General features: G+C 32.2%; 1 protein-coding gene across 1 annotated transcript; it reads left to right on the plus strand.

The window, feature by feature from the left end:
- Positions 1-35,185: 35,185 nt before the first annotated feature.
- On the plus strand, positions 35,186-38,035 carry LOC120091518 (uncharacterized). Its single transcript, XM_039049596.2, has 9 exons — positions 35,186-35,405; positions 35,530-35,734; positions 35,815-35,905; positions 36,000-36,145; positions 36,435-36,678; positions 36,791-36,895; positions 36,966-37,148; positions 37,232-37,436; positions 37,536-38,035. Exons 1-9 carry the CDS (start codon positions 35,186-35,188, stop codon positions 38,021-38,023), a joined length of 1,887 nt encoding a protein of 628 aa, XP_038905524.2. The 3' UTR covers positions 38,024-38,035.
- Positions 38,036-72,089: the final 34,054 nt, after the last annotated feature.

The raw sequence follows: 72,089 nt of genomic DNA on the forward strand, positions 1-72,089 counted from the left end.
TAAAAGAAAGATAATTTGAATAACTTTTCGTTTAACTTTGAAATAAACTTATACATCCGATTACAAATTTTATTTAATTTTATCTTGATCATTTCTTTTCTATGATAACAATAAATCTTCCTAATAAAAACTATTTGTTACTATCGTGTAAATAATATATTAAGCATTTTTTTTAAAAAAAAAAAATGTCATAGAAAGGCTATGGTTACAATTGTAATACGTAATTGGATTGTATCATTACTCTATAAAATACTACTAAAAGTACATTACATCTCGCGAAAATGATTTATTTATAATATTACATCATTATTAGATACATTTTAAATGCTTTGATGTCGAAAAACTCAGAGAGTTAGCACATAGACTTCTTGGTAGTAATTGGTAGTTAAAGTCAATCTTAGGTTGGAGATATATAGGCAATATTTGCATGATATTTGGACAGTATCTCCATGATTTTGTTGAGCTCCTAAAGTTTATCCATAAAATGATATTTTGGCAATATTTCGATGAAATATTATGATATTTTCATCCTTGGTTGAAAATAATATTGGCACGTAAAACTATATATTGATGTGTAAATCATGACCATAAAATTGGGAAAAAAATTAAATGAACTAATGTAGCTAATCTTAAAAAAACCCAATATTTTTCTTGAAATTTCATCGAAATTGGCAGAAAAATAAAATTTTTCCAATCAAAATTTCAAGATTGAGATTTTGATTGAAATTTTACACCAATAATGGTGAATTAAGCTTATTAATTATTTGCAATTTCCATTTATTAACTCAAAGTCAATCTACTATTAATCTTTCGATTAAATAAATAAATAAAAAAAAACCATACTGGATCTTTCCATCCTTCGACGATTCTCTCCTAATGGCGGCTGATGAACTACCCTTCCTTGGACAGTTGTTGACAACAATTGATAGCGGCAACGATTGACGACAATACAAGGCCATTTATGATGGGAAGGACATGACTAATGCTAGTTGAGTTTCTTTTTTATAGTAATCTATATATGGTCCTTGGTGCAAATGACAAACTATATGTTAATGCTCTTCCTCAAAATGAAAAATAGTGAAAATAAATGACATTCCCATTCTAACGACTCTAACTCACTAAGACTCCACATCGAATATTTTGTTGATTCTTTGTAGTTTTCTTAGAAGTCTCTTCACATTTTTCCTTATTTATGTCAACTCCATTGCACCTATATTCCTTAAAGAATTGATGTTAGCTAATTGGCTTTCTGTTTTGATTTAGTGATTTCTTTGTGAAAAAGCATTAGGATGTGTCAGCACTTGAAATTCGAATGTTAATCAGAAAGCACTAACAAGTATTGTGACAACAGAATTCTACTAACAATAAAGATAAATGAACACAGGAGTTGGTAACCCAATTCGGTGATAAACCACCTACATCTAGAGGGTTGTGTGTCCAGGAAAGATAATCCACTAATAATGATGTAAGCAATTTACAACGTAGTACTTATCTGTAATACACTAATTACTATAATGACTCATGTAGAGCTCAACTCCCAAATCTCATGTAGAGCTCAACTCCCAAATCACCTAGGCTTCCCCTAGATGTTACACTCCCTCTAAAATGTTCTTTGGCTCCCCCTAAGCTTAATATTAGTGATGAGACTCCTCCCACGACGATTTCTTCCCTTCAAATTAGTGAACTCCCTTCACTTATGAATCCTAGGATCCCCCTAAGATGGAGAACTCCCTTCTCCGAAGATGAATCTTAGGCTCCCCCTAAGATTGAAAATCCTTTCTTTGGCAGCTAGGGCTTAGGCTCCCCTATGTCGTGATGATCTTCAAAGTGTTGCAATCATCGGATGCAGAACTTGCACAATGAAATGATGAACAACGAGCAAGTACACAATGTATAACAGTTTAGCTAAAGTATAGAAATCTTCTTGCTTTCAAAAACCAAATTGATGTAATAAAAACACCTCCCACTCTTTAAAAGTATACCAAGACACCTCTTACAATAGACGAATCCAAAAAAAAAAAAAAACATCCCCCAAATAGGAGAAATTAAGTCGCGCCACAATAAAGGAAAATATCAAACGATATCAATATGCCAAGATTTTTTAGATTAGGAAATAATATTCTGCATGAAATATTATGATGTTTAAACCCGATGTTAAGACTTTTGATGCAACATCTGAAGAAACAAAAATTTTGGAAAAATATAAAGGCAGTCAAAACGAAATCTCCAACAAACTCCCCATTTGGCTTATATTTTAAAAGCATAATAAAAATTGAACAGAAGTTAGTAAGTCTGAAATGTCAGGACAAAGTCTTAACAAGCATAGTAACAACAATTCAGTCAGAATAACCAAAACAAAACAACATAGTCTTCAATAGTAAAAAAATAATGCAACATCAAAACATCAAATCATCAAGACATTACCAAGGAACCGTCAAACCAAGATTATCAACATCAGCAACCACCAAACAGGAAACTCCAAAAAACAAGAGAACCATAACAATCATTAACAGCACCCAAGATCTCCCTCTTTTTGGCTTAAAAATTAAGACTAAGCATGAAAAGAAGATGCACCAGCGGAACATGCCAAGGTTGTACGTATTGTCGGTAACAACCCAGCCACAGCTTCTCTACAGTTCTGTAGCTTCAGTAGCTCATCATCAATATCTTTGAGTTTAATAGACAGATGATGTAGAACACGACTGCCAAAAGGAGATTCTATGAACCCCTGACTTAATCCATCAACATAGGCTGCTATAGAGGGAGCGCACATGAAAGTTTTGGAGAAGCTTCGGATGAATAGAAATTTGTGTAGGAGCAGAGCCAACAGCCTCGTCAGGACCAATAAGATACGGTTTGTGTGCTAACAAAACACCACATATTAATCGAGGGTAGCAGATGGGAAGCTTTAAGGCTTGTTACCCAATATGCCTTTCGATCTAATTGAGTGAAAAGGTTCCAAAATCAACTAGAACACCAGTACCAATCTGGAATAACAAAGTAGCAAGAGAAATTGACAACCTAGACTTGTGAGAAGAGGGACACCAATTAAAGATGTCAAGTTCGTGAAGAACAACATACTTGGAGCTCAAGATTGCAGTAGATAGTTGCCTTTTCTTAGGCCACGATGTCCTTGGTCCTTGAGTCAACTAAAAAGCTCTCTCCTCTCTCTAGGAAAGTCGTTTCTCAAGAACACCAACAGTCACTATTCAATCGAGAAACTTATTAATCAGATCAGCATTGAAAACAAATGGATGATGATGCACATTAACCTTTTGAAAATCTGGACTGATTGGATTATCAAAATCTAAAGGAAGATAAACAATAAATTCTCGAACAAGTTGGAGATAGAAAGGATCCAAATTTAATACAGTTCTATCTAATTGAGCTTGTAAGATTAGATTAACTAGGTCAAAACATTCCTGATTGGTCAGACAGTTCCTTTTCATCAACAATCTTCCTTTGAATCACATATTTTCACAGGCTGGCTCCCAACTCAGTGTGAAAGGATACACCATCTAAAGGGATAGATAACACGTTTAAGGAAGCAGATCTAGAGGTGGTAGCTTTCTTCCCACAGGTTCTGATAGAAGCACAAGTAGCTCAGCTAAGGGCGGATTATGATCATCAGAAGGTCTCTTCAAAACACTGTCCTCAGAAAAATAAGAAATATCCTCAGACTTCCCTTGATCAAATTCAGACCCGGATGTCTCAGAGGAGTCATCACCACCACTTTTACCATCTTTAGATTTCTTGCCAGCAAGTTCTGACAAAGGTACATTATCATCTGAATCAGATTCCTCATCTTCCTGACGATCATCTCCCTTTTCAATACTAGTTTCAAAGGACACATTATTAGCAGTTGGACCAATACCAACATCCACAACTTCACCAATGTGAGGCACCACGGGAACACTTTCCTTCTCAACCTTCTCAACCCCTTAATTAGCCATAGCAATTGTATTAGGAGAGACATCTAAACCTTTTTCAATAGGGTTTTCAGTACATTTTCAGTCTCTAACACAGTAGAAACAGTAGAAGTCAAATTAGCTAAACCGAAAATAGGGATGTTATCAATCATAACACTATCCTCAGACTCCCTATCTTTACTTTGTTCAGGGACAAACTCACTAGAAACAACCCTATGGTTCCTAGATAAAACGATAAACTCATGCATGCTTTTAAGAGAACCATCGAAAGAGGACGTTTCCTTTTTAGGATAAATTTCAACACCTTCACCAACCATATCAGTCAATGTAAAAGACGATGTACTTACTTTCTTTTTTCACTTCGTCTCACTAGGTTTTCCGACACTCGAATGTTTAGCAGTCGAAGAAGGACACCAACTTTACTCTTTGCAGTAGAAAGGCCACGAACACCATACTTGTTCGTGGAAACAAAAGGAGCATCCTCTTCAACAACTTTGTCTATTTTGCTTTCTCCTAGTAGTGCACCAACTTTTCATCGAAAGTGTGTGTTCCTATTCTAGTACTGACGATCAGGGAATCAAATATACCAAACACCAGTAAATAACCACTCAAAGACAGATGAATAGAGAAGATAAACACGGACTTGAAAGAAAAACTATCACGATCAGACTTAAAGTAATTCAAATTTGGAAGAAAATTTGAAATCCACTAACATTTAGACTTTTTTACCCTATTACCAACTGTAATTAATACGATTTAATTATTTATTAACTGCTTCACCTTCTACACTTAATGAACCACAAAAATTTGAACAATGACCCAATATGGTAGTTGCTAATCCTTCGAAATGCACAGTCCCAAGGTAGCTCTTAGGGCCTCAAACCGATAAGCATCAAGAGCCTTGGTTAAGAAGTCAATTAATTTGTATTTTGTGTTAACATGCTCTAACAAAATTTGCTTACTTTCTATAAGATCATAAATGAAGTGATGTCTGATATCTATGTGATTAGTCTGACTATGTTGAACAGGATTCTTTGATATATTTATTGCACTCAAGTTGTCACAATAAAGAGTCATGACACCGTCTGAGACACCATACTCTTGTAATATGTGTTTCATCCAAATCAATTATGTACATCGACTCCCTACCACAATATATTCAACCTTAGTTGTAAACAAAGAGACACGATTTTGCTTCTTATTGAACCATGAGATCAGATTATATCCAAGAAATAAACACCCTATGGAAGTACTCTTTCTATCCTCTAAACTTCCATCACAATCAACATCACAATACCAACCAGAGAGCTGTTAGTGTCAAATGATTATAGTAGATCATATTCACTTGTCCCATTTATGTACTTAATTATCCTTTTCGCGCTCTACGGATGACTGTTCTTTGGATATGATTGATATCGTGCGCACATACTGACAACAAAGGCTATATCTGGTCTCTTAGCTGTTAAGTAGAGCAAGCTTCCAATAGTCCTTCTATATAGACTCTCGTCAACTGTATTCCCACTAGAGTATTTTGATAACTTTACATGTGTTAGAGCTGGAGTTCTCTTGATACTAGCAGGTTCAAGGCCAAATTTATTTACTATGTTCTTGGCATATTTGCTCTGAAAAACAAAGATTACCTCATCAAGTTACTTTATTTGAAAACCCAAAAAGTAGGACAGTTCCTCTGCCATGCTCAACTCAAATTATTGTTGCATTTGTTTCACAAAGTTCTCGACCATCTCCTATGACATTCCTCCAAAAACAACTTCATCAACATAGATTTGGACTACAGCAAAGCTCTCTGGGGTTTTCTTCACAAAAATATTTTTATCAACATCAGCCTGCCTAAACCTATTGTTGAACAAAAATTGGGTCAACCATTCATACCAGCCTTTGGGAGCTTGTTTAAGACCATAAAGCGCTTTGTTGTGTTTATATACATAGTTAGGGTGAGAAGAACCAACAAAAACTCCTGGGTTGAGCAACATACATTTCTTCCTTCAGATACCCATTCAGAAAGACACTCTTCACATCCATTTGGTGTAGTTTAAATTTCAAGAGACATGAAATACCAAGCATTAGTCTAATTGTTTATAGTCTTGTAATAGGTGCAAAGGTTTCATCGAAGTCTATTCCTTTTAATTGAGTGTAGGCTTGAGCCATTAACTTGGCTTTGTTTCTGGTCACATTTCCATTCTCACAGTCTTATTCTTGAATATCCACTTTGTCCCGATTGCATTCATAGACTCAGGTCTGGGAACAAGTGTCCATACATCATTTCTGACAAACTATCCAAGCTTCCCTTGCATTGCATTGATCCAAAATTCATCTTCAAGGGCTTCTTTAACATTATTCGGCTCATCCTAAGAAGTGAAACAGATATTATTGATAATTTCAAGATAGTTAACTTTGTCTTTCTTTTTCGTTGTTAACCCTTTGTTAAGATCACCAATAATATTACTAGAATGATGATTTTAAGAACCTTGTGGGAAGGTTGCTTGTTGCTTTCTTATGTCTACTCTACAGTATGTGAGATGTCCTTTACAGGACTACTCAACCTCAAATCAGTGAACTTATTAGAAGAAGTGTTAGGAACATCAGTATTAACAAACGTTGTTGAGGGGGAGTCTTCTGTAGTTGTAGATGAGGAATCAAAAGAGGCAACATCATCATCATCCATGACAATGCGAGCACGTTTATTGAAAACTCGGTAGGTCCGGCTATTTGAGAAAAACCCAAGGAAGAATCCTTTATTTGACCTTTTGTCCATTTCCTCCTGGCTTCCCTATCAACCAGGATATAATACGTACTGTCAAAGATGTTAAAATACTTTATATTTGGTTTTCTTCCTCTTCACAACTTATAGATCGTGCTAAACGTTCCTAAAAGGATATGCGAGTACCCATTATGGAAGAGATCGCGTCCTAATTTTAATTTTACATAACGTGCAAAAAATATACTTGACAAAAACATAGTACACAAGATCAATTAGGCATACATATATATAGAGAAATTAAGAAGAAGAAAAGATTCATAAAATATACCCTTGAAGACTAGTCTTTTCACGATTTCCTATCCAAAAACTTCGAACACGGACAATAAAAAACCACAACAACAAGTGTTCAAAACCAATAGATGCCACCACATGGAGACCTTGGTATTCTCGTGGTAGAGAATCGTAGAGAGTTTGTGAGCTTCTATGAATAATTTGAAGAGGAAATGATTATTTTTTTTTAAAACCTTCAACAACTTCAATATTTTCAATAACCATACAACTCCAACACATTTTGAAGTATTTATAATAGTGCAAGTGGAAGATGAAAGAACTTTTCTGTTCATCTTCCAAATAATAATGAGAGAATTTATTGAAGAAAATGAAAGGTTTATAAGTTATTTGGAAAAAAATAAAAGGTTTATGTAATTAAATATACATATAACTAAATAAAACCAATTTTTATTTAATTAATATGTACTTGAAAGGTTTATAAGTTATTTGGAAAAAAATAAAAGGTTTATGTAATTAAATATACATATAACTAAATAAAACCAATTTTTATTTAATTAATATGTACTTCAACTAGCAGCCTACTTTATGTAATTAAAAACATACATGTAATTAATTAAAATTAATTTTTATTTGATTTATATATACACTTTAATTTAATATTATATATATATATATATGCTCCCTCAAATATTTAATATGAATCAAATTCATATTAAGGTTGCTATTTTTTTTCCTCAAATTATATCTCATACAATTTTATATAAATAATTCTCTTTATTAATTTGAACAATTCAAATTAATCTGAATTAATTCGATTTTCATTTGATCCGAATCGAGCTAACGAGGGGACTATATGGACCTATAGTTTGAAGTTCCAATGGTATTCAATTAATTAATCAAAGTCTTTGATTAAATTAATCAACTTCCATTAACTATCAGTTACTCCACTAAGGGCTGAAAGCTGCACTTTTCACACTACAGATATATTTTTGTATCCGTATATAACTAATCAACGGTGCGTTGACCCTTCATAAATTGCTCTTAAGTATAGATGGGCCAAAATTACAGTTTTGCCCATGTAGTTACATCTAACTCCTGAAGTACCACTAATCCCTATAATGAACAATAAGTCATAATTCAACTATGACCAAACCTCTCTCGAGCAAGAAAAAAGTGTGGTGCGACATTGTTCAAGCCCCGGAACGAGCTCTGAAGGGAGTAATTTATCTACAGTCTCTAACTATAGAGAATGAGTGAATTCCATCTTGTGTAGTTGTATTTTCAGCTCCCTAATCAGACGAATCTCCAAAATGGTAAGCATATTGAGTTGGCAAAACTGGTTACTCTCACCCATAAAAATCAAAGGACCGCCTTCATAGGTAGAAATTCACAACTCACTGAGGATTCAAGTCAAGTAAGCTATGGTTATCCTGATGAAATACAAGTCTTATCTATCAATAGTGTTTTATGGAGAGACTACACATTTCGTGGTCCAGTCTTATACAAACTCTCTGCATAGAACACCCCTACTCACATGTCTACACATGAATGATCAAGATCAGATCATTTATAGCAATTTACAATAATTGCAGTAACTACAAAGCAGATCGTATTCATAATGTCACCAGGATAAAGTATCTAGCCTTATCCATCTACTCTGGTAGAACTCAGCAAACTGAGAGTTCTCAAACTCCTTGCCATGATCACTTCTGATTTGGAGAACATTCAACTCCTTTTCATATTGTAATTGTAGACAAATAATCTGGAACACAGAGAAGGTGTCAGTTTTATTTTGAAGAAAATGGACCCAAGTGTATCTCGAGAAGTCATTCACAACAACTAAGATAATGATATCACAAAAAATGTACTATCTTCCTCTCCTTAATTTTGGATCGTTAGGCTATTTAATGAGTTTAATTGATTTTTTTATAGGTCTCGAGTGTACAAGAGGTTGAATGAAGCATTTGGTGCGAAAATATGATAAAACGGCCAAGTTGGGAGCTAAATTGCACAAAAAGGGAAAAAAGGCTTAAAAATCACCATATTGCCCTCAGTCGGAGCATTATAACACTCAAAAGGAGCGTTGTGCATTGTTGCGACGCTCTTGCGCAATGTTGCAACGATGCAACGCCTGCTTTATATTTTGTTTTCTATCTGAAGCGTAGGTTATCACGCCGGTTTTTCCATTTTTGCGCTCATTTTTCCTCTCCTCTCAACCAAATACTTAATCTCTTACCATTTTTATCATCTTATAGTTGGATTATTGATTTTAAAGGATGATTTGTGGCTAAGAGGTAAGTACTTAGCTTGGATTTTGTAGTTTATTTCCATTCTTTCTTCATTCTTGAGACTTGTGTTGTAATATTGCTGAAATTGTTCTGAATTTTAGATATTTCATCTTGAATTTATTCTTCAATCTATCTTCTATGGGATAATCTGAAAATTTGGTTGTGTTAGTATGATTAATTGCTTTAATTAGCCTTAATTTGTAATTCTTAGATAATTAATCACCTAGAAGTAAGGATTGAACAAGTTTGTGAAGTCAAATTGGGATTCTATTTGATAAACATTACTTTCTAATCTAGATAAATCTCACTCCAATAGTTGGTTAGACAATAAAAATAAAGTATTCGGCTTAGCATTGCCTTTACACTTAATGCTTGTTATTTCATTGGTAGGATTTTTACTCATTCTATAAATTAACTGGATCTTAAGGACTATGGGTTAGGACTCTAAGCAAGTAGGCTAAGTTCTAATTGGAAAATCTCACATTAATCTTATAATTAAGTCCATGATAGGATTAAAAAGGAATGGGATAAACTAGGTGGACCTAAGCTAAGTGTTTTGTTTCGATTGATAACTTTCACACAAAAATTCACTCAATTCACTTTGTGCATTTAATTTACTCCGCACCATTTTAATTTTCATGCAATTTACATTAATCATCTTCACACACCCCTCCCCCTTTTTGGTTACATCCTATAAGTTTCAAGGTTAAGACATCTATATCGGCTCTTTGTGGATCGACCCTAGACTTTCCACTTGTACTACTAGTTAGTATAAGTTGTTTGTTCAGAGAATTATAAATAACATTTGATTGGTAGTCTTTTGGGAGCGACACATAAGCTTCATACTATATCAGACATATTGTTTGCCTCCCAAACTTTCTGACAATTGGGATTGGTGCCCTAAATCTTATAGGGTCCTGTAGTTTATCATATATTCTACAAACTTTTTATTTATTTAATAAAATATGAGATGTTTTATTTGACATTTAGTAACATTAAACCCACAAACCAATAAACTAATATCCAAGGTTATCTTTTGTAGCTTAAGCATGTATGTAGAGACAAATAGGTAGATCATGTTTAAGTGATAACCTAAATAGTTTGTAGTAGATGGATAAGGTTGGATACCTTATCTTGGTAACACTACAAGTATGGCCCGCTTTGTAGATGTTACAATTGTTGTAAAGTGCTACAAATGATCTGATCCTGATCAATCATATGGAGACATATGAGCGAAGATGTTCTATATAAATGAATTTGTATAAGACAAAACCACGAAATAACTAGTCTCATTATATAATGGCGTTCATAATAGAGACTTACATTTCAACATAATGACCATAGGTGACATGACCTAAATCCTCAGTGAGTTGTAAACGTCTGCCTATGAAGGCGTCCTTTGATTTGTATGGATGAGAGTGCCCAAATTGCGGATTTAACAAGCCTACCATTTTAGGGATTTGTCTGATTGAGGTGCTGGGAACACAGCTACACAAGACGGAATTCACTCATTCCCTAAGGTAGGGGAGAATAGATAAATTGTTTCCTTATTGACTGATTTCGGGGCTTGAACAATGTGGCATCACACCCTCTCCTGGCTCGAGAGAAGTCTAGTCATAGCTGCACTATGATTTATTGTCCAAACAGTAATTTTGGCCTAGCTATACTTATGAGTAATTTTTGAAGGGTCGTCACCACTGTTGATTGGTTATATCCAATGGACACAGAAATATATCTGTAGTGTAAAGAGTGCAACTTTCGATCTTTGGTGGAGTGTTCGATAGTTAATGGATGTTGAGTAAATTAATTAAAGAGTTTAATTAATTATTCACTACCATTGGAGCTTCAAGCTATAGGTTCATGAGGTCCCCTTTGTAGCTCAATAGGGTTTTTATGAGAATTAATTTTGGATTAATTTAAATTGTTCACATTAATTGAGATAATTAATTATATGTGATATAATTATTTTAATTTAATTATATATGATATAATTACTATAATGTATTTGATACATTAGAATATAAAGTTTATTTGAGAGGAAATAAATATTTGAATATGATTCAAATATTAATTATGTGAATTGGATTCATATAATTAAATTTAATATAAATGAGATTTATATTAAATATCGTTGTTGAGAGAATAAAACTATAACTTATAGTGTATTGGATATAATAATAAACTATAGGTTATATGTTATATTTAATATAACATATAGTTTAACATATATTATATGATAAAGTGGTTATCATATAAATATATATTAAAAAATTTATTAAAATTAATTTTAGAGGGGAAGTTGTAACTCCCTCACCTTTTTTCTCTCGACAACATGCAAGAGTGGGAAAAAATAGTTTTGTTGATTCATTTATCTTCTTCTTTCTTGAGTTTTGTTACATAACTCTTCTATATGATTTGATCTCACCCAATCTCTAAAAATCTCAAAATCTCTTAATTCTTTCCCTCACCAAAAAGCCAGAGCCCATACACTCCTTGATTCTCATCCCATAGAATACAGAGGAAACCATTTTGGTAGTGGCCATTTGGAAAAATTAAGGATTTCAAGTTCATGTTTTTGCGGAGGAGAGGATACGTGAAGAAATCATTCTTCAAGGGTTAGTTCTCTCACCCTAATTCTCTCATTTCCTTATTGTTTGCATGTTGTAAATTTATGATTTTGCATACATTTGTACTCTATAATTTTGATTCTGTGAAAATAAATTTTGGATCGATCTCCACGCTTCCACTAAAGGACCTTCAAAGGTTGCTTCAATTAGTATCAAAGCACAATTTTGATCCCCAATTTTTATTGGTCCATATTTTAATTTTGCAGAATTGGTGGGTAGCATTTTGTATATGTTAATGTGATGAATATTTGTGAATGTGAATGGCTTACGATTATTGGATGTTTTCGAGATTGGACTGTTTAGATTTATCCTTTCAATTTACAAATTTGTTTGTACGGGCCCCTGTTTTGGGCATTATTGTTTGTGATCGAGTCTATAATTTAAAGTTTTGAGTCACTCGTGTTGTTCCCAATGTGTTCGGAGGAAAATCAAAGCAACGCTACAATGAGGAAGAGATTGCTTAGGGTTGGCTAAGAGATCGTGCAGCATTTGCTAAGAGATCGCTCAACATTTGCTAAGAGATCTCTCAGCGTTTGCTAAAAGATCTCTCATTGTTTGCTAAGAGATCGTTGCTAAGAGATCGCTGCTGAGAGATCGTTGGTGGGTAGTTCAGTTTGAGTGGTTCAAGGTCTGATTCACTTGTTTCGAACCGGTTGACTATTATTTTGTAACAGTTAAATTTTTTAATTAATTATTAATATAAGTCTTTTATTAATTTAATTAATTGTTAAGGTGTCCAATGCCAGTCCAATAAATTTTTTTTAATTATGCATTTGATGTATGATTTATATTTATTATTATATGTCATAATATATGTCATATAGTAAAAATCTCACCATAGATTATGCATTTAATTTCATGCATCATTTATATTATAAGTGTTATAATATATATAGTTGCATGATTTAATTCATATAGCATGCTCATACATTATATAATATAAGTGTGATACTATATGTTTGCATGCATTAATAACATTGTCATGCATCATTTATATTATAAATGTTATAATATATAGTTTTGAGTATGTATGGGTGAATGTAATTATTTCATTACATTATTATATAATTTTTATATATAATGGAATTGCATGAAGCATGATATTACCTTAGGTAATTTATAATTGTTATAAATTACTAAGTATGTCAATGGATGTAATGTATGGTTTTAATTTATTTCATTTGCTCATAATTGTTATAATAAAATGAAATTAGAAATTAAAATCGATAATTAGAATTGCATCCAAATCTTAGGTTAAATTTATTTTTAAAATAGTTTTAAAATAGGCCTAAGATCACTAATGAAATTAGAAATTTAGTTTAATCTTTTAATCGGTTTAATATGATTATTATTTTTTAATTAAAAGATTAACATTGTAACAAATGTATCTATAAGGGACCTTTTGTCTAAGCCTAGTTTTGTCTAGGTTGGGGTATTTAAGTTGACAAAAACGTAACATCCCTATCTGGGTCGTTACAATCTTCCCCCCTTAAGAACTTTCGTCCTCGAAAGTTTCTTGGTTCTTAAACAGATAAGGGTATTTGACTTTCATCTCTTTTTCTCGTTCCCATGTAGCTTCTTCTACTTGCTGATTTCTCCAGAGAACCTTCACTAAACTTATTTCCTGATTACGAAGTGACTTCTTCTCTTCTTGCTAGGATGCAAACTGGAGTCTTGTCATATTCCATGTTTTCACTTATTTGTAGAAGTTCATAATTTACTACATGTGATGGGTCAAACACGTATTTTTGAAGCATTGATACATGAAAGACATTATGTATTGTAGAAAGGGTAGGTGGTTTGCTAATCGATAAGCAACTTGGCCAATACGTTCTAATATTTTAAAGGGTCCAATAAAGCGGGGGCTAAGTTTTCCTTTTCGTCCGAAATGCATAATGCCCTTCATTGGTGCTACCTTTCTTTTAGTTCTTGGAAGCTTTGCTCACATGCTTGATTCCAGACAAAAGGATTATTCTTCTTAGTGAGGTTAGTTAAGGGTAATGCTATACTTGAGAAATTTTTCACAAATTGTCTATAATATCCTGCTAATCCAAGGAAGCTTCGCACTTCGCTAACTGTTGTTGGGCGAGGCCACTTGCTAACTATTTCCGTCTTAGCAGGATCTACTGAGATTCCTTCTTACTTTACAATATGCTCTAGGTAGGCGACTTGTCACGTCCAAAACTCACACTTGGAGAATTTGGCATATAACTTTTCATTCCTTAGTATGGAAAAGATGTCCCTAAGATGTTTTTCATGTTCTGTCTCAGACTTGGAATAGTCCAAAATATCATCTATAAATACGATCACGAAGTTATTAAGATAGTCCTTAAAAATTCTATTCATCAAGTCCATGAAGGCTGCTGGGCATTTGTTAATCCAAAGGGCATCACAACGAATTCATAATGCCCATATCTTGTTCGGAAAGAAGTCTTGGGTATATCAGACTCCTTGATTCGTAGTTGATGATAACCAGATCGTAAGTCTATTTTGGAGAATACTGAGGCTCCTTATAATTGGTCCAATAGGTCATCAATTCGTGGGAGTGGGTACTTATTCTTTATTGTCAACTTATTCAACTCCCGATAATCTATACATAAACGCATGGATCCATCCTTTTTCTTAACAAATAAGACAGGTGCTCCCCATGCAGACACGCTAGGGCGTATAAATCCCTTATCTAACAATTCTTGTAATTGTATTTTGAGTTCTTTTAATTTCGCAGGTGCCATTCTATATGGTGCTTTAGATATTGGTTCAGCTCCGGGAATTAGATCTATACAAAATTCTATTTATCGACTAAGTGGTAAATTTGGTAACTCTTCTGGGAATACATCTTTAAATTCCCTTATTACAGGAATGGCCTTAATTTTATCCTTTTGGTCTCGTAAATCCACTACACTTGCTAAATATGCCCAAGCCCCATGGTTGAGCAAGTGTTTAGTTTTTAAGGCTGAAATTATTCTTGGGGCTGATTGTGCATTAGAACTCTTAAACTTAAACTTGTTGTTGGAAAGATGAATATGACCTCTTTATTATGGCAATCTATGCTTGCATAGTTTGTTGCTAACCAGCCCATACCTAGTATTATGTCGAAATCACTTATGTCTAGGATGATAAGGGTCATCCCTAGTTTATGTCCTGATACTGACAATTCACAGTTTTCTACTACTGAGTGGGCCAACATAGATACTTCGGCAGGATTAGTTACGGATAGAATGTAGCCTAAGGGCTTTAATGTTAATTGAGCAAGTGGTGCAAATGTTGTAGAGAGGAATGAATGACTAGAGCCCGAATCAAATAAAGTGAAGGCATAATACCTAAGGATGGGTAATGTACCTTTAACAACTGCATCTTGATCCTCTGCCTCTTGACGTGTAGCAGCAAACACTCGTCCTTTTTGTTGTTGGGTAACCTTGTTACTAGTAGGCTGGGTGGTCTGGGCAGTTGATACTTGGTTGATGAACTTTGGGCAAGCCTTTGCATAGTGACCTGTCTGGCCACAGTTGAAACATACCCCTAAGTTCCAAAGACATTGTCCCTGATGGTGTTTTCCACAATTTCTGCACTTAGGATATGTGAATGTTTGACTCTCCTATTGTGACTGTACGTCCTGAGTGCTTTGGAAAATTTTTGCTTGCCGTTGTGAACGTTGGAAGTCTTGTTGGGTGAATTTCCTCTTTTGATTTGGCATGAATCCTCGTTCAGAAGTTAAGGTTTTGACAGCAAGATCTACTTCCATGAGTAAGGCCGACTTGAGGGCAAAGGCATACTCTTTGTGTCGGAAAGCAGTAACAATGCCTCGAATGCCTTCTCTTAATCCCCAAATAAACCTTCCACCTTCTTTTCTTCTGTGTCCACTAGTCGAGGGACAAAGTGGGACAAGCGATCAATTTTCCGTTCATACTTTGCCACCGACATGCTCTCTTCACGAAGATTAAGAAATTTCACTTCCTTTTGATATCTCACTGTTAAAGGAAAATACTTGTTGTAAAAATCTTGATTGAATTGCTGCCATGAGACTGAACCTTTGCTTGTTCTTTGTGTGGATTCCCACCAGAACTTTGCATCGCCTCTTAACATGAAGGTGGCACAATTTACTTTCTTTTCTTCGGGGGTGTTCATATGACGGAAAATGGTTTCTATTTCTGTTATCCAATTCTCTGCTATAATTGGATCCACAGATGATCCATCAAATGTTGAAGGATTGAACTTCCTGAATTCTCGAATGATCTTCGAGTCATTTGTATCATTGGTTGTTGGTGTGGTGGATGAGATTGTGTTTCCATTACTCATATTTTGTATTAGTATTTGTAGCGCCTCTGGTATAAGTAACACGTAAGGCATCTGTCCATGTCCTTGAGTTTGATCCCTTGTGGATTCACTTCGAGGTCTGCCTCGTCGTGTTGGAGCTCTTTGTGGTGGCAACTGGTACACACATTTTATTTTCATAATAAGGAAGCAATCTAATTTTCAAATTTTAATTTTTTTAATATATATATATATATATATATATATATATATATATTAAACCATACCTATGTTTACTAAATTATTTACTAAATTACTTGTTTGAAAATTCCACTTACCAGCATATTTGGCACAACTATGGGCATCACTTAACAGTCGAACCATTAAACACCACGACTCTTCTAATTAGTAGAGCCTAATTGGCTCAAATGCTCTGATACCAACCTGTAACGACCGGATCCTTACATACTATGGTCCGACTGCTACGACATGCATGCTTAGACTTTTCTATTATGATATGAGTTTTGGACAAAAATCTCAAAAGAATATATCTAAGATTTTATTAATTAGGTAGAAAACTATATAAAAAGTTTATTTTACAAAACGTCAGGATCCATAAAACACTAGTGTAGTGATACAAAAATGCATATGCCTATAATAGTGAGTTTGATGGTTGGCCATTTGAGCGACGTCCAGTTCTGCCACCTACGTTGTGTCCTTACCTACAATGTCTGTAAAAATAGGATGAGTATATAATATACCCAGTAAATAGTTCTCACATAGGGTAGTGACCAAATGTACAATCATATGCAATATGTTCATAAAACATATGATCGGGACCGAAAACGTATGATAACATGTGGTGGTCGGTTATGCTTCTAACGTAAATTTCTTCGCACTGATAGGAAGATGAGGACTTAGGCAGAAACTAGCCCATCTGATGATTAGCGGGTTATGCAGTCAGTAGGGCCAAAGTCGCATCCAACATCAATCATTAACATAAACGTAAGATTGGACTAGAGGGGTGCAACCATAGATACCTTGTTAGTCCCCTAACATAATCGTGACATAGAATTGGGTCTAGAGGGGTGCAACCATACATGCCCTGCTAGCCCTAGAATAATCTTGACATAGAATTGGGTCTAGAGAGGTGCAACCATACATGCCCTACTAGTCCTAGAAGCATGACCTTTATCTAATTAAAATATTAATCTTATGAACAAACATAATGCATGAGGTCCCTTGTCGACAAACATATTTTAAACACGTAATGCAAAATAACAACCACATAATTATGCAACATATTAAAGGTACACTACCATGAAATACTAGTGAGATAACTACTTACCTTGACTGCGATCCTAGTTATTCCTTATTATTCCCTATGGTTTGATCAGTAGAGCTTTCCCTCTTAAACTAGAAGAAAATTTGGGCAGCACCTCACCCGAGCTTTTATCTCTTCTAACCTCACAGAACTTCATCACTCACACTTACTTTAACACGATTCTTTGTTACTGAGATTTGTTTGAGAATGGGTTAAATCTTCCGACAAAGGGTCCTATTTATAGTGGTTTTCGGCTCTTCTCAGTGTGACAACTCATCCTACAAATGGCTTCTTTAAAATTACTTAGGTTTAAGAATTTCTCTTCATAAGACACCTAATTTTGGCTAACGTTTGCCCTTATGTCTTCAACCATTGTTTGTATTAAATTTTAGGGTTCTCCATGTATAATCTATAAGATCGTGGCCAAATTCAACGCATAATCCATGCTTCTGTCGAAATCTCACTATCTTTGTTCTCAGAATCTCGCTCTCTCCAGCTTTCTCGCTGGTTTGCCTCTCGCGACTCTCGCTCTTGCTCCCGCTCTCTCCCACCGTCTCGCTAAGAATCTCGCTCTCTTTACTCCACTCTCTCCAATTTTCTCTCCAATCTCGCTAGTTTTCACGCGTGGTTGCCTTCATTGCTTGTTGATTCCACTTCCTCTTTTTAACTCTTTCAAATTTCAAGAGTATATGGGCAATTAATTCACCTCCAATTCATCCAATGAGCAGTGCCCAAACAAAGTTATCTACTGCCCGTTGTCTCCCGAATTAGCTAGCGTCCAACTTCTAATTAATCCTCTCTGATTCTGCTCCCTTATTCATTATTTTTGGATAATGAATAAATTTCCTATTTTTTCCCATTCTAAATTTCGACCCGATTTTCCTATTAAATTTATATATTTTTCATTCTTAATAATATATTTTATTTGTTTTCCTGCTTTCTAAATTAGGGTTAGGATATTACATTTATCACCCCTTTAAATAAAATTGTGTGCTTAATATTTGACATTTAATTTCCTGTATGCATATAAAATTGGGTCGTTACAAGAGTTTAACGAATTAATTACAGATTGTTGGAGCTCATAATCTATAAATCTATTAGGTCCCTCTACTAGCTCTTAAATTTGAATAAAAAATTGATTATTGATGTAGGAAATTATGGTTATGAATTTGGAATGTTCTTAGGTTTTTCGATTGATTGTATATGATACAATTAAATATGTTTAATTTAATTGAAATTAAACGAAATTAGAAAATCAATGAATATTTAAATTATGATTTAAATATAAAATTGATTTATATTGGTGAAATTGATATTTTATTGATTTAATATCAAGATATTAAATTAATATTATTTTAATTAAAATTAGTTTTATTTAAATTTATTTTTTAAATTAATTTTAAAAACTAATTTAAATAATAAAATAAAATGATTTTAGAAATCATTTTCAAATTAGTGGAATTTTCATTTTTTGGGAAAAATCCACTAACTTCATTTTGATGGATTATCACCAAAATCCAATTCAATTTTGTGATGATCACCAAGTAGGTGGTGCCCTCCGTGCAGCCTATTGATTTTGCATGAATTCTACAATTTAGCATATTGATTTTGCATGAATTCTACCTATATATAGAAGCTCCATGCAGAAAGATGATCAATGAATTTGAGTTTTACTTGCTGAAGTAAAAAACCTGAAAACCCTACTGAAGCCTCACTTGTTCATCCTAAATTCAGCTTGATTTAAGTGTTTCCTGTAACGACCGGATCCTTACATATTATGGTCAGACCGCTACGACATGCATACTTAGACTTTTCTATCATGAGATGAGTTTTGGTAAAAATCTCAAAAGAACATATCTAAGATTTTATTAATTAGGTAGAAAACTATATAAAAATTTTATTTTAGAAAACACCAGGATCCATAAAACATTAGCGTAGTGATACAAAAATGCATATGCCTATGATAGTGAGCTTGATGGTTGGCCATTTGAGCGACGTCCAGTTCTACCACCTACGCTGTGTCCTTACCTACAAAGTCTGTAAAAAATATACCCTGTAAGTAGTTCTCACATAGGGTAATGACCAAATGCACAATCACATGCAACATGTCCTGAAAACATATGATTGGGACCGAAAACATATAATAACATGTGATGGTCGGTTATGCTTCTAACATAAATTTTTTCGCCCTGGTAGGAAGATGAGGACTTAAGCAGAAACTAACCCATCTGATGATTAGCGGGTCATACAATCAGTAGGGCCAGAATCGCATCCAACATCAACCATTAGCATAAACATAAGATTGGACTAGAGGGGTGCAACTATACATACCCTGTTAGTCCCTAGCATAAACTTGACATGGAATTGGGTCTAGAGGGGTGCAACCATACATACCCTGCTAACCCTAGAAGCATAACCTTTATCTAATTAAAATTTAATCTTATTTCATCGTTGTGAACAAACATAATGCATGGGGTCCCTTGTCGATAAACGTATTTTAAACATGTAATGCAACATAACAATAACATAATTATGCAACATATTAAAGGTACACTACCATGAAACACTTAAAGAGAGGGTGAGATAAACGACTTAACTTGACTGCGATCCTAATTATTACTTATTATTCCTTATGGTTTAATCAGTAGAGCTTTCCCTCTTAAACCAGAAGGAAATTTGGGCAGCACTTCCCTCACGATTCCTCCTTCTAACTAACAGAATTACTTCACCCTTTCCACACGATTTTTACTACTAAGTTTTGTTTGAGAATGAGTTTAACTTCTAACCCAATACCTCCTATTTGTAGCCGTTTCCAACTCTTCTCTGTGTGAAAACTCATCCTACAAATGGTTTTTTAAAATTACTTAGGTTTAAGAATTTATCTTAATAAGACACCTAATTTTGGCTGACGTTTGCTCTTACATCATCAACCTTTGTTTGTATTCAATTTTAGGGTTCTTCATGTATAATCTATAAGATCGTGGCCAAATTCAACGCATAATCCACGCTTCTGTCCAAATCTCACTCTCTTCAGCTTTCTCGCTGGTTTGGCTTTCGTGGCTCTCTCTCTTTCCAGCTTTCTTGCTAGTTTTACTCTCGTGGCTCTTACTCTCTCCCACTTTCTCGCTGAGAATCTCGCTCTCTCTACTCTCGCTCTCTCCAATTTTCTCTCCAATCTCGCCAGTGTGGCTCTCTCCTTCTTTCTCTCCATCTTTTCTCTCCAACTTTGCTCTCTCCCAGTTTTCTCTCCATATTTCTCTCCAACTTCTAATTAATCCTCCCTGATTCTGCCCCCTTATTCATTATTTTTGGATAATTAATAAATTTCTTATTTTTTTTCAATTCTAAATTTTCACCCGATTTTCCTATTAAATTTATATATTTTTCATTCTTAATTATATATTTTATTTGTTTTCTTGCTTTCTAAATTAGGGTTAGGGTATTACATTTACCACCCCCTTAAATAAAATTTTGTCCTGCTTAACATTTGACATTTAATTTCCTGTAGTGTATGCGTACAAATTTGGGTTGTTACATTTCCACCACACGTTCCTGCTTGAGCATAATGGAGAAGAGGTTGGTGGTGGTCTTCTTGAAGATTCAAGCTCTATCTTGGTGTATTTCTGCTGAATTCGTGGAAGAAATCTTCAAAGGTAATATGCGTTTCAAACCCTTTTATGAGTATCATATGAACAACATGTTTAAAACTCAAATTAAATGTAGTTTAAGTGCTTATTGATTCTGAAGTGTTCTGTTGCATGTTATATTACTCCTTCAATATTGACAAAGGGGACAGACCAATTATAGCATTCTTGCGAGAGCTTTTTCATTCTTATATTCCCAAGGCATTTGTGCCATAGGCTGGCTTCATCTTTCCCCAAGAGATGATAAAACTACAGAAAATTATTCGGACTTCATAGATAACAATTATCAAAAGCGCGTGTGCCTGTCATGACAAGCCTTAACATCATCTGTAACAAGACATTTGTCTTTAGTGAAATTCACATTCAGACCTTAGTCACAAAGATAATTGATGTAATGAGATTGGCATTAAGTCCCTCAACAAATATTACGTCATTCAATTTAGAAAGTCCTAGATAATTTAGAGTTCCCTTTCCAACGATATTACCACACGCACTATCACCAAAAGTTACTTTTCCAGAGTTAACAGATTTGAAATTAGATAAATAGCTCTTTTCACAAGTCATATGATACGAGCTACCACTATCAAACTATCATTCGCCTTTGGCTGACAATCTGAGGGAAGTCAAGACAACATTGTATATGTTCTAAGTGATCTTTTCTCTCTACACCTGTTTCATCGTACTCTGTCTAGGTCTATAATTCATGAGAAAGCAAGCAATCTTCTTGTGAAAAGATAACATATGGAGATCTTTCAATACCTAGTAACAGAAAAGACGTTTATGATCTATTTGATGGTGTTGACATTCAACAAACGGAAATTGATAGGATTCTAAGCACTCTAACTACTAAATTTTAGTGAATTAGCATGCATGTTCTTGTCTTTCCAGAATTTAGGGTTTATAGAACTAACTTTTGAAGAATCCACGGATTACTCCAAATCTCTATGAATTTCTTCTTGTAATCTTGAAAGTAGACTACCACAAGAATTTTCTCTATTAATCTCAGGCCTTAGATTGGATTGAGGGAAATTTTGGATCAAAATTGAGTTTGGAGAAGGTTTTTTAGAAACTATTTTTCTTCAAAAACTGATTTTGCATGATGATTTTAATCAAATTAAAAACTTCTATTTATAAACTACAAACATGCAAGCTGAATTAACCCAAAAATTGACATTTAATAATCTGCTTGCATGTTTGATTAGGTGTAAATGGATGGAAAATGTGGGATAACCGCACTTTCCATCCATTTTCTTTTATTCATTTATTTTAGTTAACTTGATTCAAATAAAATAAAATTAATTTGGTTTTCAATTTTCATAAATTCAAAAACTCATAATATTTAAATAGATAAATAATTAAAAAGTAATTAAATAATTTAATTAATTTATATGAAATATTAAATTAATAAAACACCTAATTTAAATATGAATTCATATTCATATATATATATATATATTTAAAAATCTTATTTAAATATTATAAACTCTCTAATTTGTTTAATTAGATAATCAAACGTATTATTTCAACCCCTAATCCAAATTTGAACATTTCAAATTCACTCAACCTGCTATTCTAAGTTTTATTCTATTTACAAGCTAGTAGAGAGACCTAATGAACCTACAGATCATGAGCTCCAACGATTTGAGATTAACTGGCTAAACTCCTTTATCTGAATTAATCGATATTCATTAACTACCGAGATATACCACTATAGCTCAGTAGTTGCACTATCCTCACTGTAGATATATTTATGTCCACTTGATTTAACCATAATCAGTAAGTCGATCCTTCACAGGTCGTCCGTATTTATAGTTGGATCAAAATTACCATTTTACCCTATTAATACATCTTGCTCCTTAAGTCTCACTGATGCACTAATGAACAATTGGTTTATGGTCCTACTAATAAACCAAATCCTTCTTAGCCATAGAGAGAGTGGGGCCCCTTGTTCAAGACTAGAAATCAGTACTTAAGAGAAAAACCTATCTACTAACCATGAAACGGGTAGGAGTAAATTTCGTCTTGCAAGACTATGTCTCCAGCTATCTACTCGATCTTACTCCTAAATTGGGACACTTATTGAGCGGCGATGTTGAGCCACTCTCACCCATGCAGATTAAAGGATAGTCTAGAATAAATAGGAGTTCATAATTAGCTCAAGATTGAGCTCGAGTTACCTTAAGTCATCAAATTGAAATAGTCAGTTTTAATAGTAAACAGTAATTATAAAGAAAAGTGGCTATTTTGTGGTCCGATATTATGCAAACATCTTTTGCATAGGATACCCCCACTCGCATTTCTCCACATGAATGATTTCGAGATCACATTGTTTATATCTAATACAAAGAAGGCCGCATCCATATTGACCCAGGATAAGGTACCCAACCCTATCCTTATACTTATAGACTATTTTGACTATATACTCAAATCTGATCCTCTTTTATGTCTCTACATAAGATTCAAGTATTCATAATATAGTCAGGGGTTCGTTAATTTATTGGGTTTAAGTTTCATAAGTGCAATTTACATATTCAATGACAACTTTATTGAATAAATCTCAATAATAATTTTATTGCAAATAGAATATGTTTAATGTTTACAAACTACGAGTTTTAAGACATATAACCCAACACTATTTCACCACAGTAGTGACAAATCCATTTTCACCTCAAAATGCGGCCACATGTCTCCATTGCATTGAGGGAAGGATATTTTGTAACACCATAAGACTCTGGATCTTGCGCTCTAAAAAACTCAATCTTTTGCTTCCCTTTAGATTGTTTACTAAGTTGGTTACTACCTGCTGGAAACCCGAATCCATAGTTATCAATTGTTGTCTTCCCTCTTGTTAGGATTTTCTCAAGAGTCTCAATACCTGTATTTAACATTCTCACATTCTTGCTCATAGTTTCTTTTTCAAATTTAACTAGTGAGAGTTCTCACTTCAATTCTACAATGGTAGATGACAAGGCCGAAACTAATAAGCTTCGGTACTGGTCAAAAGAAAATTTACAATACCGAACTACTCCTATTACTACAACGACGTAGTAACAGTGGTAAGTCTAAATCGATCCGTAGAAAAGCGTGATTGGGTTCGTTAAATTAATTTTCTAACTAGAGTGACAAATGGGGGGGGGGGAGGGGAGGTGATGTGGAAGAGATAAATGTGTGAAATTGAAATAAAGTGCAATGGATATATGAAATGGTAATGGATTCATTTAGTTCTCGGATCAAGTAGCTATTCATTGTAAATTAAATCATTGTTCTCAGCCAACATATCATATATTCGAATTATGCATGCATAGCTACCTAATCGATGCGAATTAATTAATCTCTATAAGCTCGAAAATCAATTAATCTGAACCAATCGAGCATCCTAATTCGTAGTTGAGGCTAGAAAGTCGTGCCCTAACTAACCTACATTCTTCTAGATGCAATTGGGTCCTCAGCGGCCACAAAGAACTAGACACACATGCATTAAGATTCGGGATTCAACTATGTAGATTAAGTGTCGGAAAAGCCGTGTTCAACTAATCAATTTGTTCCTTAAATCTAGATTAAACATGTGATGCAAAGATTCATGGACAGCCTAAAAATCTAAGCATGCTTTTCTAATCTGTGCTACAAGGGTAAAATAAAAACATGGACGATACAAGGATGCGTGCGAGCTTGAATTTAACTAGCGAAGACATGCATTCATGATAGAGGCGTCAATCCACACATAAAAGCAAATCTAAATTAAACAAAATTTATGAAAAACATAATTATGAATTAAAGCATAAAATTAGATAGAAAAACTCATCAAGATATAAAGAACGTTCGATCCAAGAACTAAACGAAAGATTACCTCATCGATTCATAGACAAACCGACGAGATACGTTCCAATACATATTCATAATCCGAAAAATAAAATAAAAACTAACCTAAAGATACTGAAAATTGAAGCAAAAGGAAGAAGAATGAAGATTAACTTTGGCCACCATCGATTTGGCTTACGAAATTTGGCATAAATTGACATAAGGTCGAGGAGATATATTTATAGGATTCATCGCAGTGTTGCAATGCTTGGAGTAGCATGGGTGAGAGTAGTCCAACAGCACTACTAAAAAAGCCTTCCATTTTGGTGATAAGGCCAGATAGATAGCTAGGGACATAGCCCTGCAAGATGAAATTAACTCCTACCCATTTTAGGGTTAGTAGATAGGTTGTTCCCTTAAGTGATGATTCCAGGTCTTGAACAATCGAGGCCTCGCCTTCTTATGATAGAGAAGGACATGATTTATAAGTAGTATTAAGAATAAAATTGTTCATTAGAGGGTTAGTGGGAACTTAAGAAACAAGATGTATTTACAGAGATAAAACGGTAATTTTGACCCAATAGTGATTACGAACGACATGTGAATGATCGACTTACTAATTATGGTTTATATGGATAGAAATATTTCTACAGTGAGAAGAGTGCAATTATCGAGATATAATGTTGCCGTGATAGTTAACGAATAGTAATTAATTCGATTAAAGAGTTTAAACTAATTAATTACAAATTATTGGAGCTCATGATCTATAGGTCCATTATGTCCCTCTTCTAGCTTTTAAATTGGAATAACAAATTAAGTATTGATGTATTAAATTAGGGTCATGAATTTGAAATGTTCAAATTCAATTTTAGGGTTTTCGATTGATTGTATATGATACAATTAAAAATGTTTAATTTAATTAAAATTAAACGAAATTGGAAAATCAATTAATATTTAAATTGTGATTTAAATATAAAATTGATTTATTAGTGAAATTGATGTTTTATTGATTTAATATTAAGATATTAAATTAATATTTTTTTATTAAAAAGTTTAATTAAAAAATTAATTAAATTTATTTTTATTATAAATTAATTATATTTGAATTGATTTTATAAAACTAATTTAAATAATTAAATAAAATGATTTTTTGAAATCATTTTTAATGTTAGTGGATTTTTCCATTTTTTGGGAAAAATCCAATAACTATATGTTGATGGATTATCACCAAATTCCAATTATACTTGTAATGATCTTCAAGAAGGAGATGTCCTCCATGCAACCTATTTATTTGCATGAATTCTACCTATATATAGAAGCTCCATGCATGAAGATCATAATGCAATCTGAGTTTTACTTGCTGAAGTGATAACCTGAAAACTCTACACATCTTTCACTTGTTCTTCATCAATTTAACTTGATTTAAGTGTTTTCACCACACGTTCCAGCTTGAGCATAGTGGAGAAGATCTCGGTGGTAGTCCTCTTAAAGATTCAAGCTCTATCTTGGTGGATTTCAGTTGAATTCGTGGAGGAAATATTCAAAGGTAATATGTGTTTCAAATCCTCTTATGAATATCACATGAACAATATGCTTAAAACTCAAATTAAATGTAGCTTAAGTGCTTATTGATTCTGAAGTCTTCCGTTGCAAGTTTTATTACTCTTTCACTAAGGAAGTGTTGCAATGCTAATGCTTCTACGTTAAAGTGTTGGAGTTTAGCGTTAAGATACGTTGGGACGCTGGCGTTAATTCAGCTCAGAGCGTTGCGATGCTTGGAATAGTGTTGCAATGTTGCGTCCACTGCCAGAAACTCGCTACTCGATACTCGATCCTGAATCACTTGGTAGCATTTTCTTGATTACTCGACAGCCTCTTACTCGATGGTACTCAATGGTGCTCGATGGCTGCCTCAAACTTGGTGGAACTCGATGGGTTTTTTATCTTTTCAACTCCTTTGAAGCCAGAATGTTCAAATTAACTCCTAATTACTTCAAATTAACCCCGTTCTTCATCAATTGGTTAATTCTACCTCTTGATTTCTCAATACCTACAAAATAGGAAAATAAACACATAAAATCTACTAACGAGCCCGAATTAAACTAGGAATATTAGCTCTTTTTTAGAGCTAACAGTAGACATTCGTCTGTGATTGTCAACAATCAGAGTATCAATTATGTCTTTTTTTTTTGTCAAGGGCTTTATGATCTTCTTGCGATTTGAGAAACAGAGCATGATACAAAGGATCTAATGCTTCTGGGCTCGTAGTATCAAAATGCTTTTTTGTGTAAACGTCATATTCATAAACCTCGCAGAATTAGGTGTCTAATGAAATGTTACTAACAAGAGCTTTAACATCTTCTTATAAGACTCTACTACTTTCTGGTTTCAATATCAGACAAAGTTAGAACATACCCTTTACTGTGTTTCTTGAGAAAATTGGGGCATTCAACCTGAATGTGACTGTAGCCATTACACTCTCTGCACTAAATGAGCTTTTCTTTCTTAGACCCAACTAGACCAGACTTTTCAACTTTTTTCTTGTTGTTCTGATGTCTGATCTGATTCGAGAGGGAAGAACCATCAGACTTGTAGGTGTCGTATATGGTAGAACTATTAGATTTGGTGTCCTAAATCTCATGTATCTCGTAGTTTGTAAATACAAATCATATATTTAATAAAATAAGAGGTATCTTATTAACATTTAGATTGCATTAATTCAATTTAATAAACTAAGATCCAAGGTTATTTCATGAAACTTAAAACATATATGTGATTGACATATAGGTGGATCATGTTTAAGTAATAACCTAAATTATCTACAGTAGATGGATAAGGCTAGATACCTTATCTTGGTAACACTACGAATTTGACTCGCTTCGTAGTTTTTACAATTGTTGTAAAGTGCTATGATCGTTCATGTGGAGACATGTGGGTGGGGGTATTCTATACAAAGAGTTTTTACAAGACTGGACCATGAAATGAATAGTCTCTCTATATAACACTGTTATTAGAAGAGACTTACATTTCACTAGGATATCCATAGATGACTTGACCTTAATCCTGAGTGAGCTGTGTACTCCTGTTTATGAGGACAATCCTTTGATCTGTATGGGTGAGAGTGGCTATGTTAGCCGACTCAACAAGCCTACCATTTTGGGGATTTTTTCGAGTAAGGAGTTGGAAACACAACTACACATGATGAAATTCACTCCCTCCCGATCTTAGGGAAAGTAAATGAGTTGCTCTCTTAATAGCTGATTTCGGGTCTTGAATAATGAGGCCTCAACCTCTCATTTACCCAAGAGGTATTAGTTTATAGTTGGACTATAAACTGTTTGTTCATTAGAGAAATCAGTGGTACTTAAGGAGTTAGATGTAACTACATGGGTAAAACGGTAGTTTGACCCAGCTGTGGTTATGAGCAATTTGTAAAGGTTCGACTTACTTTTGATTGGTTATGTCCATGGACACATAAATATATCTGTAGTGCAAAGAGTGTAGCTATCAGTCTTTAGTGGCATGATCGGTAGTTAATGAAATTTGATTAATTTAATTAAAAAGTTTAATTAATTAATATCATATCATTAATAAGGAATGGTTTGAATTATCAAATCAATTGAGGAAATTTTATATTAGTGAGATTAATCTATAACGGTGAACTATAAATGTGATCTATAATCCAAATTATGTAAGAGAGAAATATTTGAATGAGATTCAAACATTAAATTCAAGTGGATTAGATTCATGAAGAATTAACTAATTATAATGTTATAGAGGTGGATACATATAAATATATGATGTTTATATGTTAATTAATTAATTATATATTAAATAAGATTTATGATTATTTAATTTGTCAACTAATTAAATAAGGGTTATTTAATTAATTAGCATTAAGAGTATAAAAGGAAATACTTGGAGAATAGTTTAACCTTTCTCCAATCAAATATATCCTTATAACCCATTTAGGGCAAGAATTTTGATTGTGCAAAATTACCTAGCCTCCATACGAAACATCTCCTCTACTTCCACACCATTTTCTCTCTAACTCTTCCTCTTCCGAGCATTTGAAGACCACTCATCCAAGTCTTGGAATCCTAGAGAATAACAAGGTTATTCTAATGATGGTTTCTTAGATCATGAAAAAGTGTTCGTGATCAGAGAAAGAAGATTTTTTGAGAAGTTTGGGATGCTACAAAGATGAGCAACGTGTTCCCTATTTTCCATCTTCAATGACATGCTGAATAGAATGTTTATTCTCCATTGTTCTTTGTATGAACTGTTGTGATTTAGTTTCTTTTAAATGGAAAAACCGACTACAAGGCAATTTCATGCTTCTCCAGGAATTTGATTCTCTACAAGATCTCTTGCCAAACTAGTTTGAAAACACGACTAAAATATTTTAAAAGTAAAGATATAGATTCAGCAAGAGAATATTCTAGCTCTCTATCATGATCAACAAGCTCTTCCCTAAAGAGCAATGCCCTTATTTTTCTTCTCAATCTTTCCACCTAGAAACATCTCAAAAGTGAGGAAAGAACCAAACAATTCATCGATGACTTTTAACCTGGTTATGTCTTGAGCTTCCTTAATAACAATAACTTTCATATCAAATCAATTAGGTAGAGACCTAAGTACCTTTCGGACAAGTTTTTCTTCTGAGATTTTATCTCCAAGAGTGAAGGACTCATTTGCAATATTTAATTGTCTGATATTAAAATCAGCAATAGACTCATCATTATGCATTATGAGGTTATCAAATTTTGATGTCAACAACTACAGTCTTGACCTCTTGACTTTCAAAGTTTCCTAATGTGCAATGGAAAAAATATCCCATGCTTTCTTAGCCGAGAGACAAGTGTTAATAAGTCTGAATATCTTGTGATCCACACCACTAAATATGGCATTCGGAGCCCGAGAATTTCCTAACGAAGCTTCATCTTCTTCTCCAGTCCATTGTGACTCGGGCTTCATGATTTCTTTCCCATAATTAGTTTTGATGGTAGGATGAGTCCACCCAATTATCACTTCCTTCCATGTTTTTTCTATCGATTGACTTAAGAAAGATAATCATTCGTGCTTTTCAATAAGAATAGTTAGATTTGTCTAGGACCAGGGGACGAGTGGTAGAACCACCTTCTTTGATCTCATGTATGATCAAAGTACTTGAGATAAAGGTGACCCACTCTTATACCAATTGAAAAGGCATTACGATGACTTAACATTCAAAATTCGGATGTTAAATAGAAAGCATTAACAAGTATTATGACAACAGAATTCTAATAATAGTAAAGATAACTGAACACAGGAGTTGGTAACTTAGTTCAGTGATAACCAATAACGTCTGGGGGGTTGTGTGCCCAGGAAAGATAATCCACTAATAATGATGAGTTAAGAAATTTATAATGTAATACTTATCAGTAATATACCAATTACTACAATGGCTTATAGAGAGCTCAACTCCCAAATCACCTAAGCTCCCTCTAGATGTGAGACTTCCTCTCAAATGTATTTATGTTGGAGTTAATGTCCTAAATCGAGTGTATCATGTAGTCTGTAAAGACAAATTATATATGTAATAAAATAAGAGGTATTTTTATTAGTGTTTAGACTGCATTAATTCAATCCAATAAACTACGATTCAAGATTATTTTATGAAACTTAAACATATATGTAGAGACATATAGGTGGATCATGTTTAATTAATAACCTAAATGGTCTATAGTAGATGGATAAGGCTGGGTACCTTATCCTGGTGACATTACGAATACGACCTGCTTTGTAGATGTTACAATTATTGTAAACTGCTACAAATGATCTGATCCTAATTGTTCATGTGGAAACATGCGAGTGGGGGTATTCTATATAAAGAATTTGTATAAGATCAGACCACGAAATGAATAGGATGACCATAGGTGACTTAACTTCAATATTGAGTGAGTTGTGAACTCTTGTCTATGAGAGCAATCCTTTTATTTGTATGGGTGAGAGTGACCTTGTTAGCCGACTCAACAAGCCTACCATTTTGGGGACTTGTCCAAGTAGAGAGTTGGGAACACAATTTCACAAGATGAAACTCACTCCTTTTCCGACCTTATGGAAAGTAGATAAATTACTCCCTTAGTAGCTAATTTTGAGTCTTGAACATTGAGGCCTCAACTTCTCACTAGCCAAGAGGTGTTAGTTTATAGTTGGACTATAAATTGTTTGTTCATTAAAGAGATCGTGGTTTTTAAGGAGTTAGATGTAACTATAGGGGTAAAATAATATTTTGACCTAGTTATAGTTATGAGTAATTTGTGAAGAGTCAACTCACTATTGATTGGTTATATCCGTGGATACAGAAATAAATCTACAGTACGAAGAGTACAACTATTAGTCTTTACTGGAGTGACCGGTAGTTAATAAAAAATAATTAATTTAAGTTTAATTAATTAATCTTATATCATTGGAGCTTTTATTCTATAAGTCCATAAGGTCCCTTGTCAGCTCACTAAATGATATATTAGAGGAATGGTTTGAATTGTTCAAATCAATTGCATATCGATGAGATTAATATAATATGGTTAATTATTTATGTAATCTATAGAGAAAAATATGATTTAAGAGATAAATATTTAAGAGATGTATACATATAAATATGTGATAATTATATGTTGATTAATTATATATTAAATATGATTTAATATAGTCATTTAATTGATTAATTAATGGTAATTAATTAATTACTTTTTTAGAAGTAGAGATAAATAAACATGTAATGTTTATTTATTTATTAATTAATTATATATATTATATTGGATTTAATATATATGGTTATCTAATTATTAGACTAGTTAATTAAATTAGAACTAGAGTAGGAATAGGAAAGACTAGGAGAAGGGGGTCACCCCTCCTTTCTATAAATAGATCTTCATGACTCATGTTTATGACATAGTTGAATTGGGAATTCTATCCTAGTCTCCTACTACTTCTCTCAAAATCTCTTTTCTTTTCTCTACTATTTCTTCTTCTTTTTCCAAGTCCTGGAGACCACACATCCAATTCTTGGGATCCTAGAGAATAACAAGGTTTCACTTACGTGGTGTCCCTTGATCATTGAAGAGATGTTCTGGAGAAGATGCAGAGGGAATCGTGAAGAATTGGGGAATCTAAAAAGGTAAGTTTTAGCTCTTCCATCTTTTTTTTCTCTTAAATACATGTTAATCTTGATTGTTTATCCATTATGTTATTATTATTATACCGTATTTTGTTTATGTAAAATCGAAAATAAAATTGCAAGGTGATCACACGTTTCCACTTAGGATTCGATCCCTTCAATTCAGGCTCCCTCTAAGCTTGATATTGGTGACGAGACTCCTCCCACGACAATATCTTTCCTTCAAGTTATGAACTCCCTTCATTGAAGAGTGTTAGGATTCCCCTAAAATGGAGAACTCCCTTTTCCGAAGCTGAATCTTAGACTTCCCCTAAGTCTGAGAATCTCTTCTCTGGCAGCTAGGACTTAGGCTCTCCCTATGTTGTGATGATTTCAAAATGTTGCAACAAACGGATGCAAAACTTGCACAGCGGAATGATGAACAACGATCAAGTACACAATGAAGAAAAGTTTGGCTAAAATACATAAATTGTCTTGCTCTCAAAAACCAAATCGACATAATAAAAACTCCTCTCACTCTTTAAAAGCATACCAAGATATACCTCTTATAATAGATGAATCCAAAAAAGTAAACATCTCCCAAATAGGAGAAAATAAGTTGCACTGCAATAAAGGAAAATATCAGACAAAATCAATTTGCCGAGAATTTTCAGACTAGAAAAGAATATTCTTTAGGAAATATTTTGATGTCTAAACCTGATGTTAAGACTTTTGATGCAATATCTATAGAAACCAAGACTTTGGAAAAATATAAAGCCAATCAAAGCGAAATTTCCAACACATTTTTTCTAAGTTTTAACTATTTTGTAGTATTATGATATTTATTTGTTGATTCATATGCATTTGAAGCTATGATCTGACTAGTACATGAAATTTAAGAAAGAATTGCATATAAAAAATTCGACCTAAAACTAACAAAAACGGAAAAGAAAAGAAAGAAAATACATATATGGGTAGAGAGTTTTGTAGTAGTGATAGCTTTTCAAAATCTAGGTAGACCCCACTCCACAGCCCTAAAAATGAAAGAAGGCTTTTACATTGGGTAGAAAGTGTCATGGGGATAAGGCTAGTGTTGTAATGCTATCATCATTGGTGATACGTGAAAAGACATGCGTCGAGTTGTTATATAGAAATGGTTTTAAGACCAAGTATCTTCCCCACGAGATTGAAATTACAATTTTGCTTAGCTATCACGATCACTTACACCAATTTTATCTAGACAACACAAATTTCATGCAAACCACGAGAGGTAGTGTGAAAGTACTTACATTACAACAAGCATCACAGTTTAGATACCATTTTGTAAATGTAGTCGATGTTATTAAAAGTCTCGAATTTGTCACAACATTTTTTCGATAGTATGAAAAAATGCTATACAAAGTCTATTCATTATTGTGTAGTTTAATGTTATAAAAACCTTTTATAACCTTGGCAAAAAAACGAACATGATGATTTCTCTTTCATATAGCTTTCTTTATAGCGGTAAAAATTAAAACGAACATGATGATTTCTCTTTCATATAGCTTTCTTTATAGCCGTAAAAATTTTTACTCAATTTTCTTCTATTTAAGTATTTTTCAAGTTAAACAATAACCAATTTGAGAACCCGGTTGTTATATCCTTAAATACCTACAGCACTAGTGATTGATAAAAAAACTTACATATATATTGAGGACTTGAATTTCTTTAAGAATGAGAATCTAGCTATATCTCAACCTAATCATTTACATATAAAAATGCTTTTAATTTGTTCGGTTAATTTTTTATACTCTAAAAAGAAAAACATACTCAAAGAATATAAAAGGTATACAAATAAAATGGTTAAAAATACGAAAACAATAATATGCAACTTAAAAAACGAATTTTTACAAAAATATGCATTGTGATATGTTGTGATAATGCAAAAACGCTTTTCTTCAATATAACCTCAACTTTGTTCGGTTAATTTTTTATACTCTAAGAAGAAAAACATACTGAAAGAATATAAAAGGTATACAAAATAAAAGGGTTCAAAATACGAAAACAACAATATGCATTGTGATCTGTTACGATGCAAAATTCACAAAATAATCTATCCTTTGTTTTGTGATAAGAAGTTTTCAAAACAAGTAACAAGTCAAAATAACTAAAATTGGATAAAAAAAAAGAAAAACCATCAATTCAATACCCAAAATTTCGATATAACAAAAATAGTAATAACTTTCTTGTATAAATGCCTAAAAACTTTTATGCATAATCATCTTCTCTCTTTCGATCCGAATTAGGATCGAAACAAATTACAATAGAAAAAGTATAGGAATTGGTTTCTCTTTGATCCTTTTTTTCTTCTTGTTTAGTAAGTTTTCTAACTATTTGCTTTTAAATATTATTTTACATTACTCTTCTCATTTATTCATTAATTTCTTATTTGTCAAATTGTTATTACTAGACAATTTTTTTTTTAAAAAAAAAATTAATAACATAAAAGGTTTTTATGACTTCTAAATGGCTAACCATCAAATTTAGAAATGTGTAATGTCTTTAAGATTTAGCCATTTTTCTTTTAATTGACTTCCCTATATTTATAAAATCGTCGAATTTATATTTGTGAAGTAGAGGAAGATTTTGGATTAATATATCATTTTATTCCTTAGACTTTGAAATTTGTTTAATTTTAATCCCAATTTTAGTCTTTATATTTTTAATAAATCTTTTATTAATTCTCCGTACTAGCTTATTGTTGATTTCTTTTAAAAAAAAAAATTGTTACCATTTTTACTATGCATTTTGAAAATTTATTTATATACTTTATTTTCTTGCATAAAATTATTATTATTTAATCAATTTGAGACCAAATTTAACATGAGGATTCAAATTGGAAAATTGAAAGAATATGAAGTAAAATTTAACAGGATCAAAATAAGGTATTTTAATCAAAATTTTATAGGAGTATGTTGTTTTACTTCTCTTCTTTATGCCTTTTATTTTTTTTTTTCTTTCTTCGTTTCAGAATATTTTTCTCCATAATATTTCCTATCACAGTTGCAAACTAAAAGAACTTATATTCTTGAAATAAAGTTTCTAAGTTTAGTGATTATCTATAAATTTTAATAAATAAAAACTAACCCTACTTTTACTATTTCCTTGGTTGGGTTTTTTCTGATTGAAGCAAGATGGCAAGAGTTCTCATCACTTTAGTGGGACTTTTGTTCCTTTGTTTCTCTGAAACATTGGCAAGAGCTGAATATTTGAAATACAAAGACCCAAAACAGCCCTTGAATGTTCGCATTAAGGACCTACTTGGTCGGATGACTTTCGAGGAAAAAATTGGCCAAATGGTGCAAATTGAAAGAGTTAATGCTACATTTGAGGTTATGCAAAAATATTTCATTGGTAAATATATTACTTTATTTCTCTTCTTACATTTCTTAATGTTTTTGAGAGAAAAAGCATATGTTAATTTGTTTAATTTGTGCGAAGAGATTATGACAAATAAAAATGATATCTTATTTCTTAGGGAGTGTATTGAGTGGTGGAGGCAGTGTTCCATCAAAGAAAGCTTCAGCCAAGGATTGGGTCCACATGGTCAATAAAATTCAAAAAGGAGCTTTGTCGACTAGACTTGGAATTCCAATGATATATGGGGTTGATGCTGTACATGGTCACAACAATGTCTATAAAGCAACAATCTTCCCTCACAATATTGGTCTTGGAGCTACGAGGTAAGATAAATATATACTAGTCTATATTACGGGGAGATTTTTTAGCTTCTAAGACTACGACATTTTCTTGGATTGACCAGGGATCCTCAGCTTGTGAAAAAGATTGGAATTGCTACTGCACTTGAAGTTAGAGCTACTGGGATTCCTTATACTTTTGCACCTTGTATAGCGGTAACTATTTTTCTCTTCTAGTCATTTTATGATTTATTACAATTGGTTTTTCTATTTTTGATATGTTTTCTTTTGTGACTTCTTTCTTAATTAGGTTTGTAGAGATCCAAGATGGGGTCGGTGTTATGAAAGTTATGGTGAAGATCCTAAGATCATTCAAGCTATGGCAGAGATTATACTAGGTTTACAAGGAGATATCCCACCTAATTCTCGCAAGGGTGTTCCATATGTCGCTGGAAAGTGAGTCCTCAAAAAAATTGTAGCACCATAATCCATATATTTGATCTACAACATTTCGACGAACGTTAACTCTTTCGCTAGAAATCAATATTCAAAGACAAACTTATAGTACTTAAACATTAAAAAAAAAAAGTCATGTTTTACCAATATTTACCGATCATTTATAATATTATTATTGCTATTATAGATGTAATTTATGATTTAAAATAAAGGGTATTTTGTTTGGTCAAGATAATAAAAGTAGTTTCCTAATGAAGTTTCTGACGACCCGTTTCTTTTATTTATATAGAAAAAATGTAGCAGCATGTGCAAAACACTTTGTTGGAGATGGTGGAACAACTAAGGGGATCAATGAGAACAACACAGTAATAGATAGACATAGTTTACTTAGCATTCATATGCCAGGTTACTACAACTCAATAATCAAGGGAGTTGCAACCGTCATGGTTTCGTATTCAAGCGTGAATGGAGAGAAGATGCACGCAAACCAGAATCTTGTTACCAACTTTCTTAAAAATACTCTTAATTTTAGGGTAAATACTTCATTACTATATATTTTGGTCATCTCACACATTGTTATTTAGTAGATAACCTTGGGGAAAGAACTATGGAGAGTAACTTAGATATTTTGTTGGTATTTTTCAGGGTTTTGTAATCTCAGATTGGCAGGGTATTGATAAGATTACAAGTCCACCTCATTCTAACTATACATATTCCATTATGGCGAGCGTTAATGCTGGTGTTGACATGGTTGGTTATATGCTGACACTTAGATTATATTTTAACAAATAACAATGCTCATTTACATAATCTGTGACAGATTATGGTGCCATACAACTACACAGAGTTCATCGACGGTCTTACCTATTTGGTAAAAAATAATGCAATTCCTATTAGTCGAATTGATGATGCAGTGAAGAGAATATTGCGAGTCAAATTTATTATGGGTTTATTTGAGAACCCATTAGCTGACTTAAGTTTGATTAATGAGCTTGGTAAACAGGTACTTGTACTTAATAATTAACATCTTTAATATTATGAATGAAAAAATATCACATTTTCTTATGGTTTATTTCTTCCCAACAGGAGCATAGAGAATTAGCAAGAGAAGCTGTTAGAAAATCACTTGTATTATTGAAAAATGGAAAATTTCCTAACCAACCATTACTGCCTCTCCCAAAGAAAGCACCAAAGATACTTGTTGCTGGAAGCCATGCAAACAACCTTGGAAATCAGTGTGGTGGTTGGACTATGGAATGGCAAGGATTTAGTGGCAACAACCTTACTATTGGTAAAGTAACATAGTTTCTTTTTATATAAATTATTTACTACAAACTAGTGATTAAGGGTTATGATCTAGCATAATATTTACACCAACCTCCCTTTTTAGGTACACCAATCCTTGCTGCAATAAAAGACACAGTTGATCCTGAAACAAAAGTTATATTTGAAGAGAATCCAAGTGTGGAATTTCTCAAATCACACGATTTTTCTTATGCCATTGTCGTAGTTGGAGAAAATCCATATGCAGAAACCAATGGTGATAGCTTGAATCTTACAATTCCTCATCCTGGTCCAGAAACAATCACAAATGTTTGTGGAGTAGTAAAATGTGTAGTTATAGTAATCTCAGGACGACCAGTAGTAATCCAACCTTATATTGCTTCGATGGATGCACTTGTTGCTGCATGGCTTCCAGGAACTGAAGGCAAAGGCATTACAGATGTGTTATTTGGTGACTATGGCTTTATTGGTAAGCTTTCAATGACATGGTTCAAGACTGTTGATCAATTGCCAATGAATTTTGGAGATCCACATTATGATCCTCTTTTCCCATTTGGATATGGTCTCACTACAGAGCCTATCAAAGCTAATTGAATGAGTGTTCAACTTGAGCATATAAATGCAATGAAATGTTCTTCAAAACTCTCTACTTGATTAGGGTTTTTATTTTCAACTTTGTTGTGATAAATATTATTGTTTGCCTATCTAATTTTTTTTTAAAAAAATCATCAATTCTTAATAAATAATTCTAAGATTAACTATCGAAATCCACAAAACACTTTACGATATCTTATTCTGGCAAGCTAACTTTCAAGTCTTTTAAAGCTATCACTTGTTATTATCTTTTTTAATTTTGTTGTTTTCAAGTTTTGTTGCATGTTGTCTCACCATGCAAACAAGCAAGTCTACGATGTCAACGTTCTAGGTAATGCATCGAGTGTCAAGTGTTGCCTTCAAGATTAGTTTTCTAATTTGTCTAATTATTGTAATTACTAACACCTTATTCTATCTACAGAACTTGACTTAACAAGGGAAGGTGAATTAATTTACTAAACGCTAAACTAAATTTAACTAAGATGAGACAATTGATTTCTTCAATTGTAACACAAATTTGATTGATTAAATGACCAATTCTAACATCCAAGAATTAAAAGCTAAAAAAAATACTAAAGTATTTATTTTTCTCTCCCAAGCTCAATTAACTATCTCGCTCATTGATAGAATCAAAATCCTTGACTATCATCTATAAATATGTAAGATGTTAGAACAGATGTCCCGAAGGGTTATTGCGCCATGGAGAAACCATTGTCCTAGAAAAAATTATGGCGTGACCTTGGTGCTAATCGCGATGTTAGTTGCTCCACAAGGTTAACACAACCTCCAAATTCAGGCGTGCACTCGCCGGAAAATGGACTAGAATTGATGAGAAGATTGTTAAGGACAGAAGAACAATTGGATGAAAACAAAAGAAGAAGTAAGAAAGTATCAGTTGTGTTTCTCCTCTCTCAGGTCTGATCTTTGTTAAATAGCAAGATGAACATTGGTACAACATTCTTAAACAAGAAAATGAACGGTAATGCAAACGGTCAAACAAAACGGTCAACAAAATGTTAATAAAAGTGATTTATTAAATAAAGAAATAAGCAATAAAAATTTAGTTATTTTTCAAGCAAGAGCAATTATCGGAACCTGAACCCACCCGCTCACCCGTCCGACCAAATGGCAACGACAGCGTGTGTATGTGGTGAAAGGATTATATTTCTACCACTAACACACTTTGGACCCTCAACTAGAATACCTTGATATTTATATCCTGTAGGCAATTTTAAATTTATCCATGTGGACAAAGCTCCCTACTTCCTTAACCTTTCCTATGGGCCTAAGCCCAAAAGTCATTTCCATCAATTTCCACAAGTGACTGTTATAGAAAAGTTAACAAGTAAATAATATGAAAGATTATTTTGAAGAAAAAAAATGTTCTGAGCAAGTAAATGAGATTAAACTAAAACATCAATATCTAATGATTTCAATTGATGCATAATGAAATAGGGTAACAACCTTAGTAGAAAGAGTGAGTTACCTCTTGAACATTCAATAACACTGGTTGAGATCCCTATAGCACGTTTTACACGTAGTCCTTTTTCTCGATTCTATGATATAGAGTGTGCGTATTATGGTTATACACATAAATCTCGGGTCATCAATTGCATATTGATGAGATTAATATAATAGGGTTAATTATCGATGTAATCTATAATTAAGAGAGAAAAAATATTGGACTAAGATTTAAATGTTAAAGAGATGTATACATATAAATATGTGATAATTATATGTTGAATAATTTCATATTAAATATGATTAATATTATCGTTTAATTAATTAATTAATGATAATTAATTAATTAATTATTTAGAAGTAGAGATAAATGAACATGTGATGTTTATTTATTAATTAATTAATTATATATATTAAATTGGATTTAATATATATGGTTATTTAATCATTGACTAATTAATTAAATGGGGTCACCCCTCCTCTCTATAAATAGGTCTTCATAGCTCGTGTTTGTGACATAGTTGAATTGGGAATTCTGAGTCCTAGTCTCCTACTACTTTTCTCAAAATCTCTCTTCTTTTCTCTACTATTTCTTCTTCCTTTTTCAAGTCTTAGAGACCACACATCCAATTCTTGAGATCCTAGATAATAACAAGGTTTTACTTACGGTGGTGTCCTTTGATTATTAAAGAGACGTTACGGAGAATATATAGAGGGAATTGGGAAGAATTTGGGAATCTACAAAGGTAAGTTTTAGCTCTTCTCCCTTTTCTTCTCTTAAATGCATGTTAATCTTGATTGTTTATCTATGATATTATTATTTTTATACCATATTTTGTTTATGTAAAATTGAAAATAAAATTGCAAAGCGATCACACGCTTCCACTGAGGATTCGATCCCTTCAATTTAGGCTCCCCGTAAGCTTTATAATGGTGACGAGACTCCTCCCACGACCATATCTTCCCTTCAAGTTAGTGAACTCCCTTCATTGAAGGTTCTTAGGATTCCCCTATGATGGAGAACTCACTTCTTCGAAGCTGAATCTTAGGCTTCCCGTAAGTCTGAGAATCCCTTCTCTAGCAGCTAGAGCTTAGGCTCTACCTAAATTGCGATAATCTTCAAAGTGTTGCAATAAATTGATGCCAAACTTGCACAACGAAATGATGAACAATGAGCAAGTACATAATGAAGAAAAGTTTGGCTAAAGTACAGAAATCGTCTTGCTCTCAAAAACCAAATCGACATAATAAAAACTCCGCTCACTCTATAAAAGAATACAAAGATACCTCTTATAATAGACGAATTTAGAAAAGGAAACATCTCCCAAATAGGAGAAACTAAATCGCACTGTGATAAAGGAAAATATCGGACAAAATCAATCTGCCAAGAAATTTCATATTGGAAAAAAAATATTATGCAGGAAATATTATTATGTCTAAACTCGATGTTAAGACTTTTGATGCAATATCGGTGGAAACCAAGACTTTGGAAAAATATAAAGCTAATGAAAGCGAAATCTCCAACACATTTTTGTAAGTTTTAATTATTTTGTCGTATTATGATATTTATTTGTTGATTCATATGCATTTGAAGCTATGATCTGACTAGTACATGAAATTTAACAAAGAATTGTGTAAAAAAAAATTCAACCTAAAACTAACAAAAACGGAAAAGAAAAGAAAGAAAATACATAAATGGGTAGAGAGTTTTGTAGTAGTCATAGCTTTTCAAAATCTAGGTAAACCCCACTCCACAGCCCAAATGAAAGAATGCCTCTACATTGGGTAGAGAGTGTCATGGGGCTAAGGCTAGTGGTGTAATGCTGTCATAATTGGTGATACGTGAAAACACATGCGTCGAGTTGTAATATAGAAATGGTTCGAAGATCAAGTATCTTCCCAAGAGATTGAAATTACAATTTTGCTTAGCTATCACATCACTTACACCAATTTTATCTACCACGAGAGGTAGTATAAAAGTACTTAAATTACAACAAGCATCACATTGGACACAATTAGAAAACCACTATCATAGAGTTTCAGTACCATTTTGTAAATGTAGTGGATGTTATTAAAAGTCTAAAACTTGTCACAACATTTTTTTCAATGGTATAAAGAAATGCTATCCAAAGTCCATTATTTATTATGTAGTTTAATGGAATTCTTTTTAAAATAATGTTATTTTAATATATATTAACAAAAATAGGGTAAGATTGAAAGTATTGACGAAAATAGGTTTTTAAATCGTGTACCCGGTACAGGATTACGACTTAGTCGTGTACCCAGTACACGATTACGACTTAATCGTGTACCCGGTACAAGATTAACCCTAAATTGTGTACTCGGTACACGAGTGCCTGTTGATCTGGCAAGTGCAGTCTGCCGTGGCAGTCATGCAACGTTGACTAAGGTAATCGTGTACCTTAAGTCGTGTACCCAGTACACAACTTCCTTCTCCATTAAACTGTCGCACGACTCTTCTTCTTCCTCATCCAAACACTTCTGCCTTTTTCTCCATCCACTCTTTGCTTCGGCTTCTACCTCCAAAATCGTCTGAAAACCTCCTTCGTTTGCTTCCGTCTTGTGCATCCAAATGTATCATTTTTCCTCCATTTCTTCGTCCATCCAAAATCGTTCTAAAGCTTCTGTCTCTCTTGTGGTAAAATTTTTTCCCTACATTTTTTTCCAATATATAATCTTCATATATATATCATTTTGTTTGCATTTGGGTTGAACTTAATGTGTAGTTTATGGATCCATGATTTATTTGTTGGGTTGAATCTAGAAATATATGTATATATTTGTCTATTTGTTGGGCTGATTTTGTCTAATGTAGTTTATGAACCTAGAAATTAAATTTTGTTGGACTGATTTTGTTGGGCTATTTTTCTAGATGATTATGTTTGTCATTTGTTGGGCTATTTTTTGTTATGATTAATTCGTTGGATGAGTATGTATTTGTTGGGTTGAATCTAGAAATATATGTATATGTTTATAAAAATGAAGATTGGTTCATATATATATTATTTTGTTTGCATTTGGGCTGAACTAAATGTATGCTTCATGGATATATTATTTTGTTTTTATTTGGGTTGATTTATATGTATAGTTTATGAATCTTAGATTTGGGCTGATTTAAATATATAGTTTATGAATCTTAGATTTGGGTTGATTTAAATCAATAATATTTAGATTTTATAGGTTGAATTTAGAAATTGGATTTTGTTGGGTTACATATTAACATATTTTTTGTCAACTATAACAGTTGAAAAAATCATAGTAAATATGTCGATTCGTCCTGAAGCTTTAGTTATCCTTGAACCCTGAAAAGATGGAGATAGTGACATTGACGTTGAAGTTGATGAATTATTTGAAAATAACAGTACTGGGGAACATGATCTTGAGCTGGTACCATCAGATATGTTCACCCACATAGATTGGAAAATTACAAATTCAACGTGTGAACTAGGGTCTACTTTGGAGGAAATGAATATAGGTGTAGATAACTATAGTTTAATACAAAAAGGAATGTTGTTTAATACCAAAGAAGATTTACAACTTGCTATAAAAAAATATTGTGTGACAGAACACTACGAAATTGTTGTAGTGGAAGATTTGCTAATTTTCTCAATTATTTGACATCAAAACATTTTAGAATTTAAAATTTAAAATTTATTTAATAATAATGTAAGATTATAATTTAATCATTTTAGCGTAGATATAAGGTACTTGTAATAGCATTTTATAGAGTATGCTACAATCCAATTATAACATATTAGTGTATTATTATAATTGTAACTATACAACATTTCTAGGACATTTTTTTATATATTCTTTGTACGATGGCAACAAATAGTTTTTATGAGGAAGATTTATTGTTATCATAAAGAAGAAAAAAAAAAAAGAAGGGCTAAGATAAAATTAAATAAAATTTGTAATTAGAGGTATAAATTTATTTCAAAGTTTAAATAAAAAGTTATACAAATGTCTTTCTTTGCTCATCAATTATTGCAACAACAAACTTTTTCATCAGAAATGCCAGATATTTTGGGAATACAAAACCCACCACCTCGTTCCTGTTCAATGCATGCAGTATTACATGAAACATCTCAATCAATCTTAGAACATGGTATAACACAAGTCCAGAAACCATCCCCTTTTACTGTCATGTGACCAAGAATTAACACATTAATAATGTTGCTTTAAATTTAGAAAAATGAAAAAAGAAAATACATTATAAAATGAAAAATTTTCACAGATAGAAAAAATGCAGATAGAAAAAATGTCAAACTAGTTACACATATAGCAAAAAAACATTGATAGACACTGATAGAGTTCTATTAACATCTATTCCCTTATGAAATTATAATAGTTGAGGGATAGAATAATACCTGATGAAACAAAGCAGGCAAGTATGATCATGATACAAATAGACAAGGTAAAAAACTTCTGAGTTTCCATATCTCTTGGTTTGAATGTGTATGCTTGTGGGAGATTATTAATTGAGAGGGGTGAATTTTCTAAAATCCAAGTTGTAGTAATTTATAGTTGTATTTGTAACAACTTTAAATTGACAGTGTGTAAAAATATACCATAAAATAGCTAAAGTAACTGTATCAATTAAGATTCTAAAAATATCTCCTAATTATAGAAAGTATTTTAGAAATAGTAAAATGACGGTAATAAACTCGGTTATACTAAAACTTTAAAAGGAATACATTGTGCTTGTCATACAATTTGGATCATTTACAAATAAATACGACTACAAGACATTTATATATGAATTTCAAACTTGTATTAAATTTGAATTAAAAAAATAGAAGGATAACAAATAAAACAAAATGTAAGAGGAATCCACTTTCTTAAATTACCGATTGATCTAAAAATTTATGCTTGTGGGTGAAGGTATATTTAATTGTGTATCATCTAACACTCTTTCTCACTTGTGAGCTTGAAGTATGAAAAAGACCTAGCAAGTGAAAATCAATATTAATTTAGGAGGAAAGAATAATATAGGGGCTTGAATACAGAACCTCCCTAGACCACCTGCTCTGATACCATCTTAAATCACCGATTGATCCAAAAACTTAAATTAGTGGGTGAAGGTAAACTTAATTGTCATCCAACACGTGTAAATGATAAGATTAAAAAGTAATGTGTCACATAAGTTATTTTTTAATGTGTGGAATGGTAAAATATGTTGTTATTATGAACTCTAGGTGGGTTTTGATCGTCGAACCATATATCTTTTTAATAGATGCAGTGGTTGCTACTTACCTTTTTGGTACCGATGGGAAATGTGTTACTAATGTATTAATTAGTGATTACGAGTTCTTTGATAAGCTTCCACAAATATAGTACAAGACGACTAATCAACTATTGATGAATTTTGAAAATTCATATTATGATCCTCTCTTAGTTAAGTTTGGTGTTGCTATCAAACTGGAAAAAGGAAATTAAAAGAACTTCATTTGGATATATGTTAAATTTGGAGATAGATGTTTTTCATATGGGAAAACCATAAATTTACCATATTGAAAATTATCATCTTGTTCAAAACAAGTTTTGAGCATAATAATAAAGATGTAATTACCTTTGATGTATTAGACTTCACTTATATATATATATATATTAGTACTTGATTTTTGTAGTGGTGAATGGTCTATGAAGTATAGATACAAATACGGTTACACGATACGGATACGATCGGATACGACGATTCGTCAATTTTTAAAAAACTAATTAAGATATGAATACGTCTAAGGATCGACCACTTTTTTATATATATTTTTTAATATATATATTTCTAAAAAACGAGCATACTGATACGTTGAAGATACATTTTTTTCTTTAAAAGAATCTAGGATATAAATAAATTTAGCATACAAGTTAATAACAATAGCACAAAATAGAATACAAACACTGAAATACAATATAAAAAAAGCAACATCTAAGATGTTGAAGTACAATAGTTAATAAAATACAATAGAAAAGTGACTCATATTGCAAAGAAGAAGAAGAAGAAAAGATTAGAGAGAAGTATGAAGATAAACGAAGAACTTATTGTTGAAGACATCCAAATGATTTATATTTTGGTGGACTTTGTGGGGACTCAAATGTGAAGATGGAGATTAGATGATTCTAGTCTATGGTTTGGTCCGTTATTTATTTATTTTTCTTTTGTTTTGGACTCGAGTAGTGAGCTTTTTAAATAGGTTGCTTAATTTTAGATTAGGAAAGATTATATGAGTTACTTGTCTTTTTTCTTAAAAAGAAAAGGTACACATAGAAATGATACATCAAATCGCGTGTCAGATAAATACCTGAAAAATATCTGAAAATATAGATATGTCAGATCGTGTGTCAGATATGTATCTGTGAAGTATCTGGAAGTATCGGTATCCGATACGTGTCTGATACTGATTCTTTGCCTCACATGAAGTATATGTGCTTCATAGTGAATGGTTGATCATTTCATAGAACAATATATTTCGACAATACACATCCATAACAATATATCGCTTTGGCAGAAGCTGCATAACAACCTTGCCTTGGATTATGAAAATCATGTGATGGAATGCTAGGGGACTGGACAATCACCCAACATTTAGATCTCTTTATAATATTGCCAAATTAAATAAAAGCAATTATTTCCAAATTAGGTACAAAGGAGAGGAAAGTTAGGCTGACATGGAGAGTACTTTGCTTGATTTTGGCCATTCTTGGCTAAAACTCATGAGAATTCCTTGTATTTTGATCTTTAATGTTAAATTTTGGCATCATGATTCGGATTTGATGAACGATTGAAGGCCACATCGTCAGTTTTTTAGGTTAGCAGGGTTTTTCTTTGAATTTTATGAGATTAATTATGAATTCTTCTTGAATCTTGTTGTTTCTTATTAATTTCCTTTCTTTGATATAATTTCTAGAACAAGCATATAGGTAAATTCAATTGATAACTCAATTTTTAGTATGTTTATCTTTGTTATGCATGATTTTAATGTCCGTAATTGCATTGAAAGCATGCTTGATTCAGTAGTAATAGTTTTTAGTTTGAATCATGACTTGGTTTCTTGGCTTCTAGGTTCGCCTAAAAGATAACAAAACCGAAAGATTAGAAATGCATTAAGTTAGATGTGGCTAGTCTTGCTTAATGTTCTAATAGAAAAAAAAAAAACAAAAACAGAATCAATAAGTACTCTAATTACATTTAGTTTGAGTTTAAAATATGCATTGAAACATAATTTCTGAAGAAGGTTTTTAAAACACTACACCTTTGATGAAAACACTTCAAAACTAGCTGAGATCCACGAATTGATGCTTCAATCTTTCAATAGACCACCATAGAGACTTTCTCTATTATTCTCTAGCTTGAACTGTGTGGTGGAAACACTGAATTGAGTTGAATTTGAATAAGATTGAAGATGGTTTTGAGAGTTCTTAATTTCTGCAGAGTTTCTAGTTTAAAAACTGGTTGCATGACCTTAATTCAAATTTAAAACTTCGATTTGTGCATGAAGATCATGCAAAAAACTTAGCATACCTGATGCCACTTCAGTTTCTTTAAATTGAAGTGCCATGAGGTGTTAAAATGAGTGGTAAACTCCAAGATTTGGATTTTCTCACTTTCAATTAAAAACTCATTTTTATTTCTTAATTCTATTAAAGTAATTTTAATTAATTAAATTTAAATCAAATATTAAATATTATATTACGCCTCATCAAATATTTAAGTCATTATTTAAATATTTTGAACTTTTAATTTTATTCAATTTCTACAAAAATTAAACGTTTCAATTATATCAAATACAATTAATTGAAACCCTGTAACATTATTTTGGATTAGTGAATTGAGTAAATTTGACTCGATGAGATTTGAAATTAGGGTTTTGAATTTAATTGGAAGTATTATGTATGAGGAAGACAACTCAAGTAAGTGCGTGGTATAAGAGTAGGTGAATGGCAAAGAAGTAGGTGGTAGCAAAACATGGTGCAAATACTTCAAGAGTAGGAGGTGTCTTGCATTGAGGCTTAGTAAAGGTGAGAAGGATTGTTTCCTTTGGCCTATAAATACCACCACAAGAGGTTTCTTCAGTACATAACTTGAAATCCTCTTGAACTATAATAAGAAGAATGTTTAAGAGTAGTTTCAGAGATAACCATGCGTCAATCATGAAGTTCCAAATAGAAGAGTTATTGCCCAACAGTGAAGTCTAAAAGTAGCATCAACTTAGGACGAGGATTTCTCCCAGAATACTCATGCGTTTGGAGTGATTTTAAAGCCACCCGAAAGCTCTGAGAGTCTAGCTTTTAAGGTTGGGCTGCAGGAGAAAAAGTTTCGAGGAATCGAGCTGGATAGTGAGAAAAAGATAGAAGGGTCAAGCCGTCGGGTAAGCTTGGGCCAGTCATGAAGGTTTTAGGATTCAGGCCAAACCATGAGGAGTTCTGAGCTAAGATGTTAAGGTAAGCTTTCTGAGACATTTTAGAGCCATTTTACATGGAAGTATCTCGAAATAAGGCTTAGAACTATGAGTAATCTGTGCTTTAAGTTGAATATGGATTCTAGGGTTCAAAAGGGAGCCCGAGAAGACTAAGGAACTTCTAGAGAGGAAGATTCCTACCTTACCAAGGTGAGTGGTACTTTCCTTTAAGTCTTAAGCATATCTACTAGAGTAAATTATCTATTCTTATGTTATGAATGATTAATTAAGCATGAGAATGAGATTATATGATCGGGATGGTCAGGGGATCAATAGACCTAGTTCCTGAGCCTCGAATGGAACCTCACGGGATGGTTAGGGGAACGAGAGATCTAGTTTCTGAGCCTGTGAGAGGAAACTCGTATGGGATGGTCAAGGGCCAGTAGGCCTAGCTTCTGAGCCCATAAGCGGGGAGCTATGTGCACATAGGGAACAAGGGGAATGCAAGAGAGTAAACATTTAAGATTTGCAACATTTAGCTATCTATCGTGTGTGTAGGTAGAGATCAGACTCATTCAAAAGCTGAGGTTTGAGTATTAATCTCGTATTGATGATATGCTTGTATTATTATGAGTTGAAATAAACTCTAAGAAGTTGCTTACCTTTAAAGAACCATGTATGCTTGTATTATTAGTATTAACATGCTTTTTACAAGGAAAAAGGGTTCAAGAGATATTACCTTTAAAAAACCTTTCTTCATGTAATTCCCTCGAATAATCACGAGCCTCGAACACAACAACGTCTTGAAGACATTCTTCAAGAACTTATCGAATCAAACGGAGACACAACCACAATGAGCTTTTGGTATTCTCAGGGCGAGAATCTAGGAGTTGTAGGCTCTGACTATTTTGGTTAGGAGGGATTGTTTGAGTTTGGAGGAATAAGATTGAGAGAATTCAGAGAACAGTTCTGCAAAACTCACTCATTCAAAAATGCGTTTTATCATCTCGAGGAAGAATGCGTTTTATTTCTTTTGCCACAAAATTGAATAACCACCCACTAGGGTGGTTGGAGAGAAAAGAAGAAAGTTATTATTAAAAAATAATAAAATAATATAAATAAATATGATAACTAACTTATCATATTATATTTATATTAAACGATATGTTATATCAAATATAGCATATAATCTATAGTTTTAATATTGTATCATATACAATATAAACTATAGTTTCTTTTCTCTATTTTATGGCATTTAATATAAATCATATTTATATTAAATTTAACTACTATGAATCTCATTCATAGAAAATATATTTGAATCTCATTCAAATATATATTTCCTCCCATAAACTATAATGTATCAAATACATTATGACAATTATATCATATATAATTTAATTAATTTAATTATATCATATATAATTAAATTTCTCTTTTAATTTGAAAAATTCAAATTAACCCAAAATCTAATTCTAAACTAAATTCTTTTGAGCTACCAAGGGGACCTTATGGACATGTAGCTTGAAGCTCCAATAGTATGTGAATAATTAATTAAACTCTTTAATTACATTTTTCATCATCTGTTAACTGTCGGGTACTCCACTAAAGACCGACAGCTGCACTCTTTGCAACACAAATATATTTCTATGTCCATTGAATATAACCAATCAATAATACGATGACCCTTTACAAACTGCTCGTAAGTATAGCTCGACCAAATTACTATTTTGCCTCTATAGTTACATCTAACTCCTTAAGTAACACTGATCCATCTAATGAACAACAGATTATAGTCCCACTGTGACTAAACCATTCTCGGTTCAAGAGAGGGTATGGCGCCATATTGTTCAAGGCCTGGAATCAATCCTTAAAAGGGAGCAGTTTATCTACTTACCTCTGCTTCGGGGAAGGAGTGAATTTCATCTTGTGTAGCTAAGTTCCCAACTCCCCAATCAGACGAATCCCCAAAATGGTAGGCTTATTGAGTTGGTGATCTAGCCACTCTCACCCATGCAAATCAAAGGACTGCCCTCATAGGCTCGTTCACAACTCACTCAGGATTTAGGTCATGTTACTTATGGTCATCTTGGTGAAATGTAACTCTGTTTTAGGAACGATGTTATATAATGAAACTAAAATTTTCGTAGTCTAGTCTTATACAAACTTGTTTGTATAGAATATCCCGGCTCGCATATCTAATACATGAATGATCAGAGTCAGATCATTTGTAGCACTTTACAACAATTGTAATACCTACAAAGCAGGTCATACTCGTAGTGTCACCAAGACAAGGTACTCAGCCTTATCCATATACTATAGACTATTTAGGTTATCACTTAAACATGATCGACCTGTATGTCTCCACATACATGTTTAAGTTACAATGATAACCTTGGATGTTAGTTTATTGGTTTATGATCAATGAAACTAAAATATCACATATTTTATCGATAAAGTGAATAAAATATCATATATTATTAATGACATAAGAGTTTGTTCATACAATATTTACAAACTATAGGACTCTACGAGATTTAGGGCATCAACCCCAACACTATGAGATTTTAATGTATTCTTCTTGGGTTTTTCTGCTTCTTATTGATTTTCTTTTCTTGCTTGAATGTCTAGGATGAATATATTGGTAGATTAAATTGACAACTTAATCGTTAATACTTGTAAGTTGGTTCGTCAATGTTATGTATATTTTCGGTGTCCGTAATTGCATCCAAAGCATGCTTAATTTGAGTAGCAATAGGTTTTAGTTATGAGATGGTTCAATTGCTAGTATTCTAGGATCACTCATTAGCAAAAGATAGCGAAACCTAAGGAATAAAAATACGTTAGATTAGATTTGGTAAAATTAATTTAATGTCCTAATCAATCCAAGAGCTTAATGTGATTAGTTAAGTAGATAGGTTTGCGTGATACTACTTAGTTAATTTAGGAATCAATATCATGATAGTTTTCCTTAGTGAGTTTGTGAGAATTTTCGTACATTCGATTGGGCTTGAATAGTAGATAATCCTTGAACATTTTCATGATTAATCAATGAATTGGTCCATAGATAGCCCAACAATCTCTTAATCGGTGAAGGTAATCTGGTGGTTGCTCTCTTCCTTTCCCAACCTATTTTACTTTCCACACTTTAAATTATTGCATTTTGTTTTCTTAGAGATTCGATCTTAGACTCCATGTGGTTTAACCCCAGACTTACCGTTGCTATCCAGTAGTATAAGTAGTTGGTTCGGTGAATTATAAATTTATTTGATTGGTAGAGAGAGGTTTACGATGTCTCCTCTTTCACTTGATCAATTAGACATTTATTCAAAATTCATTTCAAGTATAAATTAGTTTATCGATATTGTATCAATGCTCATAAAAAAACTAATTTCCGGTGTATTATTAGTGTATTAGTAGTATATCGACATTTATTCTTGAAAATCTAATCTGACTAAGCAAGCAAAGTATGACAAGCACTACGATGGTATGTGTTACTCTCCAAAATGTAGCACATTAAAATGTCTATTATTAGTTCATGAACATTAAAATGTTTGACAACTTTTTACTTTAAACTTTTAAAAGAGCTCAAAACATACTTAAAAGTCTTAATTATCAGTCAAATAGATGTAGACATAATTTTGGCTTGCCAAAGTAGGGAAACTAATTGTGTGGTTTAATTATGTTCTTCAAACCAAGTTTCCAAGGATTTGATTATGAACATAATTTAAGAACTATCATCATGACTATAATAATCAGGCAAAACTAAGTATAAAAAAGGTGGTATTAATTAAATAGTGTTTTGTTCGGATTGAAAATATTTAGTTTAGTTAATTACATAGAATTCGAGACTATACCGTTAGATAATTATATTTAGCTACCTTTAATTTTGTAATTTGGCAATAAAATTTGGTATTTCCTGGTTCTTATTCCTTTAGTTAATATTGGCTTCATAATTAGGCTTCTTCATTGATTACTATCAAGAAGCCGATTTACGAACTTTCTGAATTATTTGACATCAAAACATTTTAAATTTTAAAATTGAAAATGTATTTAATAATGATGTAATATCATAATTTAATCATTTTAGCTTAGATGTAACGTACTTGTAATAGCATTTTATAGAGTAGTGATACAATCCAATTATAACATATTAGTGTATTATTATAATTGTAACTATACAACATTTCTATGACATTTTTTTAAAATGTTTAATATATTCTTTATATGTTGGCAACAAAAAATTTTTATGACGAAGATTTATTGTCATCATAAAAAATAAGAAAAAAACAAAAATAAAAATAAGAATGGTTAAGATAAAATAAAATAAAATTTATAATTAGACGTATAAATTTATTTCAAAGTTTAAACGAAAAAGTATACAAATGTCTTTCTTTGCTCATCAATTATTGCAACAACAAACTTTTTCATCAGAAACACCAGGTATTTTGGGAATACAAAACCCACCACCTCGTTCCTGTTCAATGCATGCAATATTACATGACACATCTCCATCAATCTTCGAACATGGTATAACACAAGTCCAAAAACCATCCCCTTTTGCTGTCATGTGACCAAGAATTAACACATTAATAATGTTGCTTTAAATTTAGAAAAATGAAAAAAAAAATACATTATAAAATGGGAAATTTTCACGGAATTATTTACAGATATAACAAAAAAATATTGATAGACACTGATAGAGTTCTATAGCATCTATCAGTCTTCTATCAACGTCTATCACATAAGATTAAAATTTTGTTATTTTATTAAAATAGTTTTATTTATTTATTTATTTTGAAAATCCCCTTATGAAATTATAATAGTTGAGAGAGAGAATAATACCTGATGAAATAAAGCAGGAAAGTATGATCATGACACCAATAGACAGGATAAAAAACTTCGGAGTTTCCATATCTCTTGGATTGAATGTGTATGTTTGTGGGAGATTATTAATTGAGAGCGGTGGAATTTTTAAAATCCAAGTTGTAGTAATTTATAGTTGTATTTGTAACAACTTTAAATTGACAGAGTGTAAAAATATACCATAAAATAGCCAAAGTAACTGTATCAATTAAGATTCTAAAAATAACTCCCAAGTATAGAAAGTATTTTAAAAAAGTAAAATGACAGTAATAAACTCGGTTATACTAGAACTTTAAAAGGAATACATTGTGCATGTCATACAATTTGGATCATTTACAAATGAATATGACTACAAATACATTTATGTATGAATCCAAGCTTGTATTAAATTTCAATTAAAAAAAATAGAAGGATAACAAATAAAACAAAATGTAAAAGGAACCCACTTTCTTAAATTACCGATTGACCTAAAAACTTAAGCTAGTGGGTGAATATAAATTTAATTGTTTATCATTGTAACAACCCAAATTTGTACGCATACACTACAGGAAATTAAATGTCAAATGTTAAGCAGGACGAAATTTTATTTAAATGGGTGGTAAATGTAATACCCTAACCTTAATTTAGAAAGTAGGAAAATAAATAAAATATATAATTAAGAATGAAAAATATATAAACTTAATAGGAAAACCGGTGGAAATTTAGAATTGGAAAAAAATAAGAAATTTATTAATTATCCAAAAATAATGACTATGGGGGCAGAATCAGGAAGGATTAATTAGAAGTTGGACGCTAGTTAATTCAGGAGACAAAGGGCAGTAGATAACTTTTTGTTTGGGCATTGCTCATTGGAAGAATTGGAGGTGAATTAATTGCCCATATACTCTTAAAATTTGAAAGAGTTAAAAAGGGGAAGTGGAATCCACAAGCAGTGAAGGCAACTCACGCGTGAAAAACTAACGAGATTGGAGAGAAAATTGGAGAGAGCGAGAGTGGAAAGAGCGAGATTCTCAGCGAGACAGTGGGCGAGAGCGGGAGCGAGAGCGAGAGCAAGAACGAGAGAGAGAACGAGAGCGAGAGTGAGAGCAAAAGCGAAAGCCAAACCAGCGAGAGCGAGAGTCACAAGAGCCAAACCAGTGAGAAAGCTGGAGAGAGCGAGATTCTGAGAACAAAGAGAGCGAGATTTGGACATAAGCGTGGATTATACGTTGAATTTGGCCACGATCTTATAGATTATACATGGAGAACCCTAAAATAGAATACAAAACAAAGGTGGATGACGTAAGGGCAAACGTTAGCCAAAATTAGGTGTCTTAAAGAAGCCATGTGTAGGATGAGTTGTCACACAGAGAAGAGCTGGAAATGACTATAAATAGGAGGCTTTAGGCTGGAAGTTAAACGGATTCTCAAACAAAACTCAGTAGTAAAAATTTTGTGAAAAGGGTGAAGTGATTCTGTTAGTTAGAAGGAGGAAACGCAAGGGAAGTGCTGCCCAAATTTCCTTCTGATTTAAGAGGGAAAGCTCTACTAATTAAACCATAAGGAATAATAAGGAATAACTAGGATCGCAGTCAAGGTAAGTAGTTTATCTCACCTTATCGTTAAAGTGCTTTATGGTAGTGTATTTTTGAAATGTTTCTTTATTATGTTCTTATTCTTATGTTGCATCTCATGTTTAAAACATGTTTCTCTACAAGGGACCCCATGCATTATGTTTGTTCACAATTATGTTAAGATCAAGTTTTAATTAGGTATAGGTTATGCTTCCAGGGCTGACAGGGCATGTATGGTTGCACCCCTCTAAGCCCAATCTTACGTTATGTTTATGCTAGGGACTAGTAGGGTATGTATGGTTGCACCCCTCTAGTCCAACCTTACGTTTATACTAATGGTTGATGTTGGATGCGAATATGGCCCTACTGGTTGCATGATCTGCTAATCATCAAATGGGTTAGTTTTCGCTTAGATCCTCATCTTCCTATTTGGGTGGAGAAACTTACGTTGGAAGCATAACCGACCATGTAACGACCGGATCCTCATACATTATGATCCGACCACTATGACATGCATACTTAGACTTTTCTATCATGAGATGAGTTTGGTGAAAATTTCAAAGAACATATCTAAATTTTGTTAATTAGATAGAAAAATATATAAAAAAAAGTTTATTTATCAAAACACCAGGATCCATAAAACATTAGCATGGTGGTACAAAATGCATATGCCTATGATAGTGAGTTTGATGGTTGGCTATTTGAGCGACGTCCAATTCTACCATCTACGCTATGTCCTTACCTACAAAGTCTGTAAAAATATAGGATGAGTATATAATATACCCAGTAAGTAATTCTCACGTAGGGTAGTGACCAAATGCACAATCACAAGCAACATGTCATGAAAACATATGATCGGGACCGAAAACGTATAATAACATGTGGTGGTCGGTTATGCTTCCAACATAAATCTCTCCGCCCTGATAGGAAGATGAGGACCTAAGCGAAAACTAACTCATCTGATGATTAGCGGGTCATGCAGTCAGTAGGGCCAGAGTCACATCCAACATCAACCATTAGCATAAACGTAATATTGGACTAAAGGGGTGCAAGCATACATACCCTGCTAGTCCCTAGCGTAAACATAATGTAAGATTAGGCCTGGAGGGGTGCAACCATACATGCCCTACCAGCCCTGGAAGCATAAATTTCTCCACCCTGATAGGAAGATAAGGACTTAAGCGGAAACTAACCCATCTGATGATTAGCGGGTCATGCAGTCAGTAGGGCCAGAGTTGCATCCAACATCAACCATTAGCATAAACTTAAGATTAGATTGGAAGCATAACTTACACCTAATTAAAACTTGATTTTAATGTAATCGTGAACAAACATAATGCATGGGGTCCCTTGTAGAGAAACGTGTTCAAAACATGTAATGCAATATAACAATTAACATAGTCATGTAACATAATAAAGGTACACTACCATAGAACTTAAAGAGTGGGTGAGATAAACTACTTACAGTGATCTAGTTATTCCTTTTTTTTTTTTTCTTTATGATTTGATTAGTAGAGCTTTCCCTTTTTAAACTATAAGGAAATTTTGGGAAGAAATTTGGACAGCACCTTACCCGAGCTTTTCTCTTTTAATCTTACAGAACTTCCTCACTCACACTTACTCTTTCACACGATTCTTTGTTACTGAGATTTGTTTGAGAATGGGTTAAATCTTTAGGCAAAGGGTCCTATTTATAGTAGTTTTCAGCTCTTCTTAGTGTGACAAATCATCCTACAGGTGGCTTCTTTAAAATTACTTATGGTTTATGGATTCCTCTCAATAAGACACCTAATGTTGGCTAACGTTTGCCCTTACGTCATCATTCTTTGTTTGTATTCAATTTTAGGGTTTTTCTATGTATAATCTATAATATCGTGGCTAAATTCAACGCATAATTAATGCTTCTATCCAAATCTCACTCATTCTGCTCTCAGAATCTCGCTCTCTCCAGTTTTCTCGCTAGGAATTTGCTCTGTCCACTCTCGCTTTGTCCAAATCTCGCTCTCCCTACTCTCAGAATCTCGCTCTTTCCAGCTTTCTTACTAGGAATCTCACTCTCTCCAGCTTTCTCGCTGGGAATCCTGCTCTCTCTCCTCTCGCACTCAAATTTTCTCTTCCGTCTCGCTCTTTCCAGGTTTCTCGCTATAATTCTTGCTCTCTCTGATTTTTCCTTCAATCTCGCTCTCTCCAGGGATCTTGCTCTCTCTACTCTTGCCAACCTCAATCTCACTAGCCTCGGTTGCTAGGGTTTCTCGTTCTCCAATTCTCTCTTCGATTGCGCAACTCTCTTCTCAGTATCTCGCTCTCTCCAGTTTTCTCGCTGCAATTCTCACTCTCTCCAATTTTCCTTCAATCTCGCTCTCTCCATCTTTCTCTCTCTCTCTCCAATTTTCTTTTATTTACTTATTTATTTATTTGTTTATTATTCAATTAGTGTCTCGCTCTCTCCACCTTCGTTCTTTCCATCTTTCTTTTATTTTTATTTTTATTTATTTATTTTATTATTATTATTTTTAATTATTTCTCTACTTCCTAAATTAAGATTACGGTATTTATATTTATCATCTAATAAATTTCAATATTTAATTTCCTGTAGTATATGCTTACAAATCTGGGTTGTTACAGACCACCTCATGTTATTATAAGTTTATGTTTTGGGTCCCAATCATATGTTTTCATGACATGTTGTACGTGACTGTACATTTGGTCACTACCTTAAGTGGGAACTACTTTCTGGGTATATTATATACTCATCCTATTTTTACAGACTTTGTAGGTAAGGATACAGCGTAGGTGGCAGAACTGGACGTCGCTCAAATGGCCAACCATCAAACTCACTATTATAGGCATATGCATTTTTGTATCACTACGCTAGTGTTTTATAGATCTTGGTGTTTTGTAAAATAATCTTTTTATATAGTTTTTACCTAATTAATAAAATCTTAGATATGTTTTTTTGAGATTTTTACCAAAACTCATCTCATAATAGAAAAGTCTAAGCATGCACGTCGTAGTGGTCGGACCATAATATGTAAGGATCCGGTCGTTACAATCATCTAACACTCTTTCGCACTTGTGAGCTTGAAGTATGAAATAGACCCAGCAAGTGAAAATCAATATTAATTGAGGAGGAAAGAATAATGTAAGGGCTTGAATACAGGACCTTCCTAGACTACCTGCTCTGATACCATCTTAAATCACTGATTGATCAAAAAACTTAAACTAGTAAGTGAAGGTGAATTTAATTGTCATCCAACACACATGTAAATGATAAGATTAAAAAGTAATGTGTCACATAAGTTAAGTTTGGTGTTGCTATCAAATCGGAGAAATGAAATTAAAAGAAATTCATTTGGGTATATATTAAATTTTGAGATGGATGTTTTTCATATGGGAAAAACTTAAATCTACCGTATTGAAAATTATCATCTTGTTCAAAGCAAGTTTTGATCATAATAAAGACGTATTTAATTTTTGTTGTATTACATTTCACTTGTTATATATATATATTATAGAACTTGATTTTTGTAGTGGTGGATCGTTGATCATTTCATAAAACAATATACTTTGACAATAAAGTAGAGATATAAATGTCCATAACTAGGAAGAAAATTTCTAGTACTACAGGAGTACCATATGCCCTTTATTCACACCATAAATTTATCTTTTTGAATTCAAGTTAATTACACATAATAGATTCCACCTTAGTTTTAAAAGTATGCTAAAATAAGATACAATAAATGAGGTATGAAAAATCTTCCAAACTCCTATAGTATAGTTTTTCTTAAAACTAGGACAATCCATTCTTAAAAATCTAATCTAACTTAAACATTAGAGTCGGTGTTACAAGCATCACATAAAAGTATGTTGCTCTCCAAAATGTAGCTAATGCAACATAAGTGTCATAACTAAAGATTATGCAAGTGTACATATTCAAGCGATAAGTGATAAATACTTTTATCTTAGGGCTTTGACAATAGAAATTTAGAAATGGATAATCAATGAAAAAAAATGATATATAAGTATACTTATTTTGACGTTTTCGATGTATATTTGATAACAAATGTAAAAAATTGGATAATTTAAATAATTGTTGACAAAAATGTGTTGATATTATATTTATGGTTTAATTATTACCTGTCTAAATCTTAAACTTTTGAATTTGTGTCTATTATTAGTTCATGAACTTTAAAATGAGCCCATTTCGAAACTTTCAATTTTATATCAAATATAGATATTATCTTAAAAAAACTGTTCAATGTGTACTTAAACTCTTAATATTAAATAAGTTCAATAGGTCCTTTTAACATTTGAAAATTATCCACCTACTCGAAATCAAATTGAAATTTTGGAGTTTCTTTAGACATAAACTTACTTTTATATTTAATAGATCAAGTAATTTTTAAAAATTTTCTAAAAGTTTAAAAAAATCTATCATAAACACAAATTTGAAAGTTGAAAAAGTTATTAGATATTTTTAAAATTCGAAAATTAAAGATAGAGACAAACTTTTTGGTATGAAAATGACAACATTAATTCCGCTATTTGTTTTAGAGGGAATTTAGTTGACTAAAATTTTTATATCCATATTGTTTAAATAATTTAATATAATAAGTGAAGTTTCAATTTTAAATGTAATAAATTTTACTTAAAAAAATCTAATAATTTTTTTAATCATATTTGACCATTTTTTCAAAAAGTTAACCGGACCTATTAAATATAATATTAAAATAAAATGATCTTATACAACACAAAATTAAATGTTTGAATCTATTAGATATTTAAATGAAAAAAATTTGACATATTAAAAACTAAATTCAGGTCATGTTTACCCCATTGAAAACTTAATAAATCCATGGGAATAAAAAAAAAAGTTGACCTCAATGATCCCCTCAAATTCCTCTTTCGTGAGGAAATATCAACAAAGTCTCATTGTAGAACCTTTCTTCCCTTTCTATTCGAAGTAATCTTCGAAACCACTCATAGATCCGTCCTCCCCCTCGAAAGTCGTGAACATCGAAATCCCAGAGAACCTTTGAGATCTCCACCATACTTCTCCACCTTCAAGAACTTTGGAACCATCAATAGATTCATCTTCTCCCCTATAATCAAAGTGATAAAGAAGTGAAACTCATGAAGAAGACAGATCCCTGATCATACTTTACTCTAAAATAACTCATGAAGTTAATAGCCGACTCAACCACTGCTTAAGCGAAAAATTGCAATCACAAATAATTATCGCTGGAAATGTCCTAAAAAATGCCTTTAACAACGCATGGAAAATAAACAATGGAATAAGTATCCAAATAATTGAGAAAAACCTCTTTATTTTCAAATTTGGGAGATCTCTAGATAAAAAATAGGTTCTTTGACTGGCCCATGGCTTTTTGATAATCACCTTTTAACTTTAGAAGAACCAGGAGCCGACAAACAAATTACTGATCTCAAATTCGATAAAGTGGGCTTTTGGATACGACTCATAAATCCCCCACTTGGTTTCCAGAACAAAGTAATGGCAAGAAAGATTGGTGATCACATAGAAAAAATTTTAGACGTTCAGTGTGATGAAGATGACTTGTGCTGGGGAAACAATGAGTTTAAAAATCTTAATGGACATCAAAAAACCCCTCGGAAGACTAGTGAAAGTTCAACTTTCATAATCGACATCAGAAAAATGGATTGCAATTAAATATTAAAGATTACTTGATTTTTGTTATTCTTGTGGAATAATTGGACATGTTTCAAAAGATGCAATGTACCACAAGCTTTCCCCTATAGCCTCAATAATTGTTCAATACAATATGACCCTTGGTTGAGGTTTCAAAGCTCTCCAAAACTTATTAGAAAATTCTCAGATAACCCTTCAGATGATCAAAGATTTGATTCTCCACAAAAAATATCTTCTACACCTCAACTAGACCAGACAACAAATGCTATGTTTTTTTAAAAAACCACATAATCAACAAGGACAAATGCAAACTAACCCAAAAATCTTAACCTGAACTTACCTTAGAGATCTACAAGTCATCCAGATACCGAATATCATCTTAATATTGTACCTGACTTTATGAGGAAAAAGGAGTCTGAAAACTAATTCAACAAAAAAGAAAATAGATTATATAAATAAAAAACCTCAATTGGGAAAGACCAAAATCCAAAATAATCAACAACCCTCTAATATTTGAAATACCAATCTATCCCCTCCACCTACTTAATTAAAATCGTGGGAAAGAAGAACCAAGGAACAGATGGATCTTAATATTGAAGAAGCCACTACCAAAAACCAAAAAAGAAAATTAATCATAAGTGATAACTTTGAAAGAAAATGAGACAAAAAACATAAAGAATCAAGTTGAGAATCATCTTTGATTGAAGTTAATATCGCTTTGGGCTACATAACAGTTCTGCCTTGGATTATGAAAATTATGTGTTGGAATGCCAGGGGACTGGGCAATCCTCAAGCATTCAGATCTCTTTATAATCTTGCCAAATTAAATAAAAGCAATTCTTTCCAAATTAAGTTAAAGGAAGAAGAGAGTTAGACCGACCTGCAGAGTATTTTGCTCGATTTTGGCCATTCTAGGCTAAAACTCATGATATTTCCTTGTATTTTGATCTTTAATGTTAAATCTTGGCACCATGATTTGGATCTGATGAACGATTGAAGGCCACAACATCGGTTGTTAAGGTTAATAGGCTTTTCTTTGAATTTTATGAGATTAATTTTGAACTCTTCTTCCGTTCATTTGGATGTGGCCAGTCTTGCTTAATGTTCTAATTGATAGAGTAAACTAACATGCAACGGAAAAAAAAAAAAAAAACAGAATCAATAAGTACTCTAATTACATTTAATTTAAGTTTAAACCATGCATTGAAACATAATTTTTGAAGAGGGTTCTTAAAACACAATACTTTTGATGATAATACTTCAAAACTAGCTAAGATCCACGAATTGATGCTTCAATATTTCAATAGACCATCACAAAAACCTTCTTTACTATTCTCTAGCTTGAATTGTGTGGTGGAAATACTGAATTGAGTTTAATTTGAATGAGATTGAAGATAGTTTTTAGGATCCTTAATTTCTACGGAATTTCTAGTTTAAAAATTTATTGCATGACCTTAATTGAAGTTCAACACTTCAATTTATGCATGAAGATCATGCAAAAAAAAAAAAAAAAAATGATTTGATGACATTAATTGAAGTTCAACACTTTAATTGAAATTGATGTGGCATGAGGTGCTAAAATAAGTAAAAAATCCAATTGGAATTTCCCACTTTTAGTTTATAACTAATTTATATTTCTTAATTTGATTAATCTAATTTTAATTAAAACAATTTAAAAAAATTTCAATTTTAGTTTTATTATTTTGAATAATTTGAATAAATTCAAAATACAATTAATTAAATTACTAATTTTGAACAATTTCAAGAAATTGGATAATTAATTAAACTAATTTTAATTAATTAAATTTAATATTAAATATTAAGTATTATATTATACTCATCAAATATTTAAATCATTATTTAAATATTTTTAACTCTTCAATTTCATTCAATTTCGATAAAAAATAAACGTTTCAATTTTATCAAATAAAGTTAATAGAAACCCTGATTGAATTAAAGTCAAAACCCTAATTTCAAATCTTATCGAGTCAAATTTACTCAATTCACTAATCCAAAATAATTTTACGAGCTATTAGAGGGATCTTATGGACCTACAGATCATGAACTCCAATGATTTGCAATTAATTGGTTAAACTCTTTAAACTGAATTAATCACTATTTGTTCACTATCAAGACACACAACTATATCTCCATAGTTGCACTCTTCTCACTGTAGATATATTTATGTCCAATTTAAGAAAATAAATTTAAGACACACCACAAGTCATACGTATTTATAGCTAGGTCAAAACTATCGTTTTACCCCTATAAACATATCTTGCTCCTTAAGCTCCTACCGATCCTCCATTGATCAATTGGTTAATAGTCTGACTTATAAACCATGACTGTCTTGATCAAGAGAGGGCGGGAGACCTTTGTTCAAGACGAGGATGCAGTGCTTAAGAGAATAACCTATCTACTAACCTTAAGTCGGGTAGAAGTGAATTTCATCTTGCAGAGCTTTATCCCCAACTATCTATCCTACTTTATCCCAAAATGGGAGACTTATTGAGCAGTGTTGTTGGACTACTCTCACCTATGCAGATCAAAGGATAATCTCGAATAAATAGAAGTTCATAGTTAGCTTAGGATTAAGATCGAGTTACCCTAGGTCTTTGAAATTTGAAATAATCAGTTTTAACAGTAAACGGTCGTTATAAATAAGTGACTATTTCGTGGTCCAGTCTTATGCATGCTCATTGCATAAGATGCCCCCACTCACATGTCTCTACATGAATGATTTTTGGATCACATCAGTAGTATCAGTATACAAAATGGTCCGAATCCAATAATATATCACCTGGATGAGGTACTCATTCTCATCCATATACTTATAGACCTTTTTGGCTATATACTAAAACTAAATCCTCTTTTATGTTGCCACATAAAGTTAAAGTATTCATATTATAATCATGGATTTGTTCAATTGATTTATAATAGAATGCAATTTCAATAATAATTTATTGAATAAGATACTCCATGACACATTATTGATATATAGAATATGTTAACAATATTTAGAATTGCGAGTTTAGAATATTCCCAACACCAATCAATCCCTGAACTTAATAGAGTTAACTAAGTTGCCTTTGTTATGAGCTTAGTTAATTTAGGAATCGATGACATGTTAATTGTCATTAGGGAGTTTGTTAGGGCTTTTCCTACATTCGATTAGGCTTAATAAATAGTTAACTCAATATTGTTTTAATGATTAATTGATGATTAGATTCATAGAAAACTTGACGATCTCTAAACTGACAAAAGTAATCTTGTGCTCGATCTCTCTCTTTCTCAATCTATCTTACTTTTTCACAATTTTAATTTTTGCATTTAGTTTTTCCTATCAACAAACACAAAACCCCCGTTTTATTGCTTTTCACAGGCGAATTTAGCTTAAAAGAAATTCTATCTTAGGCTCCTTGTGGTTCAACCTCGGACTTTACGCTTGTGCTACCTAGTATTATAAGTAGTTGGTTCAGTGAATTATAAATATTATTTGATTTCTAGGAGAGGATTATGTACCCATTCTCCTAACATATCAAATCTTCGTGAATTCAAGAAAGAAGGGACCAGAGAGATATGAGAAATTTTACGTATCTTGGCAGGAAAACAAACTCGAACAACCGACATTAAAAAATTGTGCTTCTTAGAGATAGCCAAGTGTCAAATTTTATTGCTTTCTTTTATTGCTTACATAGTTTAGCTTCATATATATATATATATTTGTAGGTTTCTCTTCTTGATCCTAAAAGTAGAAAAAGATTAGAGCTTTCATACCACCATCTCGAGCACAAAACATTATCAAGGGAGGTTTTCTATTAACTTGCCTTTTTTATTTTAGACTTAAATTAAAGATATATTGGGGACAATGTATCATTTTAAGTTAGAGGTGGGGTATGTTGTGATAGCTTGGGGTCCTTGAGTGTTCTGCTTGGATAATGATTGTGTGCTTGAATTGCTTGCCTACTTTTTTTTTTTTTTTTTTTGGTTTGTTATAATGATGAGTTGATCACACACCCTCTTTGTAGTTAGGTTTGTTTGAAATAATGATTTGGCAAATTTAATTTAATGTCCTAATCAATCCAAGAGTAGCTAAGGCTTGCGTCATACTACTTAGATAATTTGGGAATCAATATCATATTGGTTTTCCTTTGTGAGTTCGTCAGAATTTTCGTACATTCGATTGGGCTTGAGAAGTAGATAACCCTTGAACATTTACATGATAAATCAATGAATTGGTCCATAGATAGCCCGACAGTTTCTATATCGGTGAAGGTAATCTCGTGTTCGCTTTCTCTCTTTATCAACCTATTTTACTTTCCACACTTTAAATTATCATATTTTGTTTTCCTATCAAATCAAATCAAATCAAAACCCTCTTGTTCTTGCTGCGTTCCAAAGACTTATTTAACTTAGAAAGATTCTATCTTAGGCTCCCTATGGTTCAACCTCAGACTTGCCATTTGTGCTACCCAATAGTATAAGTAGTTGGTGCGAAGAATTATAAATTTATTTGATTGGCGAAGAGAGGTTTACGATGTCCCCTCTTTCGTTCGATCAATTAGGAATTTATTAAAAGTTCATTTAAAGTATAAATTAATTTATCCATATTGTATCAATGCTCAAAAAAGAACTAACTTCAAGCGTATTATTAGTGTATTAGTAATATATCGACGTTTATTTTAAATAAAATTTTGAGCATAACATTGGTATATTGGTATTATATCAATATTAACTCAAAATTCATTTCAAGTATAAAACGTTGGTAAATCATTAGTATATCAGTGCTTCTTAAAAATATATTTGTTCAAGTATATCAATTATATAACAACACATGTTCAAAATTCAATTTCATGTGTAACATTGGTGTACCATTAGTTTATCAACATTCATTCAAAATGGTTACCAACCTAATGGATTGAAACACCAATAGATATAATTTATAGGGGCAATTGTAACTTTAATAAACAATAAATTAAAAATTCGGGGTGTGTCCCTATGTTTTACTTTTTTGCAAACATGGCAAATGACTTCCGCGTGAAAATTTGATTACTATCTGATTTCTATATGATTATTATGTGATTGCTATCTGATTTCTATGTGAGTGTTATATGATTGTTATGTGATTGTCACACTTGGAATTACAAAAAAGTTTAAGTCATAGCTTTGGTTTCTTAAAATGTATTTGCCATACAATGCTACTTCCTCAATTTATATTCTTTTCTTTTGGTATACTAGCCAATTGATATATCAAGTATAAAATACATCAGATGACCGATATATATATCATATATAAAGCATATCAGATATACTATTGATATACATGCTAATATACTAATAAGAATAAATTTGGAATAATAAAATTGGAAATATGCATTTATGTCTTTTTTGCTAAATTTGCAAATTTGAAAAACATTTGCTAAATTTGTAAAGTTTTTTTTTTTGCTATTAGTGCCCCATAATAAAAGAGGAAATTTACTTTTATGTTTTTTTTTTGCTATGTCTGCAAAATTTGAGAAATTATTGTTAAATTTGTAAATTTGTTTTTATTTATTTATTTATATTTATATATATATATTTTTACTATTCTTACCTGTGTCCTATATGAAATTCATTTGGGTATATGTTATATCTGGAGATGAATGTTTTTCAATATGGAATCTTTAATTCACCATGTTGAACATTTTCATCTTGTTCTGCCCAAGTTTTGACCATAATAATAAAGATGTAATTTTGTTTTATTAGTTTCGTACTTTCTTTTTTTGAGATATTAGAATTTGATGTTGTCGTAGTTCCAATCATTCATCATTTCATGAAACAAATATATTTTAACAATAATGTGGAGATCATACACACGCATATAGTAAAAACAAAATCAAGGGAGATCAATTAACATCAACGGAGTGCCATATTTCTTTTGTTCACAGTATAACTTTATTTTTATAATTGTAGTCGATCTCACCTTATTTTTAAAAGCATGATAACGTCAGACATAATCAATGGGAATATGACAAAAATTTCATATTCCTAACATAGAAAATTTTCCCAAAACTAAGGCAATCCAGTTCAACTTCCTTTTAGTCTTATTCAACAAGAAAACAACTTGAACCCTTGCTCGCTCAATATCTATATAAATACATTATTAAACCTCCTTGAAATTGTCATTGAATATTTTTCTAACTTCTTTCTACATTCTTGAAAATCTAATCTGACATAAGCAAGCACAGTATGACAAGCACTACGTTGATATGTGCTACTCTCCAAAATGTAGCTCATACAACTTAAATGCAACAACTAATGCTTTTGCAAGTTTATATAATCTTTTAGATTATAGAAGATTATACAAGCACTAGTAGTTTTATCTTATGTTTAGTTAGTGAATTTTATAATAGAAATATAGAAATGAGGATATTCAATGAAAAACAAAATATATAAATATATATCATATCTCAATGTTTTCAACATGTGTTTGATAACAAATTCAGAAATAAGATGATTTAAACAATTATTGACAAAAATATATTTTATATTATACTTATAGTTTAATTAGAAGTTTCATTCCTAAAATTTTAGATTTGTGTCTATTATTAGTTCATGAACATTAAAATATCTAATTACCTTAAACTTTTAAAAGAGCTCAAAACATACATAAAACTCTTAATATCATGTGGAATAGATATAGACATAATTTTGGCTTGCCAAAGTAGGGAAACTAATTGTGTGGTTTAACTATGTTCTTCAAACCAAGTTTCCAATGATTTGATTATTAACATAATTTAAGAACTATCATCATGACTATAATAATCAGGTAAAACTAAGTATAAAAAAAGTGGTATTAATTAAATAGTGTTTTGTTGGGATTGAAAATACTTCGTTTAGTTAATTAGATAGAATTCAAGACTATACAGTTAGATAATTATATCTAGCTACCATTAATTTTGTAATTTGACAAAATTTGGTAATTCTTGGTTCTTATTCCTTTAGTTAATCTTGGCTTCATAAGCTTTTTCATCGATTACTATCAAGAAGTTGTGGACATAATTTTGACTTATTTTTTACAACAAAACATTTTAAAATTTAAAATTTAAAATTTAAAATGCATTTAATAATGATGTAATATTATAATTTAAACATTTTAGCATAGATGGAACATACATGTAATAGCATTTTATAGAGTAGTGATACAATCAAATTATAACATATTAGTGTATTATTATAATTGTGACTATACAACATTTCTCTGTCATTTTTTAAAACTGGTTAATATATTCTTAATTAGAAATACAAATGGTTAAGATAAAATTAAATAAAATTTTATTGTTATCAGGAATATTTATTGTTATCATAAGAAAAAAAGAATGGTTAAGATAAAATTAAATAAAATTTGTAATTAGAAATAAAAATTTATTTCAAAGTTTAAATGAAAAATTATACAAATGTCTTTCTTTGCTCATCAATTATTGCAACAACAAACTTTTTCATCAGAAACGCCAGGTATTTTGGGAATACAAAAGCCACCACCTCGTTCATGTTCAATGCATGCAGTACTACATGACACATCTCCGTCAATCTTAGAACATGGTATCATAAAAGTCCAGAAACCATCCCCTTTTACTGTCACGTGACCAAGAATTAACATATTAATAATGTTGTTTTAAATTTAGAAAAATGAAAAAAGAAAATACATTATAAAATGAAAAAATTTCACGGATAATAAAAATGTCAAACTATTTATAGATATAGCAAAAAAAACATTGATAGACACTAATAGAGTTCTATTAGCATCTATCAGTCTTCTATCTATTACATTAGATTAAAATTTGTTATTTTATGTAAATAGTTTAATTTATTTTTCTATTTTGAAAACCCTTATAAAATTATAATAGTTGAGAGATAGAATAATACCTGATGAAACAAAGCAGACAAGTATGATCATGACACCAATAGATAGGGTAAAAAAATAATGAGTTTCTATATCACTTGGTTTGAATGTGTATGGGTGTGGGAAATTATTAATTGAGAGGGGTGAATTTTCTAAATCCAAGATATAGTAATTTATAGTTGTATTTGTAAAACTTTAAATTGAAAGAGTGTAAAATATACCCTAAAATAGCCAAAGTAATGTATCAATTAAGATTCTAAAAATAACTCCTAATTATAGAAATTATTTTTAAAATAGTAAAATGACAGTATAAACACGGTTATACTAGAACTTTAAAAGAATACATTGTGCTTGTTTAGATCCATATAAACTCGGTTAGACTAGAACTTTAAAGAATCAGACCATCTGTAGCAAGTCACAACACTTGTAACTATTCTACAAAGCGGGCTGCATCCGTAGCATTACCAGGATAAGATTTCTCTCCTATATCCATATACTACAGACAATTTTGGTTATCACTTAAGATATGATCCACCTATACGTCACCACATACGTGCTTAAGTTACAACGATAACCAGTGATCTTAGTTTATTGGTTAGTGGTAAAGCAATTAAAACATCCAATGTTTTATAGACAAAAGTGAAGAAAATATCATATATTATTACATCATAAACGTTTGTTCAATACTGTGTTTACAAACTACAAGACCAAATGAGAGTTTAAGGCATCATCCCCAATATCCATGAGGTCCCCTTGGTAGCTTAAATATATTTTAGTTGAGAATTAGTATAATAGAGGAATTTAATTATATATGATATAATTAAATTATTTCAATTATATGTGATATAATTATCATAATGTATTTGATACATTATAGTTTAATAGAGAAAATAAATATTTGAATGAGATTCAAATATAATTTATATGAATGTGATTCATAGTTGTTAAATTTAATATAAATATGATTTATATTAAATGCAATATAATATAGAAAAGAATCTATAATTTATATTATATGTGATACAATATTAAAATTATAGGTTATATGTTATATTTGATATAACATATAATTTAACATAAATATAATATGGTAAGTTAGTTATCATATTTTTTTATATTAAACTATTATTATTTGAATAATATGGAAGGGAGTTACAACTCCCCCCTCCCCCCTATCTTTTCTCTCCACTCACTTTAGTGGGTGGTTATGTTTTTTATGACAAGAAGAAATAAAAGAAAAATTGTTTTTCTTCTTCTTTCACGTTTTTTTGCAAGAGTATTGAACGATTGAGTTTTACATAAGAGTTTTGTTTATTTTGAGTGTTTGTGAGAAAGCTCTCAATCTTCTTCCTCTATACATTAACCTTTCCCTCTAAAACAAAAATAGTCAGAGCCCACCACTCATGGATTCTCACCCCAAGAATGCCGAGGTCTCCATTGTTGTTGTGCCTAGATTTTTGTTCGAGGTTATTTTGAAGAAGGTCTTAAAAAAGATTCTTGTCCGTTCGAGGGAGGATTCGTGAAGAAAAAGGTTCTTCAAAGGTGATATTTCTTGAACTCTTTTCTTGTAATAGCATGCTATAACAACCGAATCCTTACATATTATGGTCCGACTGCTACGACATGCATACTTAGACTTTTCTATTATGAGATGAGTTTTGGTAAAAATCTCAAAAGAACATATCTAAGATTTTATTAATTAGGTAGAAAACTATATAAAAAGTTTATTTTAAAAAACACAAGGATCCATAAATCACTAGCGTAGTGATACAAAAATGCATATGCCTATAATAGTGAGTTTGATGGTTGGCCATTTGAGTGACGTTCAGTTCTGCCACCTACGCTGTGTCCTTACCTACAAAGTCCGTAAAAATAAGATGAGTATATAATATACCCAGTAAGTTGTTCTCATATAGGGTAGTGACCAAATGTACAATCACATGCAACATGTCCTGAAAACATATGATTGGGACCGAAAACATATAATAACATGTGGTGGTCGATTATTCTTCTAACGTAAATTTCTCCGCCCTGATAGGAAGATGAGGAGTTAGGCGAAAACCAACCCATCTGATGATTAGCGGGTCATGCAGTCAGTAGGGCTAGAGTCGCATCCAACATCAACTATTAACATAAACTTAAGATTGGACTAGAGGGGTACAACCATACATATCCTGTTAGTCCCTAGCATAATCTTGACATAGAATTGGGTCTAGAGGGGTGCAACCATACATGCCCTACTAGCCCTAGAAGCATAACCTTTATCTAATTAAAATTTAATCTTATTTCATCGTTGTGAACAAACATAATGTATGGGGTCCCTTGTCGATAAACGTATTTTAAACATGTAATGCAACATAACAATAACATAATTATGCAACATATTAAAGGTACACTACCATGAAATACTTAAAGAGAGAGTGAGATAAACTACTTACCTTGACTGCGATCCTAGTTATTCCTTATTATTCCTTATGGTTTAATCAATAGAGCTTTCCTTCTTAAACCAGAAGAAAATTTGGGCAGCATTTCCCTCGCGTTTCCTCCTTTTAATTAATAGAATTACTTCACCCTTTTCACACGATTTTTACTACTGAGTTTTGTTTGAGAATGAGTTTAACTTCCAGCCCAAAGCCTCCTATTTATAGTCGTTTCTAGCTCTTCTCTGTGTGATAACTCATCCTACAAATGACTTCTTTAAAATTACTTAGGTTTAAGAATTTCTTTTAATAAGACACCTAATTTTGGTTAACCTTTGCCCTTACGTCTTTAACCATTGTTTGTATTCAATTTTAGGGTTCTCTATGTATAATCTATAAGATCGTGGCCAAATTCAATACATAACCCACGCTTCTGTCCAAATCTCGTTCTTTCTGTTCTTAGAATCTCGTTCTCTCCAGCTTTCTCACTGGTTTGGCTCTCGTGGCTCTCGCTCTCTCCACTTTCTCGCTGAGAATCTCACTCTCTCCACTCTCGCTCTCACTCTCGCTGGTTTACTCTCGTGGCTCTCGCTCTCACCCACTTTCTCGCTGAGAATCTCACTCTCTCTACTCTTGCTCTCGTTAGTTTTACTCTCGTGGCTCTTGCTCTCTCCCACTTTCTCGCTGAGAATCTCGCTCTCTCCACTCTCCCTCTCGCTCTCGCTGGTTTTACTCTCGTGGCTCTCGTTCTCTCCCACTTTCTCGCTGAGAATCTCGCTCCCTCCACTCTCGCTCTCTCCAATTTTATCTCCACTCTCGCTCTCTCCAATTTTCTCTCCACTCTCGCTCTCTCCAATCTCGCCAGTGTAGCTCTCTCATTCTTTCTCTCCATCTTTTCTCTCCAACTTTGCTCTCTCCTAGTTTTCTCTCCAATATTTCTCTCCACTATTTCTCTCCAATCTCGCTTTCTCCAAGTTTCGCTCCACAATCTTGCTAGTTTTACCACTTGTGGCACATGGATTCCACTTCCCTTTTTTTTTACTCTTTCAAATTTTAACCGTATACTTATTTCACCTCCAATTCTTTCAATGAGCAGTGCCCAAACAAAAAGTTATCTACTGCCCTTTGTTTCCTGAATTAGCTAGCGTCCAACTTATAATTAATCCTCCCTGATTCTGCCTCCTTATTCATTATTTTTGGATAATTAATAAATTTCTTATTTTTTCCCAATTCTAAATTTCCACCCGATTTTCCTATTAAGTTTATATATTTTTCATTCTTAATTATATATTTTATTTGTTTTCCTGCTTTCTAAATTAGGGTTAGGGTATTACATTTACCACCCCTTTAAATAAAATTTCATCCTGCTTAACATTTGACATTTAATTTCCTGTAGTGTATGCGTACAAATTTGGGTTGTTACATTCTTCCCCCCTTAAGAACTTTCGTCCACAAAAGTTTCTTGGTTCTTAAACAGATAAGGGTATTTGGCTTTCATTTCTTCTTCTCATTCCCATGTAGCTTTTTCTACTTGCTGACTTCTCCAGAGAACCTTCACTCAACTTATTTTCCGATTACGAAGTGAATTCTTCTCTCTTGCTAGGATGCAAATTGGAGTCTCTTCATATTCCAAGTTTTCACTTATTTGTAGAGGTTCATAATTTACTACATGTGATGGATCGTATTTTCGAAGCATCGATACATGAAAGACATTATGTATTGTAGAAAGGGTGGGTGGTAATGCTAATCGATAAGCTACTTGGCCAATACGTTCTAATATTTCAAAGGGTCCAATA

The sequence above is a fragment of the Benincasa hispida genome, chromosome 11 (genome assembly GCF_027475165.1).
Source record: "Benincasa hispida cultivar pf3 chromosome 11, pf3_genome.v1.1, whole genome shotgun sequence".
NCBI classification, from domain to species: Eukaryota; Viridiplantae; Streptophyta; class Magnoliopsida; order Cucurbitales; family Cucurbitaceae; genus Benincasa; species Benincasa hispida.

What these genes read in the sequence shown, in the direction of transcription:
- LOC120091518 (XM_039049596.2), top strand. Translation starts at nt 35,186, where the DNA reads ATGGCAAGAGTTCTCATCACTTTAGTGGGACTTTTGTTCCTTTGTTTC. An exon ending in GTTCCATATGTCGCTGGAAA is followed by an intron (nt 36,146 to 36,434) that starts GTGAGTCCTCAA and finishes TTATTTATATAG; the next exon opens with AAAAAATGTAGCAGCATGTG. An exon ending in AAAATACTCTTAATTTTAGG is followed by an intron (nt 36,679 to 36,790) that starts GTAAATACTTCA and finishes GGTATTTTTCAG; the next exon opens with GGTTTTGTAATCTCAGATTG.